The following is a 72,089-nucleotide window of genomic DNA, read 5'->3' as shown; positions in this document are numbered from 1 at the left end:
AAAAAACAATAGGGGCGTAGGTTTGTGGGGGTGTGGGAGTGGGGTGTGACACCACCCCAAATAAATGCATTCCTGGCTTGGTAGTTTGGTCTGGGGGCCCTGAGTCAGGTCTGCTATCTCTGTATCAGTTTGTTTCTAGTTGTAAGCCAAGAATGAAAGACAAAACAGTGACCTTTAATGTAATTGGAAGATAGAGAAAAACAGAGATACCCATCTGGTGGCTGAATTTCAAAATGTGAAACCAGATAACCTGGAATCAATACCAGCTTCTCTAAATTGTGTGATCCTAGGCAAATACTGTATTTCACAAAGCATCCTTTTTCTTTAGTATCACACATGAGTGTACTTTTAAGTACCTGAGTTCAAGATGTGTGTTGTACAAGTACCTCCTATATCTGGTTTGATAGACTGTAATGTTGCTCCATCTATGATAAGAATCTAGGCCATGTTTAGGGTTTACAAGAGTACCAACTTGTCTCTTAGTTCCCTAGTGGCATTGATGTTGGGGGAGCGGGGGGGGGGGGGGGGGGTGAACAATGAATGTTTCTAAAAACTATCTCTGTAACTGAATGTCTGTCTAGGCATCAATACGATCTGATTTATTAAGGTGAAACGCTCTCGTTTGTTATAAGAAGACACTTTTGTTTTTTAATTTTAAAGGGATTCTATCATATTTTTACATTATGTTTGTTGCACAAAATATATGCCAAATATTTTAATGGGTTGGCTCATGCATGGACTCTTAAAGCCAAGCTAGACCATGGCTCGGTTCACCCTATTAATTTGCCTTCGTGCCCTCCTCTATTTGCTAATAAGGATTAGTACATGGAGCCACAAGTCACTTGATAAAATGATTTGTAGAAGGTGAGTACTAGGAATGTGGAGCCTTACCTACAATCACAGATTTAATAACTCTGCCTTCAAGGCTTCTTTTAGCATTGATGAAAAAGAGTGCCAGTAGTGAAAATACATTTAAAATAAGCGATCCCAGGGCAGGGACTCCAGGCCATTGTTGTAAAAGAACACAGTCATGAGTTTCCACAGAAAATTACCAGACCCAGATGGGATGGGCAGGGGCATAGCTTCAGCTGGCGTGTGATGCCCCTAAAATGCAGTCTTGGTTTAGTAATTGGTATTGGGGACCCTGAGTTTAGTCTGCTATGCCTGTGTCGGTTTTTCTGACTGTTCTCAGTTCAGTAAGAGGTTTTAACTTATCCACATTTTGGATCAGGATCGCAAATATATATAGTGACCAGTTTACCAAAAAAGTAGTAAATCTGTACCTATAAATGTATTCCTTGAATGGGTGCAAATGTGCTGCTTTTTGAAATCCACAAACATTGGTAGTAGTAGGCTTGGAAAGCTGTGCCAGTGTCAACTTCCCAGGCATACTGCTGCCAATCAAACAACCAAAAGATGATGGGATGAATGCTTGCACATAGTCTAACCAGTGTCAATCCCTCAAGTTAGCATGGCAACTCATAATTTCTCACTCACTGTGATACTTTAGACAAAGGTCCACTTAATGCAAATTTAGTACTGACTCTGTCCCTCATGGAAACAGTCCATTCCAAACCTTGGTCATCTCACACCTTCACCCAATATTTTTTAGTTGAGAAATGCGAGATTCACACTGGCGAATCTCACTGGCCACGGTACATCCATGAAAATCAATGAACTGGAGGGCTGGGTTAAATCATCCAAGGTTACACTGTGGTTATCATGAAGCTAGAGCATCACTGGCAATAACAACTTTAGCTTTGCCTTGCTTTGTTCTACATATAGTTTTTAATAGTGCGGAAACATTCAAGGGCCTATTTGTAATGCCCCTCCAGCACTTTTACGCCACCGAAGTGTGACTCGTATGTCGCTCCGGAGGCACAGTGTGACAGCCCAATTTTACAAGGCCACGCAAAGCCACCCTGCGTGGCTTTTCATGGCCTCGTAAATATGGAATAAAGCAATGCCTTACTTGGGTGGAAGCGGTGTTCCCTGGGTGTTGCTGAAGGTGTTCCCATGCAACACCCATGGTTTTTGACACTCCCCCAGATTTTACAACATAATGTAAATATGAGGGAGCACCAAAACTATCGCCTTCCCAAAGCAGGCGTAACAAGGAAAAGTGCTTATATTGCTACTTATTTTTTCCTCTTTCCACATGTGCTGCATTCAGCAGAAAACATAGAACAAGGAAAGCGCCTCCTGCACAAAAACAATCTTGCCAACAACAGAGATACCTTTGCACCATGGTGTAAGGGTGCCTGCATTGGTGCACAGCTGCAGTTTGTGCGCCGGCGCTGGCAGAAAGGACAGGAATATGCCGCATCTTGTAGATACGGCGCGTTCCTGTCATTTTCTTTTGATGTAGAGCAGCGCAGCTAGAAGGCTTGTGTTGCTGCCCCACGCCAAAATATTGTAAATATGCCTCCCGTGTCAACAGAGCCCCATACATCATCTTTATACTATTCTCTATCCTCTTAATTTACACCATCTTAACAAAAACATTTTCATTTACATTGTGTGGCTAAAGATTTTCAAGAGGTTTGGTGGCATACTGTTAGTTGAATGTTAAGTCGAGTGTCTGTTTCTAAACAAAAAACATTCTATTGCAGCTTTCGGAGATTCCAATTGACCTTGTGCAATTATTGTCCACAGGACCCAGTTGCAGCACTGTAATTTAATTGGAGTATAGAAAAAAATTGGGGGACTTCTATTAGTTAAACAAATACCAGCCCAAACTAACAGATACCAGTAAAGAAAGCGAAGAGGTGCTTGGAGTCAACTTGCTTCTTCTCAGTAGCATCACAGTGGATGTCGAAGGACCTACATTGCATCGACTGGACTGAAAAGAGATAATCTGTCCCTGATGCACTGGCTTTACCCCTGAAAATCACTCTTTTGGGGCCAAAACATGCCTGTACCCTATTGTTTCATCAATATTGAACCCCATCTGCTGCAACACTGAGACATTAGAGCAGATCAGCTTGGCAGCGCCCTGCCCTTTGAAAACATGATTTTTGTTCACTGACTAATAATTTCGCAAGCACAGTTGAGGGATTACATCTCAGAACACCCAGGAAACCGGAAATAGGGATGTGGACCAGGACTAACGGCCTGATTACCGTCTGGTAATCTTCATTACTGGTAAGCAATCAGGTTATTACCATTATGTCCCTCACCCCACTCCTTACGTCATGAGGTATACCAAAGCAATGACAGGCCTTAGACCCAAAATCACGACATAAATAGCAATATAATGCAATTCCCAATGAATTTCTAAATTGCTACATAGTGAAGCGGGAAATAATAACCTGTAACCATAGTACACGACATTCACATAATTGCAGACTGCAATACTCACACACTAAAGTTCTTCTGCACTCATTGTACATTTTGAAATCTATAATGTTTTATAAAAGATTTTCCTGAGGCCCGAGTACCAGCTGTACAAATCTCCTCAAATGAAACTTCCTGAGCCTCAGTCCAAGAAGAAGAAGATCTGGTTGAACGACCTCGCATGTTTTCTGGCATTGCCCCTTCATGACTCAGAGAAGCCAATCCAAACGTTTCCTTCAAGTATTGACTCAAAATTCCTTCAGAAGCCTTTTAACTATATCCGGAAGGCCAAAAGTAACAAAAAGAGAGTCTGCCTTCCTGAACCCACTGGATCGGTCAAGATAAACAGATATAGCACATCCAACAAACGGAGCAGTTCATCTTCTTCAAAAGAAGGGGATAGAAAAAAGGCTGGAAGGATAATTTCCTGAAATCGATGTCATTTAGAAAGTATTTTAGAACGAAAAGTAAAAGCAGGCATCAACATTACAGCACTAAACACAAACCTCAGAAAAGGAGGATGACAAAGGAGAGCAGAGAGGTCACCCAAAGTTTGTCGTCACGTGATAGCTACCAGGGAACATAGGGGCATATTTACAAGAAGGCAGCGCTACCGCAGCATCATTAGGTCTCGCCTGACCCAGCGCATGCGCTGGTCTGGCAAGACTTATTGAGAGGGCTCTAAAAAGTGCTACCAGGCCAGCATAGAGCTACAGTGCATGTGCGTGGGCGCACGCGCCGCGCTTTACCGCGATTACTTTCACTTTTGCGGCCGCACGGCCGCTTTGATGTTTGATCGTGGTCGCGATCACTTTCACTTTCGCGGCCGCACGGCCGCTTTGCATAGCCAATAGGTCTCGCTTTTGGGACCTTATAAGTATTTAGTTATGCAACTGTTGCATAGCTAAACACTTATAAGGTCCCAAAGGCGAGACCTATTGGCTATGCCAATGCTTGTTTTTTGATGCAGCGGTGGCGCAATTAGTGCACCATGCTGCTCCATATTTACAAACTGACGCATTGCGACCAATGCGTCAGTTTGTAGAGGCCTGCGTCACATTATACCTGCGCCAGGTATAATGAATACAGGGTAGGAATCCCCATTTGAAGCCAGGTAGAATTGCCACAGTGAAATGTACAACTTTTCACTGCGTCACTCTACAACTTGACTGCATCACAATCCCTACGCCTTCTCAAACCAGGCGTAAGGATTGACGCAGGCCTTTTAACATGGGACTCTCCTCTGGGTTCTGGTGCATTGCTGGAGTTGCATCAGTCTTACAACCAACTCTAACAATGCGTCACTTTAGCACTGAAAGATGCATCAGAATTTCTGATGCATCCATGAATCCTTGGGCATGGATCACTGTATTGTAAATACAGAGCATCCATGGAGTCGTTAGGGTTTTTGTGGCATGTGCAAGAAATCTGACGCATCAATGCTGATGGATCAGTTCTTGAAAATATGCCTCATACTTTATAATCAAGAAATTTAAGATCAGCCGCCTCCAAAGGTTCAGACGGAAACAACTTTAAAGATTTCAGCACCAACGGAAGATCCCAAGGAGATGCAGAAGAGCGACATGCAGCACACGAACTAGAGAAACTGTTAAACATTTTTGTGACAAAAGAGTTGAGCTTTGTAATTTGAAGTATCTGTTTCACAAAAAGCCTTAATAGCACACCTCTGTAACTTCAAAGTGGATAACGGCAAATTGTTATTAAAGACCTACTTGAATTGAAGAATAGCATAAGCAGGGCAAGAAACTAAAAATACATTGTGCTGAGCACACTACGACCCTCATTTACTAATATCTGGCACAAGGCAGTGCAGTAGCTGAAGCTGCGGTGCTTTCTTTAACCACAGAGATCAAATGTCTTCATCCAACGCTGTCTGTTTCCTCTCAGAGCTTGGAAAGGGAGTAGGTATGATCCCTGAGTCCATTGTTGAAAAGGTGAACTCTAGCTGGGTCTATCTAGCACAAAATTCAGAACCCACTTATCTTAAGTATATTCTTTGCCACTGGATTCAAGCAAGCCTGGCTGAAGACGGCTGAAATGCCAGAAACCGGTCCTAGGAAGCTTGTTTCCGGTCCAGGGAAGGCATGGCTTGGCAGTTCGGGCTGGACTGTTCCCATGAGGCACAGGGTCAGACTGATTTGCATATGGCCATGTCTGAACTGGGGTGGCAGAGTGGGCTAAAGAATGGTGATGGATTAAATCCAGATCAGTTGACTGGGGGTGAGTGCTTGCAATGTTCAACACTCCGTCCGTCATTTCCTTTGGTTTTTGCTAAAGTATATTCTTCCCAATTCTCACTGAAGTGATGAATTATGCCACCAACCTTTAACTCCAGGCCATTTGCCTCCAGTGGCCCTATTACAGATAGGGCAAACGCACCTTTCAGCAGGTGCGCTGGGTGGAAACAGGAAAAGTGTGCCCTATTATGTAAAATACGCTGTCTTAAGGGCAGCCGCAAACTCTAGCTGCCCTCAGGGCAGCTTATTCAAGAGAAATATGGAGCAGCTGTTAAAAAGCTGCTCCGTGTTTCTCTGTGCAGGAGGCAACCCACCTGCATTTTGATGAGGGATTTAAGATCACCTTGCAGGCGAGTGCAGTGAGTGACTGTATCTGCATGCAAGGGGATGTCTAGGGGGCCCATAGGACGCCCCCCTCCAGAGGATTGCCATCAGGGGGCGCACTGACAGTGCACCACACTTTAGGTGGCGCACTGTCAGTGCACCTCCTGACAGCTTATTTGCCTCTTCGCCCATGCCAATAACACGGCGTGGGTGCAGATGCAAAGAGATTCCCTAATTTGCATGGGGCCATGCCCCCATACAAGTGAGGGAATGCCCTCTTGAGAGAGCGCTGGTGCTACATGTGCGCCAGTGCTTTCAGTATTGCAAAAGTGGCCACACAAGCATCTGCAGTCCCTGCCATGGGGCACGCAAAGCAGGGCACATGCCTGTTGCGCACCCGGGGCACGCTACGTCTCCTGGTATTTGTCAGGAATACTAATCTTTATTGGAAGGGTCTTGTTTTTTTATTTTGTTTCTTCTGCAACTTCCTTTGAAAGTATCTTTGCTAAAATCTTGAAGTATTGTCAACATTTTGCTGCCTACTGGATGGCTGCCTGAAGGAAGACTTGTGCGTAAAAATGTTGATGCTTTTCGGCTGTTACTTCCTTATGGAAATAGAACGTTTTCTCTTTTATTAAAAATGAATACAGATGACCCTCAATTTCTGCACCAAGCCATCTGGTAATTTCAAAAGGAATGATAAAAGAAGCAGACATCTGGGCAGGGTCGGTTTTTAAGTCCTTCAGGAACTAGTTCTGCCTCGCTGCTGTTGAAGCTCCTTACGCTAGTGCTAATGCTCTAACCAAATCAAAAGAAATATGTGAGAGGAATGCAACTTGTGTCTCCATGGTCTTCAACAGATTAGTGCCTTTCCAGAACAGACTTGAGGAGTTCCTTGGTATCAGACAGCAGAGGTTGCGATGTGTAGACCTATACACCACAGTGTGCAAGGCCAAATGTGAGCCTGAATATATTTTCCTGAGGGCAGCGTCCATCTTTTTGTCCGCCGGATCCCTGAGGATATTTTCATTTGCCATGGGGGGTCTGCCCACGAGGCTCACCACCACCAAATCTACATGGATAGTATCAATCACCTTTTCTTCCATATATTCCAATGGATAAAGTTTTCCCATAAATGTAGGGAAGCTAATCTGGTCTGGATCGTTTCATTCAGTCATTACAATGCCCATCACATAATGGTGAATCGGCACGCCTACATTCTGAGGTCTCTTAATTTGGCACAAAACAGTTTCCTTGGAAGAACCAGAAACCTCCTCTACAAGGAAACCCATTTTTTCCTTGACATGCTTCAGCAAATCAGGTAATAAGGGGCATATTATCAAGGCCAGGCGATAAACTTATCGCAGCTTTAGCGTCCGTTTTCGGGCGTAAAGCGGCGATAACTTTATCGCCTAATCAGCAAGGACACTCTAGCGCGTGTTTTTCTGACTTAGCCCCCGTTTCCAGCACGCCTAACTTTGCATTGCTAATGAGATGCAAAGTAGGCGTGGCTGCGAAATCAACCAGGCAAAATATCGCGAAGGCAGCTTCGCGATATTATCAAGGAAGGGTAGCGATTTTTTAAATCGCGTTAAGTATGCCTTAACGCAGGAATTTAACGTCTGTAAAATTCCTGACTAAGGCATACTTAACATTGGGGGTGGATTGTGTGGCTAAGACCACAGGCCCCTATCATCAAGGGTATCGCCGTTTTCCATGGAACATCGCTGGAAAACCAGCGATGTTCCATGGAATACATCGCTGGAAAACCAGCGATGTTCCATGGAATACATCGCTATTGCTAGGATAATTATCGCCATTGCACTGAGCGTTGTAATACAGCGCTAGCATGGCGATAATTATCTGCGATAGCCGGTGTTAAACATTTTAACGCTAAGAGCGGCCAGCGATAATTATCGCTGGCCGTTGATAATATGCCCCCATATCCTTTGAAATATACTTCCCCTTTTACTCTGGGGAGAAGACAAGGTTTCAACCGACAAATCCAATTATGATTATTCACAGCACCTAATGCTTTTGCCACCACTTCACTTTTTTATTTTTTATTTAAAGAGGATAAATGTTTCAAAATGAGGGTCTTAACCCTATCCTTATCTGCTCCCCTGCTTCTTTTAGCTAATGGCGATAAAGAAGGAGACCTTATAGTAGAGGAAGGCAATTGACAACAGTGTCTCCTCTGTTAGCAGAACTCCCACAACGTTTGCTCGCTGGAAAGGAAGCAACACACATACAGAGACAAGACAACTCTACACGTGTAGAAACAGAAGCCCATGCCCATCCTGGCACACTACGCCCTTGCGCAGGCGCTAAACCAATACACATCACCCTGTGGAGACTCAAAAAACGGCAGGCTCCTGTTACCAAGTTCACATTAAATAAACAGTTTAAGAACTAAGGACATCCATCCTCAGGAGCAATAGAAGAATTCTAAAAGCCACACCCTCACCATGGTAAGATGTGCCAAAAGCCAAGTGGCAAAATCGCACTGTTATAACTTTGGGGGTCCAATTGTTGCAGGTTGCAGTCCAGGTACTACCACTGCACCCCTGATCCCAGCAAAAGAAATCCTGCGGGATGCTAATCTATATATGGTACCCAAATGAGGGTGGGTGGTGTTATAGTTAGCATTTCCTATTTCATTTTCTGTCCTTTTTTAATGGTTAAATCCCTCAGAAAGTAGTCACTGGGATGAGGATGAGGGATGTAGAGGTAACTGTATCTGGGTACATGTACATTGTTCCATTAGGCTCCTTCCAAATGGTCCTATTTTATTCACTGTGTAAGTCCTTACATGTGCCAGCACTGCCAATCACCCTATCTGTTATCAATGACACAGGCTTGTCTTTTAAAAATTGGAAAGCAGTACATTAAGAAACAAAAACTCAGAAATTAATTTCACTTATCAAATCATCTGAGCCTTTTTTGCAAGATTTCAAATCTAGAAAATACCATAAAAACCTTCCAAAAAAGGAGTCAGAAAGCCAAAAGCTTCAATATACAGATGTGTGGAAAAGTAGTACTTGTAGTGGGCAATCAGAGGTACGCCTAAAGCGAGTGCTGGCCATTGCATGCCCTCGAATGTCTCACTGATCATCTACCTTCAGTTCCCGTGCTCAGAATGACACTCATAAATCCGATTGACTGCAGTTTATCTATTGCTCTGAGGCTGTGTCAATCGCATCCCGACTGGGCCTACAGGAGTACGTTTGTTAAGCCATGTTTGGTGTATCATTTCCCTTCCTAGGAAGAGCATGCATTGCAATACATGAGGGACTGTTTTACATATGAAAACTGCACAGAATCACACTTTTTTGTCGCAGTTATTTACAGTGGCGGCCCCTCGAGGGAGTGCTGCGGGGCGGTGGGGTGGGGGAGGGGCAGGGTGGGTGAGGGTAGTAAACTCCGGCATACGTTTTATTTATTTATTTTTTAACTTAACTCCGTTCGGCTGTATGCCGGAGCTTACTACCCCCCACCCTGCCCCTTCCCCTCCTCCACCTACCTCACCGCCCCGCAGAACTCCCTCAAGGAGCCACCACTGGTTATTTATCTTATGTACGTATTCTTTAGAGAAGGTTATATCAGTGTATGTGAAGTACAGTGATCCTGTCAAGTAGTGAAATAAACCACTTGTACTAGGTTGACTGTACTGCACATGGAAATAAAGGCCCTTAAGAAGGGCTTACGCCACCGTTGGTTCACTTTTTTTTCATGCTGAGGCAGCGTAATCAATACAGCGCCCTATTTACAAAGTGACGCATCTAGGCAAATGCATCACTTTGTAAAGCCCTGCGCTACATTATACCTGCGTCAGTTATAATGTATGCAGGGTGGGCGTTACCCCGTAAAATAGTCTCGCAGAAGTGGTGCAGTGAAATCTATGAGATTTCACTGCGCCACTTCTATGACTTTACTGCGTCCAATCCTTACGCCTGCTTCAAGCAGGAGTGAGGACTGACGCAGGGCCTCTCACATGGGACTCCCCCATGTGTATTGACACATTGCTGAAGTTGCGTCTGTTTTCCGACACACTCCAGCAATGCATCATTACTGCGGCAAATGATACGTCAGGATTCCTGACCTATCTGTTCAAACCTTGTGACATGGAGCGCCGTAATGTAAATACGGTGTACCCATAGTGTCTCAAGGAGGGCACAATGAAAAGTGTTGCATCGCTGTTCAACCAGCGATGCACCACTTTTCATAAAAGAGGCCCTAAGTTTCTAGGTATGAGTTCACTGCCTGGTTGATATTCTGGATTCAGAGTCACATGTGGGATTACTTGTTGGACTATATTAAACATTTTGATTGGCTGCCAGGTTTTACCTGGTCCTCATTTACCTCCCTGCATGTTTTAGTGTGTTAATGAGCTAAACATAGTATTAGACTGAAACCAAGATGTCCACTATTGCCAATCATAGTTATTTTCTGGGCTGGTATACTGGCGGCAGCATCACTGGTGGCACAGCTATGGATTGTTTTGCCTAGCTTCCTTTTTTGTTTGTTCTTCTATTTTAAAACATTGAAAGCTTCAATGTGTTTGTGCACCAAACGTAGCATTAGCCCCAAAGTAAGTTGACCATGGAGCTATGAAAATGGGTCAGGATTGTTTCCCCTGGCGTAGTGCACTCCTCCATTGTTGGTGCCCATGACGTGCTCATCGGGATGTGTTGTCTGTAGGTGAGGAGCTTGTGGGCAGGGTTTGCTTGTGGGCGCGGTGCTTGTGCAGTTAGGGTTCTCTAAGGGTGGGTTACTAATGCGCGAAGCCACTCTGTGGATAAGTTGCCCTTGCAGTCGTGGTCTGCTGTGAGTGAGTCATTTGTGGGTGGGCTTGTATTTGAGGCAGGGGTCGTCTCTGGTTGTGTTATTTGTTGTGGGGGTGTCGTTTGTTGATGGGGCACACGAGAGAATCCTGTAGAATGCAGTTTCCCTCTCTGAAGTTACAGTTTCCTGTGGGTGTAGTGTCTCTTCCAGTAGCGGCCAGTATCTGGCCAAAGTGATGAGGCGGGGGGAGGAGGGAACTGGGGACGGACAACAAAATATATATTTTTTAAAATAACTTACCTGCATTTACGCTCCGATCTGGCTCGGACGCTGCGAAGATGGCTCAGTGCATTGCAGGCACAGCCTCCCAGAATCCCCTGCGGCCAATTCTGACCCTGCATGAAAGCAGCATCAGGACTGACCTGATCGCCATGGGTTTGCGCTCCTAGGTAGACTGGGAGCCTGTGCCTCAGGACGGCATGGCGGTTTGGCCATCCTCAGGCGGCCGGCCAAACCGTCATGCGCACTGATTACAGTGCAAAACACTCCTCCACCAGCCTGTCATCTCTGGTCCCGCCCCCAAGCCTTGGTTCTGACAGCCAAAATAAAACAGTAATAAGTATGCATTTATTATCGTTTTATATATTTATTTTTTTGGCTGCTGGCTGGGGAGGTGGGGCGCCATTGCGGAGGAGCCAGTCCACTGCACTCCCTCTCAAGTCTGCTCACTTCTGTCTCCAGGGATATCTCTGTTTTTAGGTCGTGCCTAGCGCGCTGCTCTGGGAGGCTTCTTGTAACTGCTCTGTGTGGGTCTGACACCCCCCACGCATTGGGTTGGCTTTTGCGTGTATCTTTCAATAATGAAAGCACGCAAATGGCTAAAGGCGGGTGCATGTCCCACCTCTTCTGTAATCTTCACTCCCACAGCGTTTTGCCTGCGGGAGCAAGTACGGTGCGCACATGGGTCAGGTTACTTGGTCTACTTGTTTTTCCTTTCAGTCGCTCCGCTTCGAGCTCTGTTGCGTGCAGTATGTTGCTCCTGCCCCAGCTCGGCACCTTCACCTGTCTTCGCAACCCCCTCCCACAATACTGCTTGCCTGCCCCTACCACCCCTCCCAGGTCGCCTCTACCCATCCCAAATCTCCCTATCACTGCTTGCTTCAATGCACTTCGAGCGCATCTCAGGTTCTTAATGGTGAGAGAAAGGGAAAGTAAGCGGCGTCTACCTCGAGGGCATCTCGTTCGCTGAAGGATTATTGGTCCATGCTGGAATTGAAGGCTTAAACATCCAGGAGTGCAACGCCCATTGGGCTCAAAGGGCTTCAGCCCCAAAACTTTTGTCCATCCACAAAGTCGTATCCTAAGCTCGGCTTATCAATTGGTGTGATCCTGGTCAAATCGTTTACATTTCGTCAATTTCAGTTTCCACACCAGCCAAAGCTGGCTGGAAGCACTTAACCAGATTTTTAAACATAGTTTTGAGTGCCACAGAGTCTTAGTCAAAATCAAAAGCTGCAACCGTGGTGATTGAAATACACACCTGTAAAATGCCATGGGTGTATATTTTTTTATTGCATATTTTAAGGTGACAACGAGTGTTTCTTGAAGTACAATCTGAGACCCTGTCTCTGAGGGATGTAAATGCAGGGGGCAACCCTCTCACTTATGTACGAAAATAACTGTTTCTCTAGATACCATCTCTCACTTTCTATCTCTTTCGCACTCACACACTCTGTGTCACGTAAGTAAAAAAAAACATTTGCATTACAGCACCAACAGCTGTAACTCTAAAAAAACGCGAGACCTGTTGCATTGCAAATGCATGTTGATACTCATGCTCTGTAGTCTGTGGTGAGGTACCTTCTCTTAAGTTGCCTTTTGACGACGTTCGGGCTCATGCACCGCTGGCAAAATCCATCTTCTAAGATGCCAAGTGGTGGCAGGTCATTTCATTATTGACGTCTGATGTAAATAGAACAAGCACAAGCATCATGTTATGGAATTCCACACCACGTGACTGCTGTGAATGTACTTGTTGGCACGCTTCTCAATCGAGGTACTTTGCAAGGACTTGCTTTCAGAGTACATGTCTCATTTCAAGTAAGCTGGGCTCGTTTGCAGAATGTTCCTGTTTTACTGGGGCTGGTACAGAGGGTTTAAATGAACTGTCAATGCTAGGTTCTACCAGTCTACTGCAGGAATGCTGATGGCATTTCTCTGCATAGAAGGGACAATAATGAAAGTTTGTTCCAGCACATGAAAATATTTAGAAGAACAGCCCTCTCTTTATTACAGGTACGCAATATCTGAGACACATGAGGGCCCCAGGCAACGTGGTGCAAAAGCGACGCAACCCTTGAAAAGCAATTTATCAAGCCAAGCAAGGCTACCCTGCATGGCCCTGCATGGCCCTGCGTGGCTTGATAAATCTGGAGTAACGCAACGCAGATAGCTTCCTTTCATTCCTCAGCCCCATGGAGGCGTTCCATGGGTGGAGCGTTGGTGTTCCCATGTACCACCCATGGATTTTGATGCATTCCCAGATTTACTAATACGGGCAGACCTGGGAATGCGCCAAAATGCTACACATCCCCAGGGGAAGCATAAAGAGGAGAAATATCTTTATTTCTCCTAATTTTTCCCTGGGGTTTGATTTTGTGCAGGAATGTGTTCCTTCCCGCACAAAAATAATCCTCCTTACAACGCAGGCACCCTTGCACCATGGTGCAAGAGTGCCTGGGTTGTTGCTAGGCAGCACATTGGGCGCTAGTGCTGGGAAACGGCAGGAATGGGCCGTATTGTAATGAATCCGGTGCATTCCTCCCCTTTCCCTATAACTCAGCACAGCGCAGCAAGGTGGCTGGCTGCACTGTGCTGCGTTGCATTTTCATAAATATGGTCCATCAGTATTTTTTTTATTTCTATTAGTGGCCTGTGTCCTCTGCTTCCCTGCTCTTTTCTTAAGGCCTATGCTTTGACACGGAGCAGGCAATAAACCATCTGTTACAATTTGTTATAGCTTTCTTTCTCCCATGAAATGACATTTATTAGAGTTGGTACCTTCCCAATGGCGGTGGAAAATGGGCAAATTTCCTTCAAGTGCTCTTCTCTCTCTAGAGTTCCCCGAGGGTGAGGTAAGAGGCAGAGACATAATACACACAAATGCATTTACAGAGTTTCTCTGATTCCAGGGCCATCTTGTTGTGACTACCTGTAGCGAGCCGTGGCTTTTAAGCCTCATAAATGAAAACATACTGCCATTTTAAGAGGCTCATAAATTCGTCTCTGAGTTCATCACTTTTCTGAGACTCGAACTCATACCAAAGCAAATAAGAACAGGCATTGGACTGGCTTCAATGTTCTAGTGCATGCAAACAGCATTTGCAGCTGCTTACACATGCATGCATTACCACATTAAAGCAAATCGATTAATGTTGCCAGTTCTTGTTTTTTATTTTTCCTGTCCGACAAAGCTAAGTACAAGCTGCTTTAGTTGATGACAGAAGGGGCAGGTGACAGGCAGTATTTGTGGCACGACGCGAGTCAGTGAGGAATTAAAGAAATGAGTCAACAAGATTGGATTGTTTTATGTTGTGAATTACAGTTTTATGAGCCAGGTATGAGCATCACTATCAACTGTGCGACAGGTGCAGTGCACCATGGCACTGAAGAGTGAGGAGCCCAATGCATCCTAAACATGGTTGCCGTTTTCTTTCCAACTAGACAAAAGTAAGCCTGTTTCACTGCCTGCATATTGGTCCATGGCACCGTCGCTATGCCAGCGAAGCCAGACAAAATGAACAGAAAGATGCAACAGAACATATATTTTCTAATGCACAGGCATCACTTCTAGAAATGTCCCCTGAGTAGGACACCAATACTGATGGAAAGACCAGTTGAGCAGCTGCAAATGGTTTCTATGGATTCTGTTGTACCACATCGGTTTTTAAATATTCACCAATACAAGGCGAGTTGAAATATAAGTAATGCCTTACTAATTACATACAAATAGAAGCTAATACAAATAGACAACATGAGGCACCAAGATAAGACTACGGTCGCTAGAAAAAGCTCCAATGGTTACCAATGAAGGCAATTTCACATTTGCATGAAATCATACTGGAGAGAGAGAGAACAAACACCTAAACATAACCTCCCTATCGACACAAGAACTTACTAAAGATGTCCAGTTTAAAGGAGAAAGTATCCTATAAACCTATAGGAATACAAAAGATTTTAGGGAAAACGCCCACACTATTTTTAATATTTTGAGTGGTCCTTTCATAGAAGACACTTGCCCCTTTGGAATTCTATAGGTACCAAAATAATATATTTCCTGGAGCCCACTGGGATCCCACAGGTACCAGTGTTTGTTATGCTAATTTATACCTGAAGTGCTCCCCTGTTCCTCCAAACATATGAATCTCACTCTTCTCCAAGAAAAGAACTTTAGTTACTTTCCTGGGAACATCAGGGATGTGTTTTTTTATGGTCATCAACAAACCAGAGCTCCCGGAATGTGCATTGCTGCGTAATTATTATATTGAGTAGAAACAATAACAGCAGCGGCGCCTCCATTAGGGCAGAGGAGCGCCACCCCCCCCCCCCCCCCCCCCCCCGCCACCACCGGCACATTAAACAATAATAAAACGGGTTTTAAACCCCTTTTATTATTGTTTTATTTTAATCCCCCTCGTACCCGCCCCAGGACTTCAACGATTCTTGGGGGCGGGTCCTTGTCCCTTCACTGCACATGAGGTGTTTGGCCAGCCATTTCAGGTCGGCCATACCCTCATGCGCAGTGAAGCTGTCTCCAGCCCCAGCTGCGTTGCTGGGGCTGGAGAAAGCAGGCACTCTGCCTGGGAGCGCCAAGTCCCAGCATTCGGGCCAATCCTGGTGCTGCTTTCTTGCAGCGTCATGATTGGCCACAGTGCAGTCTGGGAGTCTAGAAGCAGGAGGAGCCCAATGGAGGGCCGGTGGAGACGATTAGGTAAGTTTTTTTTATTTTTAATACTTATGTTGTTCTCCAATTCCTCCCCCCGTCCCTCCTCTAGCTCCCTACTCCGGCCCACACCGCCACTTTGGCAGGAGACGGCCCGCTGCTGAACAATAGCTACCTAATATCAGTGGTTAGAGGTCTAGTGTTTGAGAGAATCAACACAGTACTGATGTTACCACATCCATGATTGCTTTTTACTATGGCCAATAATATTGAGCATCAGTGCTCAGCGGTCAAGCACTTGGAAGTAGCGGTGCTGCTCCAGTGTCATCAAGCAGATGACATCGATTCAAACATGTCCACAGCCCTCCTGCACACTGAATTAGGGAATTGCCTTTGTTTGAAACTGGGCAGCTGGCGTTTGGGGACCCAGTAGGGTATCAGAAGGTATTTCCTCCTGATGAAGTAAGTCAGTCATTGGGGGACATAACTACCACATTGGATAACGTATCTGTGTATTCTCGCCGGGGGAGCCCCATTTTGTACATCAATTGATTTGGTAGCCTGGTAACTTATCGTTCTCTTCAGAGTGATCATTTGGGTTTCAGAACGAGGCACAGGCAATTTTTACAGTGATTGGGTGCCTCAAGGCAACTAAGATTCCGCAGTCATAATATTCTTTCTTCTGACCATTGTACATCAGAAACATTGCGTTCTTCTGAAATTCATGTCAGTCTGTCTGGTTAATGTTTGTTTGTCCTACTACTTTCATACAGCTTATGTAATCGATAAAGATCACAATGTGATGTGCATCAGTACAAATGATACCATCGTATACATTGTAGGTCAAGGGGTCTCTTCAGCTATTATTACTTATGCCTTTGGCTAACAGACAGGAAAGCTAGCATAATAAACAGTCTGTCAAGTATTTGTTTGATGTTGGTTTGTCCTGTTGACCCTACCCAATGTGGGTTAAAAGACTCTCTTAGGTGAAAGGTAGATATAGGTTTCCAAATAAAAAAGCTACAAAAAAAATCTATACTATTAATTTAACATAGTTTATGATTAGCTTCATTGTTAACACGAAATCTTAATTTTGCAAAGTGTGTGACTACAGAGGGGTGCCTCCACGACCTGACCGGGAATACTCTGAACCCACCTATAAATTAGGGTAACTATTGGATATATGAACACAGGTATGAGTGCTGAGGGACACAGTGTCATGCCCACATGTTGAGTGATTTTGTTGTGTTTTCCTTTACACATTTTTCACAGCACAAGTGGCTAGCGATGTAATGATATTTTCATCAATATGAAGGAGGTGACATGAACAACAATCTTGTGAACTCTCACACGTTGTTGATAAGTGATGTTTATATTTCTTTTAAGTAACAAATTATTTTTTCATCCTATAATCCCTACAGGCATTAATTGAACGTCACTAGATAGTGAAAGGTATGAGAGCATTAGGCCTCACGATTGTTGCATTGAATGAATGCATAGACAGGCGGGGGTTCCGGAGCCCTGAATAAGTCCATGCCCACCTGGGCTTTTGTATATGGCCGAAACATATTGGCAGAAGAATAGTGCTAGATGAGTCGTTGAATCTCATCGTAGGCATGACATATTTTCTTTTACTCACACCAAAGGTACCCAACAATAAAGGAATATCCTTTGGTTCAGTTTTAGATATTTTGAACATCTATCTGGATCCCTGCAATTAATCTAGCAAGCTTTTATATAAACACTCTCAGCAATGGTTGAGTCTGTCAAGGTGGTATTTACCTACCGAGGTGTGGAGAACTGCCAATGATGAGGCATGCCACGATAAATTGTGGGTGAAGCGTTGTCCCTAAAATCTTTTGGATTCATGTAGGTTTATTAGGATAGTCTCCCACATAACCTAGGCATTTTTAACGAGTTCTTCTCTTGTATTCAAATTGGCACCTTCATTCAGATAAGGTTCAAATTGCAATAAAGGTGTATTTTACTAAACATTTAACACTATTTTGATGTAAAATAATGTGGTATTATATTACCACATTAAAATGTGCGATAATGTGATATTACAACAGAAGAAACTGGCTGTTATCCACATCAAATGTTGGTTCTAAGTCTGCACCTTTTAAAAAACACAAAAACACAGTTCCCATTTCGTTCCATAATTAAAACTAAATTTGTGGTTTTAGTGAACATTTTCTAATCTGAGGTTTTCGTGCAAAACTTCTATGCATTTCAAAATAAGAGTCTGAGTCAGATGTCTAAGTACTGAGCCCTTAAAGGCCATATGATTTGTTGATGATATGTCACTTCATCAGTGCTACCATCATATAGCTTCTAAATGCCAAGGGCCCAATTCACATGGACGTCAGACTTCCTTGAGCAAATGGCTTTATGTATGAATGCAAGATATTCCCAAAATATAACCTTGCACTTGTGAATCCTTGTATTTATGTACAATATGGTACCATATTGTCTGTGAATATATACCTCTCAATGGGTGTCAGTGGGTTCTCTAGGTTGTGGTTACCGTCGAAAGTTTGGAAACCCCCATAGACCAGAAATATTTTGGGTATTCTTATATTTTTCTGCATTCAGTGGCTAGCCAGGAAATGGTGAAATATCTAACCTTGCCCAGAACTGGAGTAAATCCCTCTTTTCAGGGTGGGAAAGGAGGCAGACCACTGCTAAAATTGGTGGGGATAGTCCAGGGTGAAATATATTCCCTGTCCACAAATACTGTTTCACATATGCAATGTAATTTCCTCATGCACATGTGGAACTACCTTCACATAGTCACAATTGCAAAATTCACAAATGTTTCCCAGTACACCTGGAAAACAGCCGTAACTTAGGTAACGTTTGTGACTTTCCAAGATGAGAAAATCTGCATGTCATAAACCTGAGGATATAGATTTTACATTTTTTAAATTTAGTATTCGATCCCTCTCAAATATTATTAAAAACATAGCCCCTTTACGTGGGTTTTCTACTTTACTGCTGAAAGGGATTTTCATACACCCATGAAGACTATAAAAATGAACTTACTAAAGTTGATGATGCGCTGCTCTGCATGAAAAACTTGATTGATGCATTGCACAAGTCCCTTTTTCCTATTTAGTGCTACATTTACCACATTAAGCCCCAAGATGACGCAGGAGTGGAAAGAATGAGATACAACACACACTCTGCATCACACAAAACATCAAATCAAATCATAAAAAGCTTTATTACATTTTCATAAAATAAACCATAAAAGCACACAGATACAAAATAGTTTACGCAATCACAATTATAAACAATTGAGCAATTGGGCTTTTAAAATTGTCAGTAAAACCTGGGCTCTAGATAGACATTTTTTTTCTAAGTTGAATTACAGGCCATAAAAAGCTGGAAATCCTACAGCAAATTGATAAAGAAGTGAGTTGTTGTAAAAACAGTAATGCAGGGCGACTTTGTTTAAAATTGTATTCACGTAAAATAGGCAATATAAATCTTTTAAGAGGAACCTTGTAAAAAGTAAAAAAAAGTGCAAGGTGAATTGGCTATATAAATAGTCACAGGTGCCTTTAGTCAGAACATCCGACCAGTCGTTAATGTTCGGAAATGTGACTGGACGGTAAAAGATATCCAATCTAAAACGAACTTGTGATGACAATTTTACACAGAATTAAGATATGGCTGCAAGCCATTCAGTCAGTCAGTCAAATACTTTTATTCGATTAATAAAAATCAAAAAAAGACATAACAAACAGATAATCACATAGAATACGGGACACAAGTTCATCAATTACACTAATAATTATAAGTAACGTTAACACGGTTAAAAATTAATTGAACATATTTCATGAGTTCAGTTCAAAGTTAAAAAATAAATATAATACATTGATATATTTACAATATAATAAAATCTAGTAAGGGTAAAAATTAACTCCAAAAAGGGAGGCACCCCCAGCCCTTCACACCAGTTCAGATCATAATATCATAATGGAGCTTCGCCGTACGTTGACACGCTTCTTGTTTAAGCGGGCGGCAGCAACTAAAAAACTTGCTACATAAAATGCAATACCAATGCTGGGTAAAAGTTGTAAGACCAGGAGCGCTGGCCTCACTTGTAAAAAACCAGCCTCCTTCAAAATAGGTAACAAGTATTTTTTTCTAATCTGAGCGTAATGTTCACAAAACATGATAAAATGAAGTGTGTCTTGGGTAGAAAAATTATCGCAATCACATGGGATTGCATTATCTGGGGTAGCCCATATAGGATAAAAGCCAAGCACAAAATGTATCAAATTAAAGCGGAATTTGACTAGGAGAAACCGATGAAATGGTCTGGTTACAAAGGCCAAATAAGGTTCGAGACCAGAAACGGTTATAAGCGCGTAGTTCCCTCTAACTAATGGCTTTTTTAGTTCTAAGTCCTCCCTCTCTGCCATGAATAGGGTTGCTAATGCAGATTTAATCACCGAAACATCCTTTTTGTTGATACTATCGGGGGAGTAGAATAGCTCTGGTCGACCCGCTAATGAAAGCGTCCGTTTGACGTAGGCCAGCCAGGGGATTCTGTGGGCTCTATCCCGTGCAAGACAATCTTTGAGAATCAGGTGGGTTAAGGAAATGTATCCAACAAATAGCGGGGGCCACTTTAATTAAGTCTGCAACATACCCCACACCCAACTCTGAGTGTATCGTGAAGGTGGGTGTTTACTGAGGGACGGACAACAGAGATCTTAAAAACATGTTCTCCGCCCTCTGGATGGTGTCAGTATTTGTGTAACCCCAAATGGCAGAGCCATAGGTGGCTATAGCCAAAGATTTGGCTTTATAAACCTTTAAGATAGCCTCCATGGGGCGTGCACCCAATCGTTTGGCAAAACCTAGTATAGCAATGGCAGATCTTGCCACAGAGTTACCTTTTAGTTTTTGTTGGGGACCCCATGTTCCCTTCTCATCAAAAATGACCCCCAAGTAGGTGAAGATGGGGACCCTTTTAACCTCGTTACCTAGGCAAAAAAATGTTTTAGATTTCTTTTTCCTACTGGCCGAGCCAGTGATCATGACCTGAGACTTTTGGGTGTTAATTTTCAGATCTAAAGAGGTCATGAAATCGCCAAATGTGGCTAGTAGTCTGTCGAGGGCCACACCTGAACGGGCCAGAAGAACGGCGTCGTCAGCGTATAGGAGAATTGGGATCTTAGTCTCTCCTACACGCGGGACGTCCACCGCTAAGTTGGCCAAAGCTGGGTCCAGTGCGTTTATGTATAATGTAAAGAGGAGGGGTGCCAAAATGCACCCCTGCCTGACACCCCTCTCTGACTTAAAGCAACTGGTGCACCTTCCTCCCTGGGTGACTCTCACCGAGGCTAATAAGCCACAATGGAGGTCCGCCAGGAAGCCAACCAGGGGGGGATCAACCCCCATATCCAGAATGATCCTCCACAGCTTTGACCTATTGACTAGGTCAAAAGCTGATGAGAGGTCCATAAAGGCCATGTACAAGGACCCCTCCTTCGCGAAGGTATATTTACAGATGAGTAGGTGGAGATTTAGGCATTGATCCAGCGTGCTCCTGTTAGCCCTAAAGCCATACTGGGCATTAGACAGTATGCCGCTGCCCTCGAGCCACGTGGTCAGCCTGCCCAAGATGACTCTGCCTAAAATTTTAACGGCTGAGTCAATTAAAGAAATAGGCCTATAACAGGCCGGGTCGCCCCTCTGTCCTTTTTAAAAAATTGGGATAATAATGGACCTGGCCCAGGACTCAGGGACGTTATTATCTCTAGCAGCATTGAAAACATTAGTCAATATTTTGACCCAAAATTTGGGGGCGGACTTATATAAGTCTGCGGGAACGCCATCTGGGCCCGGGGCCTTGTTTTTAATTGTCTCATTGATAGCTTTTTCCACATCCTCCTCCCTGAAGGCCAAGACTAGACCATCCTGGTTAAAAGTTATCAACTCATCTGAGCACCCATGAGGGTCCTGGCTGTAAATATTTTCAAAATGAGCTAGCCACCGCTCGTCTGGGATGCTACATTCCATGGCCTGGTTCTCACTGCCGGAAAAGTATGGGTGATTTATCACCCCTCAAAATTTAGAACTATCCCGCAAGGTTTCGGCTGACTGTAGATCATTCCATGCATCTTCCTTGATCTGATTTTTTCGAGCTATGATGGCCTGTTTATATTGTTTCCTCAAGGATACTATCAGTGCTCTGTTTCTAGGTGTACCTTTTAATGCTTTTAAGAGAGCGGAGTGAGCCTTTGTACAGTTTACGTCAAACCATTTTTTGCCTAATTGGCCACCTGAGCTGGTTTTTACCAAGAGGGCATTATTTACTTGTAAACAAATGGTATTGAAAGCCTCAACTATCCTTGAGTTGGTGTTAGCGTGATCTAAACATATTCCCACCTCAGTTTCAACCTTGGCTAGGACCTCTTGTAAGAAGATGAGCGGGGTCACTTTAGCCCATTTCAATCTCCTACCCTGATCCTTTAAAAAAAGGTCTGTAGCTCCTAAAAATTTGTTATCTTTAAAAACCAGTGACCCTCCCGGGACAGCCTCTACTATCACGGGATTATGGTCACTAAAAACAGAGTCTTCTACCCTATAATTTAAAACCAAAGACAAAATCGAAGAAGATAAAAATATGTAATCAATGACTGTTCCTGAATTTTTTCCTTTAAATGTAAAAGTCCTCTACCCATTCATGCAACAACCTGATTCAGAGAGGTTTGAGGAGGCCAAAAGGCTCTCCAAAACCTCACCTTGTTTGGTATGTTCGAAGTGTGTGGATGATGAATAAGGAGATCCCCCAGCTTCTTCCACAATACACTCCAAACTGCAAGGATGGATGTTAAAGTCACCCATCAGGATGATCTCGGGACTATTATGTGATACTCTGATTTTATCCAAAACCTCCCCTAGAGATTCTAGATGGTGATTTAGACTGACACTATCTGGTGAATTATAAAAATTGATAAGTAACAAAGTGGGGGAATTTGCTACCGCCAGTTCAACGACTAAGCAGTTTTGGGAGCCTGATTCTAGCTGACTAACAGATCCTTTAAGGTTTAAAGAGACTAAGAGTGCAAGGCCCCCCTTCGGTCTGCCCATCAAGCTTGGTTTAGCTGGGATATAAAAATGGACGTAACCATCCAGAAAGAAACTGTTCGTTGTATCCCAAGTTTCTTGTAATGCTATTATATCGTGGGATGAAGCATATCCAACCCATAACTCATCCTGACTTTTGGATCTGATACCCGCAATATTCCAACTTAGAATTTTGCATGTAGTCTTCGTGCGTGGCTTGTGCACAATTGTATCGTTTGTGTGCACAATTGTATCGTTTGTGCGACATATATTATCTAGTCAGTCAGAATCCTGTGTATAGCGCAGGGGGGAAAAGCGCTATACACTTAAAAGCGATTAGACAGGGCCAGTCCTCCACTGTGAGTATTATCAGGGGCTTGAGAGAGTATGAGAAGCGAGTGAGAGTGTTGTGGATAAATAACAGGACTCAGGGAAGACATAGGGGGTCTAGTGACATAATGCGATCTCGAGGTGGTAGTATCTCTGTTGAGATATGAACCTGGATCAAGAGGGCGTATTTTCCGAATGCCCCGGGGAGGATAAAAAAAGCCAAGTGGTAGCGGTCTTATACAGTTGGTATTAGACAAATCAGACCCATCCCAGAATAACTTTTCGGCATCTCTCCCACGAAAATTCACAACAATGCAGTCCCCTTTGATTGACCTAGGGCCCTGTCCCACCCACCCCACTCTTCTGACCATAATGATGGAAGATGATATATCCCCCCCCCCAGAGGAATAATGTCTACACCAATCCCAAGATTTACTTAGGAGGTCCTCCGTAGATTCTCTCATGTTAAATTCAAGAGGCGGGACCCCCGTTAAGACTGCCACAAACGGCGCTGCATCTGGCGGGAGGTGCAACCTATGACTACAGGATTTGGGATGCATAGCTGGGTTCTTGTGCGTAATCGATTTAGAGGAATGTGCTCTAGGGGAAATCGGGTGAGCCTCCACCTCATTTGTTTCATTACCCAAGTTTTGGACCACTGACTGTTGTATGTGGGGCATATGAGGTTGCGAACTACCTGGAGGCATATGTGACTTCAGACAAACCATAGGCCCAGAGCCTGCGTTAATGACAGATTTTTTGGTATTTGCCAATTGCAAAACATCATTACGATAATCCCTAATGAAAGAGTCAATTTTTTCGCATCTAGATAAGAGGCCAGCAACGCAAGTGTTCATAGAGTCTAAAATGTCTTTAACGATGCCCACCAACAGCGGTTCAATACGCGATTCAAACAGTCCATCTTGACTCCCAGGTTTGTACCGGTGACATAATCCTGTTCTCCCTGCAGATGCTTGACTTTACGCACACATTTCTTGGCTTTTACTCTGGGTGGAGATGTCACACTCCCAGGCCTGCCTCCCATAGCAAGGGACAGGGAAGAGCTGGGGGCGTTAGCTACAGTCGAGTTCTCTACGGAATTGAGGCATTCACCCTCTATGGGCCCAGATAGAGATGTAATAGAGGGTGTTTTGTCCACATTTTCAGATACCCTTTCAAGTTCAAGCACTTTTTCAGCATTAGCAATTTTCAGATCAATGGCCCCCACAGCGGAGGTCAGATAGGAGATAATGGTATCTGTCTTTCGTGGCACTTTAGCGTTTTTGGCCCCATCCCCCTCAGCTCCCTGCTTTTTACACTTACCCATGGTCGCAGCTCAGATGGGTGGCCCAGCCCGGCCTCTTCTGGCCCCGGACGGCCACAGACGGCCCGCCCTTTGCCCGGGCTTAGCCCGGCGCCGCCCGCGCGCGTCCGCGACGCGGAGGGATCAGCTCTCGTTTATGCGCCTCCGGGCGCGTCCAGGCGGGAAGTGGGCGGTGCGTAAGGCCGCTAAGCCAGCTGGGAGCTGTAGTCTCCCCCCGCAGCGGCCGAGCGTGGCAAGAAGCTACGGCGGCGGGGGAGACCAGACAGCGTCCATGCCCCAGCGAGGATATTGATGTCAGCCCCAAGGTAGGTGTGTGCAAGTCTCCCGCTCCACCGAGGGAGCAGCTCTCGTTTATGCGCCTCCGGACGCGTCCAGGCAGGAAGTGGGCGGTGCGTAAGGCCGCTAAGCCAGCTGGGAGCTGTAGTCTCCCCCCGCAGCGGCCGAGCGTGGCAAGAAGCTACGGCGGCGGGGGAGACCAGACAGCGTCCGTGCCCCAGCGAGGATATTGATGTCAGCCCCAAGGTAGGTGTGTGCAAGTCTCCCGCTCCACCGAGGGAGCAGCTCTCGTTTATGCGCCTCCGGACGCGTCCAGGCGGGAAGTGGGCGGTGCGTAAGGCCGCTAAGCCAGCTGGGAGCTGTAGTCTCCCCCCGCAGCGGCCGAGCGTGGCAAGAAGCTACGGCGGCGGGGGAGACCAGACAGCGTCCGTGCCCCAGCGAGGATATTGATGTCAGCCCCAAGGTAGGTGTGTGCAAGTCTCCCCCTTTAGAGAGTGAGCATACACAGCTAGAAACCTTATATCTAGTTCACTGCCACTCTTTCTGTTTTAATCAGGTAGTTTTCCTTCAAGAATAAAACACTGTTAGGACTAACTGACCTGTTTTAACCCACTCATCCCACATCTACACTGACTAGGCCTCTTACCCCCACTGCACCTTACAGCAGGAACAGAAGATCCCCGCCAAAGAGCCCCGTACTGGGTGCCCATCAGGTAATGCAGCGCCGACCTGACGAGGGGCAGGCTCATATGATGAAGCATGACACCTAGCTAGGTGTGTGAGAGCCCTAGTTCCGACAAGGGCATTCCCCCCTTGCCTTTTCTCTCCAGGTGGACTGACACGATACGTGGCACACCCACCTGACCTCTTTACGTTCACCCACTCTGTCTCTGAGGAACTCCACACCCTCCTTTCTCACCATACAAAAGAACAACTCTTAAGGACAGACAAAAGGTTCCTAAAAAAGGCATTCTCTGCCATCTGGAGCCAGTTGATTTTGTTATAATCCCAAATTCCCGCCCCATATAGAGCTGTCTGCACATTCTTAGCTTTATATATAATTGACAAGTCCCTCAAGGGTTTTTTTGCCAAGCTTAATGGCAAAGTTTAGCAGCGCTGAATTAGACATACTGAAGTGCAACTTGCTGTTGTTTACTGCCGGATTCCATGAGCCCTATGCCTTGGATAAAATTCCCAGTTAAGAGAAGGTGGGACTGAAGATGAGCTTGCTATTGCCAACCACAAAATCATAACCCTTCATGGCTGTTAATGCTTTCCCTAAATTAATATTCAAACCAAGGTCTAACGAACAAGTTACTTACCTTCGGTAATGTTATATCTGTAAGAAACATTAGTTAGTTAGATTCCTTACCTTAGAATATCCCCAGGTGTCAGGCTGGATCCGGAAAGATTTTCGTCAGCAATACCCTTGCGCGTCGCTAGGCGTCGTCTGAGGCTCCGCGTCCGTCGTCGGCGTCATGATCGCCGGGATGACGTCGTCGGAGTACTTAGACGCCGCCCTCGCGCGTTGACGTCAGTTCTTGTACATAGCTTTCCACGCCAGGAACGCAGAGCCATGCAAGAGACCGACACTGGTGCCATAAATCTAGGGTCCTGAAAGGGATGTCCTTAACCCTAGATATCAGTTCGCAGAATGGGGAGGATGGGTGGGGCGGTAAGGAATCTAACTAACAAATTTTTCTTACAGATATATCGTTACCGAAGGTAAGTAAGTTGCTCATCTGAAAGAAACACGTTAGTTAGATTCCTTACCTTAGAATAGATACCCCAGCAATAGAAACCCCGGTGGTGGGTCTATGAACCAAAATCACACCAGGAAGTCCCGGAGAACAGAACGGCTAAAGAAGCCATCTCTACGGACTTGGCTGTCCAGGCAGTAATGCTTGGCAAACGTATGCAGCGAGGCCCACGTAGTTGCCTGACAAATGTCCTGCAGAGGGACTCCCTGTCCCAGGGCAGTAGTAGCCGCTGTGGCCCGAGTGGAATGGGCCCTCAGCCCCTCAGGAGGATCCTTAGCCAAGGAATAACAGGCCTTAATGCACAAAACGACCCACCGAGAGATGGTTCACTTGTGCACTGACCGCCCCTTCTTAGCGCCCACGTAGCCAACAAAGAGTTGGTCGTCCACCCGGAACTGCTTTGTGCGGTCCAGATAGGACAGCGCTCGCTTTGGGTCCAGACGGTGGAGCCTCTCTTCCTCTTTCGAGGGATGTGGAGGCGGAAAGAAGGTGGGTAGTGTAACAGACTGGGCGATGTGAAAAGCAGTTACCACCTTAGGGAGAAAGGAAGGACAAGTCCTGAGCACAACCTGGTCCGGATGGACAGAAAGGAAAAGAGGCTTAGAAGATAGAGCCTGGAGCTCACTCACCCGTCTAGCAGAGGTGATGGCAACCAGGAAGGCAGTCTTAATAGTCAGAAGATGAAGAGGACAATTATGATGTGGCTCAAAGGGAGCGCACATCAGATTGTTTAACACTAGGTTCAAATCCCACTGAGGCATTACGAAAGGGTCAGGAGGAAACATATGAGTAATGCCTTTAAAGAATCGAGCAACAACAGGGGATTTGAAAAGAGAAGGCTGATCAGGAATCCGTAAGAAAGCAGAAATAGCTGAAAGATATCCCTTGTGAGTGCCCAGAGCAGAGACCTGCTGGGCCAGGGAAAGAAGAAAGAGGAGAACCTCAGAAAGAGGGGTGGAAAGGGGATCCACAGCCTTTGCTGTGCACCATGCCACAAATTTGTTCCACCTGCAGGCGTATACCGTTTTAGTGGAGGGACGCCTGGCTGCCAGAATGACATCACAGACTTCAGGAGGCAAGTCAAATGGCATCAACTGTCTCCGCTCAATCTCCACGCATGGAGGTGGAGGCTGGACAGGTTCGGGTGGAGGACCGTCCCCTGCTGCTGCGACAGAAGGTCCTCCTGAAGAGACAGTGGAATCGGGGGATCGATGGATAGACTGAGTAGCTCGGGATACCAGTATCTTCGTGCCCAATCCGGAGCCACAAGGATGACTTGGGCCTGGTCGCACCTGATCTTCTTCAGCACTCTGGGCAGAAGTGGTATAGGCGGAAAGGCGTACAACAGACCGCAACTCCACTCGCGACCAAAAGCGTCTCCGAGCGAGTGCCGCCTTGGAAATTCCAACACGCAGAACTGATGACATTGCGTGTTCTCTTCGGTGGCGAATAGATCTAACCAAGGCTCTCCTCACTGCCGAAAGAGTCCTTGCGCCACGTCCGAGTTCAAACGCCATTCGTGATCCATCATGCACCGGAGTTCGTCCGCCCTGGCGTTCAGAGAGCCCGCCAGGTGTTAAACCACCAGGGTGATGCCCTGATGTTCCAGCCATGTCCAGAGGCACAGAGCCTCCTCACAAAGGGTCCACGACCCCACCCCACCCTGTTTGTTGCAATACCACATTGCGGTGGTGTTGTCCGTGAACACCTGCACTACACTTCCCCGAACAGAGGGAAGCAATGCCTTCAGTGCAAGTCGGATTGCCCGCAGCTCCAATAGGTTGATATGAGTCAGGACTCCGCCGGAGACCAGAGGCCTCTGATCTCCGCCTCTCCCATGTGGCCCCCCCATCCCAGGAGGGACGTATCCGTCACCACTACGTGCTCCGGTTGGGGTAGGGAGAGGGATCTGCCACTGACCCAATCGCGGTCCGTGAGCCACCACTGCAACTGTCTTGCAGTGCCATCTGAGATCAAGACATGGTAGGACAGATTGCCCCAATGCTGGGCCCACTGAAACCTCAGGTCCCACTGCAGAGCCCGCATCCACCACCTGGTGTGATGTACCAGCAGGATGCAGGAGGCCATCAGACCCAGTAGTTGCAGCACCAACCTGATCGAAACCCGGGATAAAGGCTGAATGATCGGAATCAGAGCCTGAATATCCCAAACCCGCTGTTCCGGAGAATAGACCCGGTACTGCGCCGAGTCCAGAACCGCTCCGATGAAAAGGAGTTTCTGGGAGGGACTCAGATGCGACTTCGGCACATTGATGGAAAACCCCAGCAAATGCAGGAGGTCGGTCGTAGTCTGGAGGTGGGAGACGACTGCCTGGGGCGAGCCCGCCTTCAACAACCAGTCGTCGAGATAGGGGAAGACTTGAACCCCTAACCTGCGCAGATGAGCTGCGACCACCGCCATCAATTTCGTGAACACCCGAGGGGCACTGGTGAGGCCGAAGGGGAGCACGGTAAACTGAAAGTGCTCGTGGCCTACCGTGAACCGCAGGTAACGCCGGTGGGCCGGCAGGACGGGGATGTGGAAATAAGCGTCCTACAAGTCCAACGCTACCATCCAGTCTCCAGGGTCGGCAGAATCCACGTCCGCGACCGCGTTGAGGCTGGTTCTGTGGCCTGTGGCTAGACGGACGTGTGGGAGCGCCCCTTCCTTGGCCACGAAAGGGGCGAAAAGCAGAAGTTTGCGGGCGCGGGCCAAGCGGCCCAAGGACTTGGCCATAGCCCTGGAGTCCTTAAAGCGCTCCAGCGCACTGTCCGCTTTGTCGCCAAAGAGGCGACGGCCATCAAAGGGCATGTCCATGAGGGTGCTCTGGACATCCCCGGAGAAATTCGTGGACCTCAGCCAGGCGTGGCGACGAATCGCCACTATGGTCGCAATTGCCCGACCTAGCGAGTCCGTTGTGTCAAGCCCACATCATATCGAGTACCGTGCCGCATTCCGCCCCTCGTCAAGAGCCTGGGCGAGCCGTGTCTGGGCCTTCTCCGGACACTGGGGCAGCACGTCCGCCACCGTATCCCACAAGGACTGGGTGTTAATGGTCCAAAAGGCACGCGGTGTTGATAGACCGCAACCCCAAACTAAGAGAGGAGAACAGTTTCTTCCCAAACTGTTCCAACCTTTTGGATTCCCGATCCGGGGGAGCAGACAGGAAGGCGATCTGGAAGGTAGAGGCCTGGATAACCAGGCTCTCAGGCGTGGGGTGCACCGACAGAAAGCTGGGGTCACCCGGTGCGGGGCAGTGGCGCCGGGCCACGTTCCGGTCCACAGGAGGGACTGTGAAGGGCTTGGACCAGGTGCCCATCAGAACGTCCGTCAGTGCTTCATTGAACTGCAGCAGAGGCTCCGAGGAGCTTACTGGCGGTTGAAGCACTTCAGTGAGGAGGTTAGTCCTCACGGCCACTGCAGGGAGCACTAGCTGAAGAGCTTTGGCAGCCCTGCACAGCACCACAGAATAGGTAGCACCCTCCTCCGTAGCCACGGAAGGAGGAGAGATGAAGCCAGTGTCAGGGGAGGTATCAAGACCACTGGCATCCCCCAGCTCTTCTGCCCAGTCCTGAGATAACTGGCACTGCTGTGCCAGAGGGTCCTCAGACCCCTCCCAGTCGTCCCCGTCATCTGACTCCTGGTAGACAGGTGGAAAGGTCGGAGCCGGGCGGTAGATGAATCTGTCATCCATCGGCGCTGGATACGGCGCCGGGCGGCGCCACTCTGACGCCGGGCCCGGACCGGGACTAAACCTGGGGATGACGTCGTCCGAAGACAGCGCCGGGGGCAGCGCTGAAGGGGTCGCCGCCGGCGGAGGGGTCGTAAGGTCGACCGGCGTCGACCGGGATCCAGGCCTGGATCCCCCGGGGGCCTGCGAGCCGCCGGGGGATCCAGGCGAAGGCGCGCCGGCAGGCCTCGACGGCGGAGCGAGACTCCTCATGGCCCCGAGGAAGTCTCGGATCTCCCTCGGAGTCGTGTCGGGCCCAGGGACCGAAGGGTATGGGGCCGGACGCAACTCTTGTGGCTCCGACGGAGCCGCGCGGTTGGTGCCACCCGAACCCTCAGCCGAGTCGCGCAACCGGCGAGGGGAGTCAGAAGAGCGATGTCATCTCTTCGACTTCTTGCTGTGTCTCGAATGCGAGGACTTGGACCCCGATGAGCGGTGATGGCTGCGGCTCCGTGACCGGTCCCTCAACCTCCTCCTCGACCGGGACCTCGAGCGGCGCGGAGCCGACTGCCGGATCTCGAGCAGCTTGCTGGACCGCTCCCGCCTAGCCTTCGAGGTCAAGGCCCGGCAGTCGAGGCACGACTCGGTGTTGTGGTCGGCCCCAAGGCAATAGAGACACCTGCGGTGATGATCCGTGACCGACATCAGGCGTTGACAGGCGTCGCACGGCTTAAACCCAGGCATCCCTACCGGCACCAGGAGTCGAGGTCGACTCGAAATAGGAACCAAAAAAGTTCAAAAAGTTTAGTCAAAAAGTGACTAAAAGGGTATGCTCTTCCCGGATCTGCGCTTACTGGCGCGGAAAAAAGAAGAACTGACGTCAGCGCGCGAGGGCGGCGTCTAAGTACTCCAACGACATCGTCCCGGCGATTACGACGCCGATGACTGACGCGAAGCCGCAGACGACGCCTAGCGACGTGCAAGGGTATTGCTGAAGAAAATCTTTCCGGATCCAGCCTGACGCCTGGGGATATTCTAAGGTAAGGAATCTAACTAACGTGTTTCTTTCAGATGTGGTGGACAAAACAAGTAAGTAACCACTGCAAACCCAACGGGGTACAGTACATGAGTACAGCGTTGTCAGCATAGAGTAGACATGGAATGGGTCTGTGGCCAATCTGGGGAAGATCCCTACAGTTTTTGGTCAAGACAGAGCCCAGACTATTAATGTACAGGGTTAATAGAAAGGGTGCAAGGACACAACCCTGTCTCACCCCTCTCTTAAGATCGAATGTTTGCGTGCATTAATCCCTGGATCTATAACACACCCTTACTCTGCCCCCGAATACATTTCTCTAATGAGGTATACTATCAGGGGATCCACCCCAAGTTCGAATAACATTTCCAACAGTTTGTTGTGGAGGACACAGTCGAATGTACTGGGCAAGTCAACAAATGCTCAAAATAACTGACCTTTCTTCATTAAGGTACCAATTATTAGATTGAGATTTAACCCCTATTGGATCGTCCCCAGAACTCTACGAAGGCCATATTGCAAGTCTGAAAGGATTTTGTTGCTCTCAGCCCACTCTTCTAACCTATTCAATAATATTATCCATCGGACTTTCACCAGGGAGTCAAGTAACGATGTTGGGCGGTAACAAGCTGAATTTGAATGTTCCCCTTTCTTATAGAAGAGCACAGTCATATACTACGCCCAGGTGTTCAGAATACCAGAAAGACAACAAGCCCCAAACGTCCTGGTCAAAATTGAGCTCTATAAATGTACACTGGCCTTAAAAAGATCAATTGGGAAGCTGTCTTGGCCAGGGGCTTTACCACTCTTGCTGCCTATAAGTGGCCTATTAATTTCATCCGGGGTGAAAAATAAGTTACTGGTGTCGAATACTAAGCCCTCAGCAGTTATAAGGCAGATCAATGGGTCTACACGCTAGATGTAGAGGAGATCTTTGAAAAGTGGGCCACCCAATCAAACTCGCTGATGTGAGCCTCTAGTCTTTAATAGAGGGCCGTTAATTAGGCGCCACAAGGTTGAGCAATCTTTGGTCAAACTAGTTTCCCAGGCAGTGTTCTTTAGTTCTTTCTTCCTTAGTTTCAGCCCTAAACTATACTCAGGTCTGTGCATTCTCACTTTCAAAGTGCAGCGTGGAATCTTGTGAAGGGCTGCAATGAGATACTCATGGGCTTTGGAACATTTGCGATCAAACCAACCTGGACTCTTAAAACTAGGCTTAGGCATGGATCTAGTTAGACCTTCTTTACTCCGATGGGATATACTAAGGGAAGCTTCCTTGATCATCATTAGCAGGGTCATCCAAACAAATGTTAAAAGCCTCCCTGTCATCAATAATCAGTTTTCTAGGAAAATTATCAAGGTTGACCAGAGACCATCATAATGAAACTCCATTGTGAGTGACTAACACAGTATTATCAATATTACGTTCAATATGATTGCTTTTCTGGTCCCACACGTGGTTTGCATTTAATACTCCGGGGGTAATGGTAGCTCATCTAAATGGGATGAGTGGTGAAATCGAATAATAGCATGCCAAGTTTGTAGGAGGAGACGATATAATCAATAACTGTGTTATGGCCACTACCATTAAATGTGCAGTACATTAAATGTGCAGTACATAATTAACTGGAAAAAACAAGGTTGTACTTTGACGTTAGACCATTCAGTTTCGCTCCGTAGTCACTGTGGAGAAAATGGGTTTGATCAGTGTTGTTATGTCCACCATGCCACAAACCTTTTTAGATGGGAACTGGCATAAATGTATGTTGAAATCACTACCCCACAATATAAAGACGTTGTTCCCTCCGCTGTAACATACATTTTCCAACTCATGGTCATGTTGTGATAAAACCTTGAGGATATCAGGGAGTGGTGCATCATTATATTAATTAACAGGCACAAATTTAGATGATACGAAATTTTGATAACAATAACTTAATAATAATGAGAACTACTCTCTGATTTTATCGTAACATAAGCCAATACATTTGAAACAGAAATGAACATTCCACCCTTAGCTCTGCCAGCTTGAGAAGGGACTGCGGGTAGGTCTAATGTCCGAAATCCAGTCATATGGATGAGCTCAAGGGCACAAGTCTCCTGGGAACAAAGGACATGAAATATGATTATAAAATCTATCCAGAGTGGAAGAAGCACCTAGGAGCGTAAGCCTGCCACGTTCCAAAATATAAAACTAAAGTGTGGTAGGCATCCCTGGACCTCAGCTAGTGGGACTAGCCAGGGCTTAGTCCACCATTAAAATTCAGGGAGGTGGTAAAAATAACCCAGTGGGAGAGTTATAAATTGATGGGAAGGAGCAGGTAGCAGACTGGTTCTATGCAAAATTAACTCTACCAGACCGGGGAATTTAAAGACATAACTACACAATCGGCGGGTAAGGATTTAGCTCCCCTTCCAATTCAGCTTATCCTTCTTACCATTTTTATGTCCTTAAAAAAATCTTAAGTCAGTCCAGTTTTCCTGCCCACCCAATGAATTGATTTGTACTTTAAGCTATCCCAGTTTTCAAGTTCAGGTTGAGAAAGAATTAGCACATTCCCCAGTATCATGTTGTTTTAAGTAGTTGCTTCTGGTGGGAGGTCAAGAACTGTTAGAATACCCACCATTATAACAGAGCCTGGGGTGTTTTTAGGTTGTATGTTGATAAGGGAAGTCGGTTTATCTTTGTGATTAATTGATTAAATAACAGTAAAACTCTCAGAGCCGGATCGTACTGGAAGATTATTAGAACGAGGTAATGGGTGGGAAGGTAAGATGGCTGAGGGTGAAAATCTAATCAAGTTCAAATTATGATGGGAGCTAAAACTGTCTTTAGATTGCAAGATATCTAAATACCTAGCAGTTGTTTTTTAGGTCAAGCATACCGCAGCACGCATGCGCTGCTCTAGGAGATGACCTTTTGGAATCGGTCTGCACTTGTCAAACACTTGTGCGTGTGGCGGCATCCACTTGCAGGAGCGAGCAGCGGCGCGCAGGGGCCATCTGTTTCTAATTAGCGTGGCCGCGCGCGCTTGTTTACATTTGCCTGTCTCGCATTCGCTTTCACTTTCTTGCTGCTCTCCGCGGCAGCACCCATGCTTCTGGCCAAGCCCTCCGCTTGCGCGGCGGCGCTGCTGGCCCTGTACCTCGTGCAGCGGCTCTTCTTACCCTACTTCTGGCTGGACCTGCGCTACCTGCTGAAGGTGCTCCGCGCCAGGGTGCGCTTGTACAAGCGCAGATGTCGGGTGGAGACCGCACTGGACCTCTTTCTGGCTGTGGCAGAGAGAGTGCCCGACAAGCCATTCCTGATTTTCAAGGGGCAGAGGCACTCCTACCGGCAAGTGGACCGCATGAGCAACCGGGTGGCCCAGGTCTTTCTCTGCCATGCATCGTTCAAGAAAGGGGATACAGTGGCCCTACTCATGAGCAATGAGCTCGACTTTGTGCACATCTGGCTGGGGCTGGGCTGCACGGTGGCCTTCCTCAGTGTGAACGTGCGCTCCAGGTCACTGCTGCATTGTTTCAACTGCTATGGAGCCTCATCGCTTGTGGTCGGGGCAGATACATATGATGTAACTTCCGTACGTGACTTCAAGGCAATAAAGCTAGTTTAAGATATTTGAGGCTTCTTTATACAAAGTAATGGGGATGTTAAGTGGCTTTAGTGCCATGTGAAACCGCCAGTCAGCACAGGCTTTTTGCAAAAGCACTTCGAATTCTGGGATTTGTAGTTTCGCCTTCAGCAATCTACGTATTGATGTTAAATTTCCTTTATTCAAATATTTGACATAAAGCCAGGAGCCCAGAAGTAGATTGCCCAGTTCAAGGGAATTCTGGCTGGCCTCTGAAACAATATCATTAGGGCCTTGGGCAGCAGAAAGGGGATGCCATAGAATCTCAGATACGTTGAATTGCCCTGGATAATCTTTGGTATTGTGGAATATCAGAGGGAACCGGATGGTTTCTCAGCCCTGCTGTTTCTCTCTTCACTTGCACACTGGTGCACAACAACATTCTGCTTTGATACCACAAGCTTCCAACCAATCAGAAGGTTGATGCTGCATTCAATGCTCTCGTTCTCTGTCTGCCTGTGAACTGTATTTCTAAAATCACCTCTCAGTACTATCCATATCCAATCTGTCCTGTACTGAAAAGTAACTTGCTGAGTGAATGGACTATATATAGTGACCAAGCATCTCAAAATGGCACGGAGTACACTGTATCAGTGGAAGTAACTGGGACAGGAACACGTATGAGGGGACACATTTTTTTCCTTGAAACCAGAGATTGTTAAAGTGGAATTATAATTCCTGAAGGCTTGACCGAACTCTTGATGTCCTTAAGACAATACAAATGGTAGAATGAAAATGTGAACGCCGGTTATTTATCACAGAAGCTGGGAGATCTGTGGAAGGGCCTAAGCTTCATCTAGTGCACATATTTATCTAATTCAACTCGCCCTTCCTCATCAATGCAACATCATCCATATTGCCGGTCTAGTTGACATGTTCAGTCCCTCGTCTAGAAAGCATGCATATTCTCCACCTCGTGGTGAAGGTTCTACCTCTTGTATGCATTTATTTGTCAACTTCTTGAATGTCTGTTATCAGAGAGGGTCCTCTGCTGTTAGTTTTGGCCAAACAGACCCCCCCTCCCATGAATCTTTAAGCCTGGTGTCCCAACTGCTCAAACTCCACAGTGCCTCAAACCACATCTTTCACTCCCTTCCTCTATGCATCAGGCTGCTGAACCCCCTTCCCTCAATCAGATATAGACTCAGAATCGGGCCGGCAAGTGCAGCCTCCAAAACCTTTTATATCGGTATTCTAAAGGGAGAGTGTTCGAAGTGTGATCTGTATAACCGCTGGCGCACATCGAGCACTTGTGATCTGCTTGCCACAGACGGTCCGTGCTTGAGAAACCTCTCCCCCTACTTGCCTTGGTAGAAAAGCCCTTCTGAAGTGGATGCCTTGTGAAACTGGACACAGTAACATATTTCTTGCTCAGTCCCCACCCTCCCAGCCCCCGCCCACCAGCACCATTGCCGTTTTATTTTTGCTCTGGCCTAAAGACCACAATAGCTGTCTCACCAGCCTCAGGTTAAAAAAACAGAAACATTTTAAATAAAATGCAGGGTATTTAGCGCCGGGACACTCCATGGAGTAGCCGTGCTCCTTACAAGTGCCCAGTAACATAACATAACATCCATTGGTCTTTTCAAGTGCCATTTACATTCTTCTTCCGCCTACCACAGCATAGGGCCAGCTTACTTCATCCATTTGGCTGTCTGCACTGTAACAGCAACTTGAAAAGGAGTGCTCTTCGGTGCAGGCTCTGGGATGCCAGTGTTGCTGTTCCACTTCTTCCTTATTGCATTGTTTTTGGCATGTTGCATAAGTTTGTAAAAATAAATGAATACATTAAAAACAAGCATTGGCATAGCCAATAGGTCTCGCTTTTGGGACCTTATATAAGTATTTGGCTATGCAGCACAATATCCTTGGTGCAACAACATCAACTGTTGCATGGTTAAACACTTATAAGGTCCCAAAGGCGAGACCTATTAGCTATGCCAATGCTTGTTCTACTAGAGTTAGTCTTGCAGAGAGAGAATCTAATGGTTACTTGACTAAAGCTGTTAGGACTTGGACTGAGGTGAGTAAACGTTTGAGATCCTGCGAATTAGCTACGAGAAATTTGGTAGCTTATTTAGCTGTGAATGAAGTTCAGGTAGCATGGGAGTGTGTTGGCTACATATACTTAGTCTAAAAGTATGTAATGTTTATCCCTTCAAGGTAGTTACAAGCAATAATTTTTTTGCCAAATAACTTTTCATATTCCAAATAATGCTCACACATTATCATGTCTGCTCCCTAGACTTTCTGCTCACACATTATCATGTCTCCTCCCTAGACTTTCTGCTCACATATTCCCCAGGATTCTCCCAGCCCAGACTGGTCACACACAGCCTACTCTGCGCCTTGCCACACTTGGCTGATACAATACCCTCTCTGCTTCATGTCGTTCAAGATCACAAAATGCCCCTGCATAACTATGTCCCCTACGATTAAATAATAAGGAGGCCTGAGCACCAGGAAGTTAGCGCCTATGCCATGTGGGAAGTACACTTGCGTTTTAGGTCACAGTGCGCACGTTTACCCTGCTATAATGCACAACATTAACCAGAAATGTTCTATTCATCGCTAACATATTGCATGCTGGGACTTGCAATTTCTCTGTGCATCTCTGGTGGATAAAGCCCACCATCAAACTTAAGAGGGGTGTCACCCCCCAAAAATATCTTATGTCCTAGTGACACCTTAAAATACTCTAGAACAACCACCATGATGTTAACTCTAACCAATCTTAATAACTTTTACAAATGCAGCAGCTGCATTTGTGACCCATGTACAATGGACAACCTGAAAACATTCTTTGGTGCAACTAAGGGCCGAGAATGTTGCATCAATTAATTTTTAAATAATAACACCCCCTTATTGTACATATGTTACCATCTGCGGTTGTTTTAACATTTATGTTGGTTTTGCGAACAGCGCTGTACTAGAAAGATGGAAGGGACATCTGCAATCTTAAAAAAAAAAGACAACCATTACCCTACGTCTATACACATTCAGAACACAGAAATCAAAAATAAAATCAGTGAAATCAAATTCTTAGCAATCAGTGCTATTAAACAAGCATTGGCAAAGCCAATAGGTCATGGCAATCCGAGAGCTATTAGCGTTGTCAATGTCATTGTTTTTTTAGCAATGTTGAACAGCAGGGAGCTGTACAGTTTGGCTATAAGTCAGAAAAAAAAGCAGTACAAGGGGGTCACCACTGGGAGTCCTTTAGCACTTCTTTCATAGCCCTATAAAATGGAATAATACTTTTGTTCTTACTTTCAGCCATGGTGCATAGTAGTTTCACTGCTGTACAACATGGCAAAAAGACATTGACAAAGCCAATAGATCTCACACAGACGATATTTATTAGTTTTGTCAATGTTTGTTTCTTTGTTTCAGCGTGTGCAACAAAAATTTGCACATTTTGGAATGTTTTTACTGCTGAGAGGGAAGCCCCCGCTTGCCTATGAAGAGAGAGTTCAAAGATTACCTGTAATTTGTGCTTTTGTTCCCCTACCTGCAAACTTGGAAAGTATTTAATAGTAGGACCTAAGGATCTGCGTTATTAAAAAGTTGATTAATGGGTGCACTTAACAGGAGATGTTGTTTACTACAGTCATAGCACTTTTCTGGGCGTGACGGGGTGGCAAGCATGGTGGGGGAGGTGGGAAGTGGTACCGGCAATAAGCAATGAGGAACACAAATTCTCTGGACAGTGTTGTTAGAAAACAATTTTGTATGTTCTAAAAAAAAATGCATAATATATATGTGATTTGTCTAAAAGTCTGATCAGTTATCAACTTCATTGAAGGAATAAGCATATCTGCATGTGCCACGCCAACTTGATGCGGGCGGGACTGTGTACCTTGAGCCTTTTGAATAATTATGTAAGCTATTTTTTTGTGCCAGTTCTGAAATTAAACTAATTTTTCAATTAATATAAAATCTATGGAAACGCATGAAGTCATTTATCAGCAGAGATGGCAAGCATTCTGTAGGAGGCTGGCTTAGTATATGTTGCACACCTAGTCAAGTGGTGCACCTTGCACTAATCCAGGCAAACCTTATGGTGGTTTTAGAGGTCTTTGATAACCATAGAAAGCTCTCAAAGTGGTATCTGTGGAGAGCAGCCACCAGGCTCATCTTGAAGGAGTGTTTAGCTGCTTGTTTTACCAGTTTAATCATATGGTGTAAGTTAAATGATAAATAAACACACAGTGTTTATATAAATAATACTTATTAGACAGCACTCACTAACACATTGGTATATCTCCTACCCGGAGATATTAACACAATACACAAAAATACGTCAATTGTCCAGGGGGAGACCAAACCATATACGAACAAAGAGGGATGTGAACTACAACAAAGAACGCGACTTGAACCAGGAAATCCAGAGGAGCTGTGGACACAAGGAACCACCCAAGGTAAGTATCTAGGAATCCCACGGAGGCTGTGTGGAGAGTGGAAATACAGCTGCATGTCCAGTAGGAGTCAGCAGTGAAGTCGCGGTTGGAATTTTTAAGAAGAAGGACCGTTCCCAGAGGACCCCAATGATTCCTTTGGAGTATGGAAGGTTGGAGAGCCACCCCACCTGTGGATGCCCCAGGAACCAGGTAGCCTACACCAGGGAAGACAGGTGCGTAGGGGTGAAGAGACGTAGGAATCTTCCATAGACAACACTTGAAGACTTCGATGAAGATGCCTCTGGAGAAGACTGTGAAGGAGTCCAGTGGAATCCAAGAGTGGATTCGGGAAGTGAAGAACCTGCAAGCAGAGGGGACAGACTCTGTGCCATTCGTAGGAACCAGGAGGCACTGAGACACAATGCCTACCGATATTAGGAGGTTCTGAAAAGTCAACAGTGACCTTGTAGCTTCAGCTGTGAGGACCAGCAGTCATGGCACAAGCTGTCCCATGTCAGATGTCAGTGGCTAGGTGGTTGTTGTCTGGCAGAAGCACCAACAAGCCTTGGTAGCCGCAAATGGCATGGAAAACGAAGAAGGAGCAACGTTGGGACGAGCAAGGTCCAAGGGACCACAGCAACAGCAGCAGGAGACTCAGAGCAGGCCCCGAGGAAGCAGGGAAGCCCACTGAAGCAGTAGAAGACCCTCAGGAGGACCCACAGGCCGGAGGTACAAGAATTGCAAGAGGACCTCAAGCAGCTCACCAAGAATAAGGCCCACGGTGTAGAGGATGCGGTGAGGACACTGATCTTGGAGGGAAGAGATGCTTGAGGCTGGAGCTTGCACTGCATAGTAAAGTCTGCAACGGAATGGCTGTTTTGCCTCCCACAAATGTTTTGGGGGCACTGGTGGTTGTTTAATGCCTTTCAGTATGTTTGGCGTGCACCTTCACCTCTTTGACAGTTTGTTACCTCCCTTTCTCCCCTCTTTCCCCATGCGCTGTTGCTTGTAAGACATTTTGTTTATATAGAGGGCCTAGAGCCTGCCCATTGCTTGCTATTAGCTGGATTCATCATCACTCATTTTCTTGGTTCCCTTTGGTCAGCAAGTGTCAGCTTTACTTCTTCTTTTTGTGTTTGGCCAAGCTCCTTCCTTTTCCTTTTAATGGAACCCCCTTCCTTCCTCTCCCTCCCACATTGTTGCTTGCCCTGCCCCCATCCTCCTCCTGAATTTGTTGCTTGTCCGGTCTGCCCCTCCCCTGTTGTTGCCTGCACCATCCACCCCCATCCCTCCGTCTTTGTTGCTTGCTCCATCCTGTCCTACCAGAAAAAAAAACACTCAAAAGTCATGAAACTGGTGTCAAGATTCTATAACGATGTCAAAGGCACTGTGTTAATGTTAATAAAAAATATGTAGAGCACACGTACGCCGGGTGGCTTCATGGCGCTAGGCTCGGAAAGCTGTCAGAGAGAACATAGAAGCTAACCCTGTGCAAATAGCCACGTTTTCAGGGATTTCCTGAATTGCAGAAGGTCTGTGCAAGACCGTATTTCCAGCGGAAAGGAGTTCCACAACTTAGGGGCAAGGGTGGCAAATCTGCAGTCTCCTTGACGTACCCGTTTGAACGCCGGGATAGGAAGGAGTGAGAGATGGGCAGACCTTAAGTTGTGTGGGGATATGCCTAAGTATCATACTGTTAATAAACTCAGGACTGATGGCATGCAGGGATTTAAAAGGCACAGTGCTGAGAGATGGCGAGCCAATGTAGTTTCTTCAACAGGGGGGTTGCTGATTGCCATTTAGGTTGTCGATAGACCAATCGGGCTGCGTGGTTCTGGACCATCTGTAATCGTTTAAGCAGGTAATATGGCATGCCTAAATACACAGAGTTGGACTAGTCCAGATGAGATAGAACCGTGGCAATCATGACCTGAGTCAAGGCATCATGAGTGAGAAGGCGATGTATTTTCCTGATTTTACACATTTGAAAAAAACACTTGGACACAACCGCGCCAACCTGAGTTTTCAGAGAGAGATCACTGTCAAGAGAGACTCCTAAGGTTTTGGCCAATGTGGAAGGAAGGGGAGGAGAACCAAGCTCAGGTGGCCAGTAGTGAGGGCCCCAGTACTTATGGCTATCCCCGGTGAGAACTATCTCTGTCTTACCAGGGTTTAATTTGAGATGGTTGTGATCCATCCAGCTTTGGATGTATAACATGGTGGCCTGGAAATCAGTGACAGAGTTGTGCGAGCTGTCGACTCTGAAAATAAGCTGCAGATCATCTGCATAGTTGAAGACCGACACATTCCTGTCTTTAAGGGACTGGATCAGGGGCACCATATAAAGATTAAACAGATGAGGAGAGAGGGCCGAGCCCTGTGGGACCCCACAGGTGGTATTGCGAGGAGGCGCCAGAAAATGTCCCTGACGAACAACCTGAGAGCGGTCCTCCAAAAAGGAAGTGAGCCAGTGAGCTGCTGTCCCTTGAACACCAGCCTGTCTGACACGGTCGGACAGAATAGTATGGTCGACCGTGTCAAAGGCTGCAGAGAGATCTAGCAGGACCAGTGCCTGGGGGGAGCTTCTATCAGCGTTGTCCCGGAGGGTATCCATGACCGCTAGGATCACGGATTCAGTAGAATGGGCTGGCCGAGAACCAGCCTGATGAGGATCCAGATATTTCGATGCCTCCAAAAAATTGGAGAGGCGTTTAGCTACATGGCCCTCTAGAACCTTAGCCAAGAAAGGTAGCAGGGAGATCGGGCGATAGTTGGATAGGAGCACGAGGTCAGCTCCAGATTTTTTCAAGAGGGTACCACTACTGCTTTCTTAAAAGCCAGGGGGACTATGCCAGGTGAAATAGATTCATTCAATAAGGCAAGTGCAGGGCCAGAATGGATTGCGAGGCAGTCCTTCAGTATATGAGGGGGGCAACAGTCAGACGGGGCGCCTGATTTGATTTTCACTAACCAGTCTTGAAAAATCTCATTGCTGATAAAGGGAAAGCAGCTAAGAGTGCTATTGTTTCGATGTACCACAGAGAAGTCGGGTGAAGAAAGGTGGTCAGGGATGCTGGCCTTTATAGTGATAATTTGATCAATTAAATATTCATTTAATGAGTTACATAATGCTTGGGAGGGCATAGCCTTCAAAAAAGAATTCGCTCAGGATTAGATAGTTCGTCAATTATGGCAAAGATTACTTTCGAATTTTTATTAGATTTAAGAATACGTGTGGAGAAATGGGCAGGTTTGGCGATGAGGATGCTTTTTTTGTAGTCTTTCCGGGCAGAAGTATATAATAGGTTTTTTCAGGGGAGTACTTCAGACGCCACTGCCTCTCTAATTGGCGTAAGGCCAGTTTCTGGATCTTGAGGTCATTGGAGAACCATCTTTGTGCGTCCGCACGACATGCTAATTTAACTATTTTTAAGGGTGCGTGCTTATTACTGGCATAAAATAACCATTTGAATACGTTCATTTCCATGGTATTAACATGATTACCAAGAGGTGGGACTGTATTAGATAGTGTATCAAGAAAGTCTTCTTTATTGATGGAGTTCCATCTCCTGGCGGGACCTCCTTCGGCCACATTGATTTTCCAAATGGGTAGTTGTTCCAGAGTGAATTTTAGCAGATGGTGATCAGAGCAAATACAAGGCGTAAGTGTAGGAGTAGAAATGGACAGACCACTCACCCAGATCTGGTCAAGGATCCGTCCCTTCAGGTGGGTAGGGGATAGAACCTGATGAGAAAAGTTTAGGTTTCTAAGGAGATCAGACATCTCCGCGGATTGTGGCCCTTTCTGAGGGTCATTATACCAATAATTAAAATCACCCATGAGGAGGACCTTGGCATGCTCAATCACAAGTTTAGCCATCTGTTCACTGAGGGATAACGGAAAGTGAGACATCTGATTAGGTGGCCTGTATAATAAAACACAGACAAAAGAATCATTGGCTGATTCCAGTTTTATGACTATGTTCTCGGTATCTATGGGAGAGAGACACATCAAGGAGCAAAACCTAAAATTAGTGTGGATGATGGCTGCAACTCCCCCTCCTGATTTGCCAGAGAGCCGATTGGCATGGATAATATAATAGTCAGGGGGAAGTGCTGCCAACATGTCTGGGACAGAGTCGTCGGTGAGCCAGGTTTCGGTCAATAGCAGAATATTTGGTTTGTCGGTAAGCAAGAGAATGAAAATGTCTAGCTGATGTTTAACCAGGGCGCGCGTATTGAGATAGTATATCAATATCTGCACATCCCTAAGTTTGGCCTGATTCCGGAGACTGTGGTTAGAGACGATAGAGGTCTGTAATTCAGGGAAGCTGCTCCGTTTGATGTAAAGGTCATGAGCAACTATAGGAGGCAGGGTTTCTTGTGCGGGGCCCCAATAGATGGAGTGCATAGTTTTCAAGGTAGCCAGTGAATACGTGATCAGTTGGGCATGACAACCCTCCCCCTGGGCCCGGAAGGGCGTGGACGGGCTTGCCTTTGGCGCGCCTTTGGCGCTCCGCCGGCATGCTCGCTGCGCGCGTCCGCTGCGCTCCCACGCTGCGTGCTGCATCTTATTTCCGTTCCCCGCCCTCAGCTCTGCCCTCTCGCAGTGTGATTGGCTGCTACCGGGGGAGTCACTCGGAGCACTAGGGGAGCCGGAACCAGCAGACTAATGCGTGAGAGCGAGTGAATAAGTAAGTTTCTTAGTGCAAATTCAAGTGCAAAGTACAATTTTTCAAGTTTCTAAGATTTTAAAAACAATGTTAAAAAGCGGTCACAATACGTTTCTAGCAGGCCTAAGGTTGCGTTACGATTCTAGCAGCAAGGAAAGCCTAATGGGGAACTCCCGCGCTGCGTACTGCTTTTCACTTCCGTTCCCCGTCCTCAGCTCCGCCCTCTCGCAGCGTGATTGGCTCTGCATGGCCTTTTTGGTGCTGTCTTTATGTAGGGCCTAAACAGCAAACTTCAGCATGAATGTAAAATTATTTTATATTTTTTCTTTTTGGGTGAAGGCGGAAAATAATTGCATACTAAGAAAAAAGGGACGCTGCCCTTCGTGGTCAGCTCTGACCACATCATAGCACTTTTTTTCCCTATTTTGAGCCATTCTACACAGCAGCCGTGCTGCTGTACAACATGGCTGCAAGAAATTGACATAGTCAATTGCGCTCCCAATGCTTGTTAATTCTTTGTCTTCTCTGTGCTTTCATTATTTTCCAGCCACAATAGTTTACTTACCTACTGTCCGTTATGCCAACTGGTATGTAAGACAGCAATGAAGGACCTCCACTTCTGTCTGTCTTGGGCAAGTTTATGTATAATGTCCCAGCTGTGGTTCAGGGTCTTCATTTCTGTTTCCACAGTTCATCTACAGGTGGTTTTTGGTCTGACTCTCTCCCATTTGCCTTCTGGGGACTAGTGGAGGGCTGTTCTCATGGTGGAATCTTGGTCTCATCTGAAGGGGTGTCATGTCCTTCTCCATCCTTTTCTCATAATGCTAGAGTAAATTGTCTCTTGCTTGCATCTGTTGAGCAGTTCCTGGTTGGAGATGGTTTGGGGTTGGAAATGCGCAAGATTCTTCTGAGGTTACTGGTGTGGAAGGCTGACACTTTGGTGATGTTGCTTTTTGTCATTTTCCAGCATTGTGATCCATACAAGAGTTTAGGCAGAACAGAGCTCTGGTGAAACCACAGCTTGGTCTATGTGTTGTAATGAGATGACCTCCACACATCATTCAGCATCCTTAAGGCATTCCTGGCCTTGTGCAGTCTGTTCTTGATGACACTGCCTTCCCCTCCATCATGTATGATGACTTCCTAGGTAGGTGAACTCTTCAGGCATGGCTACTCCCTTTCCATTCACCTTAATTGGTGAAGGGTTTGAGATGTGGAGTAGCATGACTTCTGACTTCTTTGTGTTGATCTTCTGGCCCACTTTTTGTGCATTGATGTTGGTACTAGTCTGTTCAAGACTTCTTTGAAGTGTTCAGCCCAGTATGCTTCCTGCTCTTTCTCTTTTGTGAGTAGTCTGCCTTGGTTGTCCAGATAGGGGTGTTGTATTTTTCATGAGATTTATCATTGACTGTTTGTGATCTTGAAGACCTTCTATACTTCCTGCCTCCTCTGTTTGACTGGCAAGGTTATCCATGTGCCCACAATAACAGGGTACATTTATTGAAAGCACAAATCAGAAATAAATTTCAATGCCAACTTAGACCCGGACTAAGAGCAGGTCAGTAATGTGGTAAGCACCAAAAGCTGCACGTTATTCACCCACACTCAGAATAGGTGCTATTTATCACAGCTGATAAATTCTGGCAGTCGGAGGTTATCGGGTGCAATAAGCAGTACTTCAGAATCTCCTCACAGATACCAAATGTAGGAAATCAGGTTTTTGATTGAGGAACTGAGAACCTTTCTCCATCAGAGTGAACAACAAAAGTCACTAAGTTAACCTGTGCATAACCCTCTGGTAGCTTGGCACAACAACAGTCAGGCTTAACTTTGAGGCACCTTGTTAACTATTTATGCAGCACACAAACAGTAATAAAGTGAAAACACAACATAACAAAAATCCCAGACCACTTTAGAAATATTGAGTAATAAATAAAATGAGACAAAAATGACAAAAATCCAATCAGAAGAACCAGAGATATGCAATGTTAAAGGTTTAAGTAGAAATAGAGCCAAGAAGCAGGAATTGCTAACTGTGGGTATCTGACCACGCTAGACTGGAATAAAGTCACAAGTTCTGGCTGACCACGATGGATACAAAAACTCACCTTCTCAAAGTTTGGCACGCAGAGTTCTAAACTTCAGGATTTCATAGGAGGAGAGTTCAGGTATCAGCCAGAGGTTCAGGACTTGGGGAGGCACCTCTACGGGATCAGGAACTCACACCAGCAGAGGCCAGCGGGGCTCAGGCAGGTCCAGTTGCAGGTCCAGGCAGGGCCAGTTGCAGAAGGTCAGCTGGGTAGCTGCAGGGAGGTGTCTGAAACTTTATGTGACCCTGTAGCTCAGGACAGGAGGTCAGGCATGTGACTCTTGGAGTCATTCTAGTAGTCCTGGGCTCAAGGAGATGGTCCTCTCTCCTTCATGCAGCAAGGTACACTTCAAGCAGCATGGTAGTCATCTGAAGAAGGCAGGCTTCAAGCAACAGGGCAGTCCTCTAGTAGCAGCAGGGCAGTCCTCTGAAGAACAAGGCAGGCCTCAAGAAGTAGGGCAGTTATCTTGGGAACAAGGCAGTCTTTCTGTAATGTCCACAGGTCCAGGGGTCCAGGGGTGTTCTGATAAGTGGCTCAGGAGGTCCAATATATATAGCCAACTTTGAAGTGGGAGAAACCTCTAGACTCCCCCCCAACCCGACATCTGGTTCTGGAATTTCCTTCCTTTCCCTGCCCAGGCTCCAAGGAGCCTGGGGTGACAATAGGCTGGTGTCAAGATCTTTGTGAGTGTGCTGGAGGCAGCCCTTTTCAAATATACTTGGGCAGAGAACAGCTCTGCCCCCCCCATCCTAGCAGAAGAACCCATCCTTCCACGAGTCCCTCATTGACTCACTGTCTTGGAGGAATGCACAAATACCAATTGCCAACTACACCCAGTTATGTGACCCAGGATACAGGCTGCAGGCACCAAATGGTTAGGACAGGAAAATGTCCACTTTCTAAAAGTGGCATTTTAGAATTGTAACTTAAAATCAACTTTACCATTAAAGAGAATTTTAAATTGCAATTCATTTGATTGTGAACATGCAATTTCTAAGCACTTATTAATGTAATAAGGTAATTCCATATTATCCTATGGCAGATGTGGGCCTTGCAGCAGTGAAACATAAATATGGGAGTTTTTCACTACCAGGACATGTACAATTTAAAAACACGTCCTGCTTTTTAAATACAATACACCCTGCCACATGGGTTGTTTAAGGCCTATTTTGGGGTGGCTTATATGTATTAAAAAGGAAGGTTTAGGCTTGGCAAAGGTTTATTTTGCCAAGTCGGATTGGTAGTTTAAAACTGTAGTACAGGCTGCAATGACAGGCCTGAGACATGTTTAAAAGGCTACTTTTAGTGGGTGGCACAATGAGTGCTGCTGTCCACAAGTAGCATTTAAATGATGTGCCCTTGGTATCCATGGTACCATATATGAGGGACTCACAAGTAAATTAAATGTACCAATGAGGTGTAAGTAAATTACACCATGTTTAAGGGGAAGGGCACAATCCAGCACTTGTTAGCAGTGGTAAAGCGTACAAGTCCTAAAAGCCAACAAAAAAGGATTCAGAAAACAGGAGGGGTAACGCCAAAAAGTTTGGGGGTGGCCCTGCAGAGAGGTTTAAGTCCAACACCAAACATAGCACCTTTGTTTTTCCCTGATATGCAGCAGGATAAGAACTGGTAACAAACTTTCAATTAACAATTGGGGAAGTCGCTTTTTTGATCATTTTGCAAGGTATGGGGTGTTTGGTACACATGGTTTCTCCAAAACAGTGTTACAGGATGTTTCCTGCAGTAATAATGTCATTTAGAGGCATAACAAGTACCAATCACTTTCATTTCACTTTAGAAAGTACCACATCCTGTGATAGCTCTTAAAAATAGGAGAGACCAGCACAGCATGTCCTATAAACGCAGAAACATAATTAAAAGAGTTGTAACTCAGTAAGATCAAAACATGGCGTTTCACCTCCTCAATAAAGATGCCTTGACGGGACAAGCAGTAACAGAACAAATAAACACGTCTAGCAACAGGCAAAGCTGTGTTCTTTAAGTCTTAGCGAACACTAGCAATTCCAAGACCTGTTATGGAAAATAATAAAACAAACACAAGGAGACGATGGATGGAGCGCTAAAACTTTTCAGACACTCACCCCCAGTCACAGATCTGGGTTGAATCTATCATCGTTCTTTGGCTCACTTCGCCACCTCAGTTCACACCCAGCCATATGCAAATCAGCCTTGACCCTGTTCCCCGTGGGAACAGACCAGCCCGAATAGACTAGCCAGGTCTTCCCTGGAATGGAAACATGCATCCTGGGACCGGATTCAGGGTAACCCCCCTCATCAGCCAGGCTAGCTTGAATCCAGTGGCAAAATGAGCCAGAGACCCACGTCTGGGCATTGTAGGAAGCTGGGTTTCTGTTGCAGTAACCCCCCACACTTTTTGCCAGATTTCTGATACACTTTGACTTGGTGTGCCCTGGCTCCCTGCCAATCAGGTTCCCAGGGCCTGTGTTCTTTCCCAAAACTGTACCTTGTACCCCCAATTGGCACCTCTCTGGCCACATGAAAATCCCTTGCAAAAGGTACCATGAGTACCATGGGCACTGCGACCAGGGAAGGCCTCTAAGGGCTGCAACACATATTGTGCCACCCTTAGAGGTCCTGTAACCTTAACACATACCCTGCCACTGCAGGCTGCGTGTTTTGGTGCAGAGAATAGTGAAGAGTGGACATGGCACACATTCCTGTGTGCCATGCCTGCAACCCACTGCCTATGGTATAGGAAAGACACCCCTCTAGCTGGGTACACTATACCACTGGTGAGGGTACAGTTGCATGAGCACTGTACCTCTACAGTGTCTAAGGCCATTCTTAGACATTGTAAGTGCAGTATAGCCATAAAGAGCATATGTTCTGGGAGTTTGTCCTTACAAACTCCACAGCACCATAATGGCCTTACTGAATTCTGGGAAGTTTGGTAGCAAACTTCTCAGCATAATAAACCCACACTGATGTCAGTGCGGGATGTATTATACAATGCACTCAGAGGGCATCTTAGAGATGCCTCCTGAAAGACACCCAGCCTCTGGTGGGTTCCCTGATTGGTAAACACCAGCCTGCAACCACAAGAAATGTTTCTGGACCCCTGAGGTGGGAGCCTTCGCTCTCTGAGCCCAGAAATAAAGCCATTCCTGGGCGGTTGTGTTCACACCTCCCCCAGGTCAGGAAGAGCCATCTGTTGCAGGGGAGCTTCAAAGGCCTTGGCGCCTTTGTAACGCGACCCCCAGCCTCTCCTGCTAGCAGGAGCAGGCCCCCTTCTTGTCTCCCCTCCTTTTCGGCAGGAAGACAGGCAGGAAAAATTAGAACAGCCCAGAAGGTGTGCCCACCTTTGCCAACCCCACCCCTCAGGTGTGGGAGGCAAGGTGAAGCCCACTCCTCAGGCACTCTCCAATCAGGTTTAGGAATTGTGCCCCCACCCCCACGTGGGGTGAGCACACCAAGGGTGTAGTTTCCCTAAAGTCAGTAGCCCATTGGCTGCTGACCTTGAGACCCCTAAAACGCCCCCTAAATGGAGAGCGCTAGGTGGCGCTAATCAAGATGGCCGCACTGATGTGAAGCTCCTGATGCTCGACCCCTCGCATCCGATCTCCATCCGTGTCTCGCTGTCCTAGCAGCGATCCGGAGGTCACCACCTGTAGCGGGGCCGCTGCACCACACTCGGTGCAACTCTCAGGCGATTTCCTGCACCCTGGGCTGAGTTCTGGTGCCCTTTCGCCGCGACGACGTGAGGGACGCGGCCGGCTGGTTCTGCGGCTGGCGTTGGGCGCTACGCGAGTCCCGCGGCGCCGGAGAGGGGCGAAGGCCGTGTGACTGGCGGCGGCCTGCCGCCCATTGCGGGACCCGGGGAGGCGAACCCCTGTCCTCCACGGACCACCAGGGCACTGTAACCAGTGACGATCGGTGGAGCGCCCCCGGAGCTGGCACGAGGAGGACGCCCGGGACCTGCGGGGGCCCTGCAGCGGGGACGGCCTGGATCAAGCGGCGCAGGCCTGTGCGGGCGGCCGCATCGGGCCTTGCTGGGACTGGCGCCCATTTCTTCTCTGCACCGCTGGCTGGGGACTTACACCGGCGACAGCCGGGCGGCGGCCTCCTGGTGGGCCTCGAGAGTGGATGCACCACGAGGGGTGACAGCGCTTTGTGGGCACAGGCAGAGGCGGCCGGCGTGGGAGCTCATACCTGGTCTTGCAGACGTTGGAACCCATCCCCACCCTATACCACCGTCTGGGAGTTGCCGCCGGCGAGAGGGGGGTGCCCTGTTCCCCCCCCGGGTTTCGCCCGGCCTGACTCTGCTGCCGGCCGGGCGGTGACGTCCCGGCCCTAACCCCGGAGGGGTCCTGCTGTCGATCCGGGACCGGAGGCGAATGCGGGGTGGCCCCACTGTACGGGACGAGCCTGCAGGCCCAACGTGGGCGACAGTGGTGCGGCGGACCAGGGACTACGCCTCACTTGACGACGTCTACAGGAGTGGGTCGCGCTGGGGCGGCCGTGGTGAGGTGAGAGGGCGGCCCGGCCCGGATCGGAGCGGGGAAGTGGCGTTTCCGGCGGACTCCTGGCCACCCCCCGCTGGGGGACAGACGTGCCTCTGTTCTTCCTCTCTTCCTGACCCTCCGGTCCCTGGCCCCGCACCGGCCAGTTGCTTGACTGACGGGCGTGACTGGCAGGCGGTCCGCCATACCGAGCCTAGGGACCGGTGCACACATCCCGGGCGCCGCCATGGGCAAGGACAGGGGCGCCAAGTCGACGACCACGTCCCACCAAACCAAAATCGACCGCTTTACGAACCCAGACCCGCCGGGTGCGGGCGGAGAGGCAGCATCAACTCCTAACAAAGACCTAGCCGCCATCTTGCAGGCCATCAGCGCCTCCCGCACGTCCCTGGAGGGGATGGTCGGGGAGGTGAAGATGGACGTTACGCTCTTGCGACAGGACCTCCGCAACACCACGGCCCGCATCACGGAGACGGAGTCGCGGATTTCGACGGCGGAGGATGACATCCGACAGCTCCAAGACCAAGTCCGGGAGCTTACGACCCATTCCAAGGAGCTGCATCGGCGGGCAGAGGACGCCGAAATCCGAGCCCGCCGCAACAACCTTCGCCTGGTGGGCTTTCCGGAGGGGGTCGAGTCTGGCCGCACCGATGACTTTCTGGACGCGTGGTTCAAGTCTTGGATGCCGGCGGCCAGCTTGTCAACCTGGTTCGTGGTGGAGAGGGCACACCGGTCATTGGCAGCCAAACCTCCGGTGGGGGCCCCCCCGCGCCTCTTCCTTTTGCGGATCCTCAACTTCAGAGACAGAGACGCTATTCTGTGGGAAGCGCGGGTGAAAGCCCCCTTGTCCTTTAACAACCACACCATCATGATCTTCCCGGATTACACCCGGGAGGTCCAGGAACAACGCCGCTCTTACACGGAGGTGAAACACAAGATGCGCTCCATGGGCCTCAGCTACCAACTCCAATTCCCGGCACGCCTCCGCGTTGTTTTCCAGGGCAAGACTCTATTTTTTGACACTCCCCGGGCGGCATGGATCTGGCTCACCGAAGAAAGACCTTTGCGCCAGCCCGGGCGGGTGTCGCCTGTCAAACAGCCTCCGGACCAGTATACTGCCAGGCTTCCGCGACCACGACGCAGGAGGCGCACGCAATCCCGGCGGCCCCGAGGCGCGGTGGCGACTGGGCCACGATCTGCGAGTGTGTCGGGGAGGGGACCGAGAGACTCATCCGCCTCATCCGGGACGTACTCTCAAGCGGCTGGGGGATCTCAACGCCGCCCATCGCCTCTGCCGGATCCATCTCCGACCCCCCTCCCCACGAATATAGACCTTTCCGACCTCTCCCGCAGCCCCGCCATGTGACTTTTCTTCGTCCTCTGTATTGGCAGGGGGGTCGACGACCTGGTCCCGCTGCGGGGGCAGCAGACTCAGACTCAGCGGTTTCCCGCTCTTATGTAGTAACCTAGGACAGAACACTTACATCCGTATTTCAGGAGGGGTCCACCACGCTCTTTACACCCGAGCGCTCCTGCTTGGGGCCTTGTAGTTGTTAGTTAAAGTTAGGGCGACAGATGCTTCCTTTCTCGAAGTGTAGGGTGGGGGGTGGAGGGTCGGGGGTGGGTGTTAGTTGGTTGTTCCTCCTAGGGAGGGTGTTCTTTTTAGTTTGGGTTTGTTTCTTACTGGGCCTGTCACACAGCAGCACCCTGCGAGTGCCACTGCGTGGCTCCACACAGACGCTGACACGCGCTCCGCTAGAGCTTGCTCTCCGCCGGCCTTTACTGGCTCCCTTCAGTATGAGATTCGTTATCCCCCTGGGGAATGCATGCTCCTCGTCTCCTCCCTGCGCGCCCACACCGTTCGGTGTCCTCCCGGCGCCCCCCTGGTTGTTCCGCCTCCACCGCGACTCGCGTCCACCGCTTCCATGGAAGACCTAGCCCCCAAGGCCCAGCTGCGCATCCTGTCCTGGACCCTGAACGGCCTGTTGGATAGGCTCAAGCGCACTGCAGTCCTTAAGTATGCCCAGCGCGCAGGGGTAGATGTGCTAATGCTTCAAGAAACCCACCTCCTCGGTGAGAGATGTCCCTTCCTGGCACGCTACGGGTATGATCGGGTGTGGCACTCTGGGTTTTCCCGTGGCTCCCGTGGGGTGGCCATCCTGCTGCGCCACTCCCTCCCCTTTGTCCTTACACAGGCGACCCACGACCCTCATGGAACGGGGATTGCCATTTGCGGCACACTCGAAGGTAGGCCGATCAGCTTTCTGTCGCTCTATGCGCCACCCTCCGGACTGTCGCAGGCTTTATCTCACGCTGCCTCTCTGCTGGAGACCTTCCCGCTAGGTGCTGTTGTGCTTGGAGGGGATTTTAATGCCGTATCGGCCCCTCAGCTGGACTCGTCGGGACCGATTTCAGACTCCCGCGCTGCGCGTGCGAGGCAACTGGCGGGTTGGGCCGAAGCTCAGGGCCTATGCGACGCCTGGAGGGTTTAGCATCCTCACACACGTCAACACACCCACACATCGGCCGCCCATCACTCTCACGCGCGTATTGACGCGATCTTCGTCCCCCCCGCCGATTGCGGGGGCATCCAAGATGTCCGTATCCTCCCCAGGGGGATCTCGGATCACTCTTCAGTCCTCCTGAGTCTGGGCCCTCCACCTCATGCGGCCCGGCCGATGTGGCGCTTTAACGCTTGGTTCCTCCAAGACAAGACACTTCGTAAGGTGGTGGGAACCGAGCTTACCCAGTACTACTGCACCAACGAGGGTTCGGTCTCCTCGGCGGGCACCCTTTGGGAGGCCTGCAAGGCGACCATTAGAGGCGCAGCCAAGGCGCATGTGGTGCGGCAACGCCAGACGCAGCTGCAGCAGCTCACCGCCTGTGAGGCCCAGGCGCTGTGGCTGGAGCAATCTCTCTCTGAGCTCGACGACCCAGCTGGGAACCGGCAGCTGCGGCTCCTTCGCGAGGAGATTCGTCAGCGATCACTCGAAGCGGCCAAGCTTCTCTGGCAATCTTCGCTGGCGAGGGTGTATGGATGGGGCGACAAGAATGGCGCGTTGCTACATCGGCTGGCCACCTATCCCAGGACGTCGCGCATCATTCGGCGATTACCGACTCCGACGGCGTGCTCCAGTCTTCTTCCGTGGCGATAGCGGAAGCTTTCGCCCAGTTCTATTCTCAGCTCTACCGGGCCCGGGCACCGGATCTTTCTCTGGCCACTCTGCTCGCGCCTGGTAGCGTGCGCTCACCCGGCTTAGGCCGGGTGAATGGGAGAGCCTGGAGGCCCCCATTTCCCTTGAAGAAATTGGGGAAGCGATAGGGCGTACGTCCGCTGGGAAGACCCCGGGACCCGACGGCTTCCCTCAAGAATTCTATGCCACCTATAAGGATAGCCTGGTCCCAAGGTTGCGAGATCTCTATGTGGAGGCAATTAAGAAAGGCTCCTTCCCCCCGGAAGCCGACTTGGCCACGATTGTGGTTCTGCCTAAGTCTACGCCGCCGTCCACTGACAGAGCGGCTTACCGACCGATCTCTCTTATCAACACCGACATGAAGCTCTATGCGGCTGTCCTGGCCCAACGGCTCCGGCCCTTTTTATCGAGCCTGGTCCATCCGGACCAATGTGGCTTCATGCCCGATCGGGGCACCCGCCATTGTCTACGCCGCCTCCACGTGGCCCTGGCTCACCGCCACCGTTTGACTCCATACCTCGCCCTCCTGCTTGCTGATTTCGAAAAAGCTTTCGACTCGGTGGGGTGGGCCTACTTGTTTGATGTCCTGACCCACATGGGTTTCGGCCCCAAGTTCTTGGGGATGGTGCGGGTCCTCTATGCCCGCCCCCGTGCCAGGGTATTGGTCAACGGGGCGCTGTCGAGGCCATTTCGGATCGGCCGGGGGACGCAATGGAGCCCCTTGCTGCCCTGATCAGAACTGACCCTCTCCTTCAGGGCTCGGAATGGCCTGGCCTAGAGGCTGACAAAATCGCCCTCTATGCGGACGACGTCCTGCTGTACCTTGGGAATCCGGTGCGCTCCGGACCCCGTGCAATGTACATCTTGGGCCGCTTTGGCCGGGCGTCTGGTCTGTCTCTAAATTCGCGGAAATCGGCTCTGGTTCCTTTGCACCCCTCCCGGGAATGTTTCGAATGGCAGGACACCATTCCCCTCCGCCGGTTGTCCTTTATATATCTGGGCATCTGGGTCTCCCTTCTCCCGGAACTGAGCTGGGCGCTTAACGTGACCCCCCCTGGTTAAGAAAGCCAAGGCGGACCTGGCGAGATGGCAACCGCTACCCCTCAATCCGCTGGGGAGGGTGGCCCTCTACAAAATGATGATTCTTCCCCGGTTTTTGTATGTGCTGCAAAACACTCCCCTCTCCTTTCCGAGACCTTGGTTTCGTGAGCTTGACGGGATGGCGACGAGATTTCTTTGGGGTGGTGGGAGGCCCCGGTTGGCTCTATCGATATGCCGCCTGCCCACCTTTGATGGGGGTTTGGGCATGTCCAATCTCTACCTCTACTACCTGGCCACCCGCCTCCTGGTCATTCATGACTGGTTTGGGGGGGGATGGTCCGACCCGGCCTACAGGGTGGAACTTGGGGACCTGGGTTTCTCCTGTATTCAGGACCGCCTGTATGGCGCCTCCATCCCCGCCTCCTGCCCGGATATTACCAAAGCAATCTTCCTGGCCTGGCGAGCGGCGCTCCGCCACACCCGATGGACTGGGAGGCTGACCCGCGTCACTCCCCTGTGGCATGGGACATGGTTGCGGGAGGTTGCGGAGCTGGAGGGCTTTAAATCGTGGGACCTACTCGGCATTTCCCAGCTGGGAGATGTCTGGCGGGGGGGCGTATGTGCTCCTATTCAGAGGTGCAGGCGCGCTTCTCCCTCCACTCCTCCCAATTCTATAAATACCTTCAACTACGCCATGCCATACGCACCTACACCCCACTGGACGTTCGGCTGCCGGACCACAGCCCCCCGGAGGCTCACATCATGATGGGTAACCTGGGGAGGGGGGGCATTTCCAGGATCTATCGCTCCCTCATCAACTGCACCCCTACATCCCTGGAGGGCCTTAAGGAACGATGGGAGGGGTGGGTGGGTCCCTTGGACGAGGCCGACTGGCGGGATGCCCTTATGGCCCCCCACATGGTGACGGTCTCCGCCAAATTGCGGCTTATCCAAAGTTACTGCCTGCACACCGCTTATCTCACACCGGTTCGCCTACACCGCGCGGGCCTTTCCACTGACGCAGCTTGTCCCCGTTGTGGCTCTGAGCCGGCCGACTTAATTCACATGGTGTGGTCTTGCTCGGAACTGGAGGGGTACTGGAGGGGCATAGAGTCTGAACTTACGGAGGTCCTGTGGTGGGAGGAGCCCCATGATCCTAGACATTCCCTACTGGGCATCACTGACGGCCTGGATGGCACGCGCCCGGAGAAGCTATTCCTCATGACAGCCTTAATGGTGGCAAAACGAGACATTGCAGCGGCGTGGAAACAGCCGCAACCGCCTAGCTTGGCCAAGTGGGGCGCCGGGGTGGACTGGTGTGCGGCGCAGGAACGAACTCTTTACCGGGCACGGGGTTGCCCCAAGAAATACCGAAAAGTCTTGGGGAAATGGCTGGGCAACATACCATGATAGGGCTGTTTAGAAGACGGGGGGGGGGGTTTCCAGGGGAGGGTGGGACTACGGTGCGTTTTATGCTGTATTACTGTGTGGTGGTGGTTCGAAGGGCCCGAAAGTTTCTTCTGTTGTACTACCTAAAAAATTAAAAACATGTTTATCAAAAAAAAAACGCCCCCTAAATACAGTATTTAGGGTGTAGCCCTGAACCAAGAAGGGAGATTCCCGCAACCTACAAAGAAGAAGGACAAAAGAAGTCACCCAGCAGCGGAGACTGCAGAGAAGAACTGACTTGGCCCCAGCCCTACCAGCTCGTCTACAGCTTCCAGAGACCCTGCTCAAAAAGTTGCCTGCAGCCAGTGTCCTCCAGAACCCCTGGGAGGACTGACTGCTTCAACAAAGACCGGATCTCCTGTGAACAGTAGCTCTGTTCAAAATAAATTCCCAAGACAGACTCTGAGCCAGCTGAGGTCAAAGAAACCGGATGCGTGAAACCAGCATTGCACCCGACGCCTATGGCCCGAGTCCGAGTGGCTCACCAGTCCCAGCGAGCTCCCCCAGCACTCCAGAGTCCAAGTCCACAGTGGGTTGACCCCTCCAGGACTCCCCGACGTCGCCTGCAGCCTCTGCAAGGAGACCTTGCCAACCGTGAGTGGCCCAGTAAGGTGAAATCCGACCTCAAAAGACACCCCTGCATACAGCCGCCCTGCGCCCTGAAGAATAAGACCTGAGGTGCATCTACGTCCCTGAGACCACCAACTTACCTACCCAGTTGTTGGTTCCTCCCGGAAGACTTCTAGGACCGAGCCTGCAGCCAAAATCCCAAACTGGCAACTCCCAGTGAAAACAACAGGGCACCCGACGTCCAAACAGCACCCTGCACCCGGCCGCCCATTGTGTGCAAAACCAGATCCCCCTTTGCCCTGAGCCTAAGTCCAGGAGCTTTGCTCCCACAACCTTGTGGTCTGCTTGTGAGCAGCGACCAACCTGAGGCCCCCTATCCCCCGTTGGATAACATTGGGCCTCAGCACTCTGCACCCGGCTGCCCTAGTGCCGCTGAGGGTGCTTTGAGAGTGCATCCATGACGCTGGTTTTCTCCCATAGGACTGCATTGACTGCTTTCTCGTGAAAATTGTTCTAAGTGTGGAGTTGGTTTGTAAGAAACCCTAAGAAACTGCAAATGTACAAAAATTGATTTACTTACCTTTTCTCCAAGAAATGGCCCAGTGTGATATTTAGGCATATCACACTGCGTAGAAAAAGTAACTTAAAAAGTAATCAGAAAAGTAACTCAAAATGTAATCTGAAAAGTCATTTAAACTGCTTTGCAAACAAATGACTTACCTGTAACCAATCATATTGCATTTCATTGCATTTAAACGGTATTTACCTGCATTATTCTTGCAAAGTGTTATTATACTTACCTCTACCAGGCTTGGCTTGGTTCTAGAAAATAAAATATAACTAAATAATATTTTTATACAAACAAATTGGTCTGAGTTCAGTCTTTGACTGTGTGACATCATTTCTTGCCTGAATGTGTACAATAAATGCTTAACACTACCCTCTGATAAAGTCTTACTACTCGCCCACACTACCACAAATAGAGAGTAAGGTATTATCTACTTTTACCCCTGCCTACATTTGGGGTTCCACTGGACTCTGTGCACATTATACCTTACTTTGGTATAGTATATACAGAGCCAGCTTCATACAGGCATACCCTGCCAACTTGGGGCAAACAAAGCAAACACAAGGAGACGATGGATGGAGCGCTGAAACCTTTCACTCACTCACCCCCAGTCACAGATCTGGAGTTGAATCCACCCTCGTACTTTAGCTCACTTCGCTACCCCAGTTCACAATCAGTCTTGACCCTGTTCCCCATGGGAACAGTTCAGCCCAAACTGCCAAGCCAGCTCTTCCTTGGAACAGAAATAAGCATCCTGGGACCGGTTTTGGGGTAGCACCCCTCATCAGCCAGGCTAGCTTGAATCCAGTGGCAAAGTGAGCAACGGACCCATGTCTGGGCATACCCCACCAAGTTGGGGCGAACAACGCAAACACAAGGAGACGATGGATGGAGTGCTGAAACTGGGGATGTGTGTCTGAAAAGTTTCAGCACTCCATCCATCATCTCCATGTGTTTGCTTTGTTCGCCCTAAATTGGCAGGGTATGCCCAGACGTGGGTCCCTTGCTCACTTTGCCACTGGATTCAGGCTAGCCTGGCTGATGAGGGGTGTTACCCCGAAACCTGTCCCAGGATGCTTGTTCCAGGTCCAGGGAAGACCTGGCTTGGCAGGTCCGGCTGGACTCTTCCCATAAGGAACAGGGTCAAGACTGTTTTACATATGGCTGGGTCTGAACTGGGGTGGCGAAGTGAGCTAAAAAACAATGTTGGATTCAACCCAGATCTTTGACTGGGGGTGAGTGTCTGAAAAGTTTCAGCGCTCCATCCATCATCTCCTTGTGTTTGCTTTGTTCGCCCTAAGTTGGCAGGGAATGCCCAGACGTGGGTCCCTTGCTCACTTTGCCACTGGAATCAGGCTAGCATAGCTGATGAGGGGTGTTATCCCGAAACCGGTCCCAGGATGCTTGTTCCAGGTCTAGGGAAGACCTGGCTTGGCAGTTCGGGCTGGTCTGTTCCCACAAGGAACAGGGTCAAGACTGATTTGCTTAAGGCTGGGTCTGAACTGGGGTGGCGAAGTGAGCTTAAAAACGATGATTGATTCAACCCAGATCTGTGACTGGGTGTGAGTGTCTGAAAAGTTTGAGCGCTCCGTCCATCATCTCCTTGTGTTTGCCATGGAAAGTAATAAACCTGATCGAGAGGAGATCCTCTCTTTCCATCTTCTACAGTCTCAGATGAGGACCCCGAAGGAGAGTCTTTCTGGAGCCCTGGCCAAGTGTGTCCTTGATTGCTACTCAGTATTTATTGCACTTGATAAAACCACACACCCCAAGGTTCATAATCTATAAGGTGCGATAAATAGCAACTATTACATTCTTCCCCTTACAATAAGGTGTGCCATACAAAAAGACGAATTTCCTGGTAATTACCAAAGGCCATGTGTACAAACCATTTTTGCAGTCGGGCCGTTTATGCACAAAACACATATTGTGATTCAGTAACACGTTATCGAATAGCAATTTGTGTTTGCAAGTCAGTATTTGGAAGGGCTGTGTTTAGGGCGCCCCTTCAATACCGAATACGAATGGGATGTATGAATGTTTTGCGACCGAATTACGGTCACAGAATATTCATATTTTACTGACTTTTCGAAGGAGGAGGTAACCATTTAGACACCACTTCCCCTTTGAGAATGTAAAAGAATATATTTTGTAAGAGCAGGCAGTGGTCCCGTGGACCATTGCCTGCTCTTAAAAAGTGAAACTTTAGAGTTTAATTAACTTTTTTTAACGTATCCTGTTTCCCTTTAAGGAAAATAAGCTGCACTTTTTTTTTTTATTGCTTTATTACAAATCAATCGATTGATTGAAAAGCCTTATTTCGATCTGTAGGATCATAAAAGCGACATGCATAATCAATCACAGACATGGGGGTCTGCTGACCTCAGCAGGCCACCATCCCTGTGATGGCAGCGAATCCTAATGAGTCGCAATTGCGACCTACCATGTTAGATAAATTCCAAGGCCATTAGAAACCGCTAAATGAAACTAAAAGAGTTTCATAGATTAGGGCTAGCAATTTCCTATTTGTGATTCGCAGAGAATCGTAATTAGGTCATCGCTATACCATAAATCTGTACATATAACCCCAAGTCTTTATTCCCGATTAAATGATGGCTGGTTTGACCTGCCTAAATTTAATGGCACCCAGTAATTACGTGAGACTAAGATTCCACCACTCATAATTCAAATTCCTCTGCTACCAAGTGTCTGCTGCAGGAGTGGGCATTTTCTTTGTCCCAGTTGAAATCTGCGCCTTGGTGCTGATATTCACACAAAGGCTTCCATTTCTGCAGCCCTTCTTGGCATCAGGACTACAAAGGCTCTCTGTGTCCCCTTTCCGCTCCGATAAAGGTATGGAAGGCCTGGCCCAGAGACTGTGTCCAGAAGCTTACCACAGGGCTCCTCGAAGGAAGGCACAGAGGGGCTCTTCCAGTCAACTAAAGATGCACTCACACATCATTTGTCTATCCAGAAATAGCAAAAAATGTGTTTGACTTTAGTGGTTTTGCCTTATATATTGGTAACGAGGGCAAGGGCTATAGGTTAGATGTGGTATGACATTCTTCCGACCCACTGCACAGACCCATCTTTTTCTATTAGAGGACTGTTTCTCAAGCACTCGCTAATTACGTGATGTGCATTTAAACTAATGCTTTCAATCCGTCTGTTGTGGTTATTCCTCATTCGAGGAGAACCAAACATTAAGATTAGGGACGCTAAGCGCTAGAATATACATTTATTTACTCATTCATTTGTGGAACGTTCGTGTGTAGCCCTCCCACACTGCATTTAGTGATTCATGGGATAAGGAAGAAACCAGGCGGCCTATCCAATGCCAGGACAGGTGTGTGGTACTGGTACCGAAGGGCAGGTTAGCAAATCTCATGTTTTAGGTGGCAAAACAGAGGAAGTCCTTGGTAGAGGAGTGTATGGATACCTAAATGTGTTGGCTTCAAGTGCTATGTTATTTATTAACCTCCCCAGCACTACCTTTTCCCAGGAGAGACCGAGGTTATGTTACTGTTGCCAGGAGGCAGCTGCCTGCGCCGTGAGTTAGTGTACACTTTTTAGCCAAACTATACATAGAGCCAAACACGTTGAATTCTCTAACATGCGGTCGCAGGCCATGATTTTCTCATCCAGCATCCATCTGGTGGGTATTTAAAGTTATACTTAGTTTTAGCCTTTAAAAACACGTTTACCACCTTATTCATGGGTACCATCTTCTAGCATTGCAAAAGGAAAACAACAAGCATTTACAATGCAATGGTCTCGGCCTTGGTAAAGTTAGAGCTATTGGCATTGCTCATGACATTATTTTTGTTTATGTGTTTGTTTTTAAAACATTTAAAGAAACGGCATTGTCATGAGCAATGAGCCAATAGCTCTAACTTTAACAATGTCGAGACCGTTGCATTTAAAGAAACGGCATTGTTATTTACAATGTCAATAGCTTAATCACTCTCAAAAGCGAGATTTATTATGCGAGCATTATTTGGGAAGTTTGGCAAACCCATAATTATGAGGAAAACGCTGCAGCATCGCAAAATGCCCGTGGCCCAGACTAATATGCATGATGAGTTTTTGGATCCCATGCCCATTCCTTCTTTGTCCTCTCTGCTGAAACTGCTCTCTGAAGTGTCAAATTTTATTAATACTAAACAAAAATCGCACTACCGTGCCAGGGCCAGACTTGGCGTTGATAATGATTGTTTGAAAAGGGAACTTTGAAAGGATACGAACTTGAGCAATTCTGGTTTCAAAATACAATTGAACACTGTAGAGGCATGCGTCTACCGACTGTTATATATAATTTGGGATATATTTCTTAATCTGTCGAGTTCAGCCACTGCATGATTATATTGTTGTCTCTTTTTGAAAATCAGGAGCAGTAACATTGTCGTGGTGACACTAGGGCTTCAAGTGGATGCTTTCTCAATATTATATACAAGCCACAGTTACTGCTAATTTATCTTATGCAACTAACAACGATTGACAAAGCCAATAGTCCTAACTTGTTGTAGGTAGCATGTTACTTGCTGTATCAATATGCCTGGTTGCAATGACAAAAGAGACAGCAAAATACAATTCGTATCGACCCGGCGCAACACCGTCCCCCACCCCCACCCATGTTTTTTTATCCCACTTAAAGCCCTGGGTAGGATACTCAACAACAGGGCCGAACTGGAACCCCAAAGTAGGCCTGGCAATTATGTCGGACCAGCTGGAGGGTCATGGGGGAACATTAACTAGCAAGTCGTCAAATAGCAAAGGAAGCCAGCGCCGGGCATTTTACCACTTTGTACTATCTTACCAGCTAGGAGGTGACTCGCTGGTCTCAGGCCCCCTCAATACATCGTGCCACATCTGTTACAAAAGCGAAGAGTTACGATAACGTGAGGATATCACTGCCGCTGTCCCACCACATCTGCAGAAAATCGGCCCCTTCTAGGCTCCTCCCTGCATTGTTTACAAGATGCGACGGGTGCAAGCGCCAGCCCCCTTTCGAAAGAAGCGGAGGTCAGTAAACAAGAGCTCTGCAGTGAACGGAAAGGAAATGTGTTTATGCCTAACCCTTCCACCCAGCCCGTGGGAGAACCCTTTTAAATTGTGGTAGGAGTCACCTCAGCCACAGCTGCCAATTGACTCCACGTCATAAGTGAAACGTTTCGTAAGGTTTGGTTTTTTAGCCAAAAACCAATGAAATTCTTAGATCGAATTCTTTTAGCCTTTACTCAAAGATACTACGAGCTTCAGAATGCCCCCCCCCCTCCAAACCTGGGTGGCTTAAGGTGTCAACATTTGTAAAATGCGGGGCCGCACATCTGCACGTTGGATTTCAAAGTATGTAATCCTCCGAAATGGGAAGAATTAGCACTAATTATATTGCATGAATAATAAACCTGCATTTACATCGCTTTTATTCTGAAAGGCTTAGGTGCTATATAAAGGCATGCGTGAGAGCCAGTCAGCTGTATTTAGAGAACACGCGTGCCAGGTCAGAGGACATGCCTGAAAACGTGTGATCGTAGGCAGAGTTTCGTTTCCCTGCAGTGCCTCTGCCCAACACTGGTGTGAAATGGGGAGAGGATGTGGCGTGACGATCAGCGCTGTTGACTTTGGTGCTGGGGGGTCGGTTTCCATTCTCGGCGTCGGCTCAGCATTCTGGGCAAATCACTTAATCTCCTCCCTGTGCCTACCAAAAATGTATTCGTTTTTGTGTGACATAACTGGTGCTCATGTAAAGGGCTCCAAAACCTTCGGGTCGAGCTAGCGCGATATAAATCTTCAACAAAAAAAGTGATATTTCAGCGTTCAGTAAATGGATAAAACCATCAAATTTAACGTAAAACCAATACAATGACACTAAGGGCTCACTAAAGTAAACTCCTGGGTTTCACAGGGAGTGGGGAGGGCGGGGAGGGTGCTTGCAACAACTCGTAATTATTTATGAATCATGCGGTTAATCACTGAATCAAAAGTACCGGTCAGAAAAAATACCGTGGCACGTTGTTTTCCAGCACAGACTCGCTCGCCCTGTAGAAAAAAAGAAAAAAAACATTTCCTTCAAGCACATCCAAGGGGAGGGCGGGAGGGGGTTTGATTTTTATTCGACTTGCTCGAGGACACTGTAGGCTGTAAACAACCAAAAGCTGGCCTCAGCCAACCAGGGGAAATCCCAGCATACCGGTGCAGTCACTGTGGTTAGGGAAAGCACCGCTCCTCGCACCTCAATGGCTGCATCTGTTCATGGAATCCAGGCTTCTTAGCCTATGGCAGGCAGCAGCGTTAAGCATCAGCAGAGTTTCGTTTCCCTGTAGTGCCTCTGCCCAACACCGGTGTGAAATGGGGAGAGGATGTGGCGTGACGATCAGCGCTGTTGACTTTGGTGCTGGGGGGTCGGTTTCCATTCTCGGCGTCGGCTCAGCATTCTGGGCAAGTCACTTAATCTCCTCCCTGTGCCTACCAAAAATGTATTCGTTTTTGTGTGACATAACTGGTGCTCATGTAAAGGGCTCCAAAACCTTCGGGTCGAGCTAGCGCGATATAAATCTTCAACAAAAAAAGTGATATTTCAGTGTGCAGTAAATGGATAAAACCATCAAATGTAACGTAAAACCAATACAATGACAGTAAGGGCTCACTAAAGTAAACTCCTGGGTTTCAAAAAGGGATATGTATAATGTAGAATCTTTAAAAAAAAAAAGGACAGAACACTACAGGCTTTCAGTGACACGGAGTCTGTTTTCAAGCTAGGGCACCGGAAGACACCACCGCCTTTCTCCGAGGCTGAGAAGAACTGCCTCGGAGAAACGCAGCGTCCTTTTCGGATTCGGGGGCGTGTTTTGCTGTTGTCTCCTCCCTGAGACTTTTCTCAAAAAACACGCCCCCCGATCCGAAAAGGACGGGGCATGATTGGAGTGACGGGACCTCTTCTCCAATGGCTGGCCAGCATTTACTAGGCCAGCCAATGGAGAACAGGGTAGAAGAGGGGCTGGTTCAAGCCCCTCTTCTCCCAAGTCATTATCTCTCGCGAGCGAGACTGCGCAAGCGCAGCCATCGCTAGCCGAGACCTAAAAATGTTCCCGACAGTCACATAGGCTGGAGGCCCTATACTGAGTAAGGAACCGACAGCTTCAGAAGGTTGTTAAAGATTCAAGGAGCATTTTGAATGACTCTTAGCGAGAGCTGCAGACTTCCCGGTGCTCAACTCTCAGGTACAGTAAACAACCCTTAGAAGCACACTGTGACGGCTTTTACCTTTTTGATTACACAACACGCTCTGCAGCATCCACAGGCACGCCCCATGGCTTTGTCCTCTACTCTTCCACGCTGCACTAACAGACTGCGTTTTCCTCTCCCCTCTTCCTCCAACTATACTTCCACAGTTCAGAGACCGTCTCCACTCTCTTTCACACCATCCTCGCAGCCCTCCTGATGGAAAAAGAACTACCTCAAGCATTTGCAATGCAATAGGTCTTGCTTTTGAGAGAGTTTGAGCTATTGGCATTGTAAATGACAATGCCTTTAATTTGTGTGTTTTGAAATTCTGCACTTTGTACTTATAGTCCTTGCTTAGGAGAAGCAAGGCTGGCAGTAAAAGAGGCACAGTTACTGCCAGTCTTGTTTCTTGTAAGCAACAACTATAAGTACAAAGTGCATGTTTGCACACAACTAGCAGGGTTTCAAAACCCATAACAAAAAGTCATTGTCATTCACAATGCCAATCGTGCAAATGTGAGATCTATTACATTGCAAATGCTTGTTGAGCTCTGAGACAGAGGTGGTAGCAGCCATAGGAAGGCAGGGCCTGTGACGCCAGGCCATGCGTTTCAAAAGCCGAGGGAAGAGCTGCAGCCAAAACAGACCTCTGTCTTTGAATGCACAGCAAATGTGGCAAGATAAGAGCAAGATTTACAGCCCTGTTTACAACAGAGCTCTATAAACCACAAGCACTGGTCTCTCGTGCTCCAACTTAAAGAAAGAAATAGTGCTCACAAGCTCTAAGTAATAATACATGTAACAGGGGTAGTCTTTGAAAATGGGCGGAGCTTTTAAAGCCCACATCCTGAATACAGCATGTCTCGCAGATACAGTGCAAGCCCTGCCACGTTGAGACCTAAAAAACGGCCTTTGCCTCTGGAGAGGCACTTCGGGCCAGAGAGTGGTCCCTTAATGCTGCTGCTATATACTGACCTTTGGCTGCCACCGTGAACACAGGCAAAGACTGCACAAGAGCAGACAGCATGACTGATGTGTGCCTTATCTCTTCGATAGTTATGAGACAGCTAGATGGCAGGCAGGGGTGCTGGGAGATAGAGACAGGCTGGACATAAGGAGCAGAATTGAAACAGCAGCCAACATCAAAGAGTGACAGAGACAGCATGGATAGCGCCACATTGTCAAATGAGTTACTTCTATGCTCTTCCTCCCTAGAGAGGACGTTGTATTTTATTTGACATACATTTTAGCATTCCATTGCTAACAGAAGCCCAGGAGCATAAAGTGATTTACCCAGAATGACATTAAGATTTAGTCGAGGGGACAGGATTATAGTTTAGTTTTCATCGTGCAAAAGTGGCAGCAAAGGGCACAGAAGAAGAGAAATATAGAAGAAGAAAAGAGGGACATAAAGAGATGGAAAAAGTCAGAGATTTCAAGAGTTAGTGTGAAAAAATAGGGAAACAGCTTGCCATTGAAAGTGACAGAGGAGAAAAGAGGCGATAGGAATGTACTTTGCTTGCAGTGGTTCCGCTGCAGCCTTGCAGCTTTGTTGCAATGGAAATAAAAGAAGGTTCTATAATGCCATCAAAAAGCACTCGGAAGTAGTGTTTGAAATGGTATTGTAGATGTAGGTACTCTTTGCCCAGGAGTACATGTGTGATCTTGAGAAGCCTGTACTTCCCATTAAAAGCACCCACTGAGTACAGCATGTCCTCGCTCCCTCTCAAATTAAAGAAGTGCAGGTACTCAATACCTGTGAGCACTGGCTCATTTAAAGCACTGCTCGGAAGAGTTACACATAATGAAAATGAGCAGTGGAATTAATAAACAGGGTAATGTGAAAAAGAACAGAGACAGGTGCAAAGCAAGTGTCACGGGAAAAGAGTGAGGTGTCTCGCCTAAACTTGTAGAGAACTGACAGAGAGAGAATAAGTGCCACAGTAGAAATAGACAAAGTGGGAGAAACAGAGGGGCTAGATTGGCTTGAAGCAAATTTCTCTAGGAAAGAGGGAAAGAGTCTAAGAGAAACAAGGAGAAAGGAGAGGAACTAAGAGGAAAAAAGAAAGACTAGAAACGACGAGAAAGGCAGAGAGAAAGAAGGAATGTAACTTGCTAAGATAAACAGGAAAGGTGAGTCAAAGAGAGATAGATATAGACAAAGAGTGGATGAATGACGAGAAGGGAGAGGGTGACAGGAATGGGAGGGAAAGGTCAATGGAAACGCAGGTGTGATAAACGGAAAGTATGCGTGAAAACTGATGGAGGACAGTAGCAGAAACTAAGAGCGTGAGAGAAAGAGTTGAGCAAGGTAAAGTGAGAGAAAAAATGAGACTGAAAAGGGAAAATATTGAATTTTCATGCTTACACTGAGAACTGGGGGCAAAGCTGAACAGTAATCTAGGGGAGCTCTATGGAAACAGAAACATGACTATCAGAGGCGCAGCATGGGCAGTGGCACTGGGGCTCAGGGAGCGAGGGTCCAGTAAAGTAAAAGCAGAATCCGCACCGTGCAATCAAACACAATAAAAAGCAGCTCGCATTTTGCAAAAATATTTTAAAATCAATTTAATGTTTCAGGTTATAAAATGTTGTGTCTCAAATTGTGGAGAAACATGCAGAGATGTTTCTTTTCCAGTAATTGATATTCCTGATATATAATGGTGTCAACTCTTTTACATTCTGTTTTTGCCATCGTTTGGTAACACTGGAAGTGATGGTAAGATAGACTATATAGGTTGGAAGGAATAATAATGTTAATCAAGATATAGGTGTTTTTGTGTAGTGCTTGCTACATGGATATGGCTGTTTGCGCAGTGCAGTGTTTATGTTTTTTGTTTCACTCACCGACCTTGCAATGATCGCAAGTCCCATTTCCCAGCAGCCTACCACTCCCTTTCGGACTTTTCAGGCAGACAAGGGACCTGCTGACCTCGAACCCAGTACCCCTGCACCCAGACTTGCACACTGCTCAAACAACCGCACACACATAAAAGCATAGCACATACCCCAAAGAAACCACTTCTGCACAGCGATAGGGGTATATTCTCAAGAACGTGTGATAACCATCGCAAAAGTAACTTAACGCAACTCTCAACATCATAGTCCATCGCGGGAAATTTACGCCGTGTTAACCAAGTATTCATAACAAGGCGGTACCATGCGATGGTCTCCAGATAACGCGTCAACAAACCGCGTTAAAATCAACGCCACTCAGGAAAAATGCAAAACACAAACGCAAAAAAAGCTGCGATGCCCCAAAGCGCGATACCAAAATCAACGAAAACCAGTGACAGGCCTGCAATTCCAACGCGTCATGCGGGAAAATGCACTATAAAAGCAAAAAAAACCCCACCAAAACCAATTCAAACCGCGTAGCACCATGGATGCACCCGGACCGAGTGCAAAGGACAAGTCGAACTCCACAAGCCCCACGGAGGACCAGCCAGGAACCCTGTGTTCGGGGAAGGGCAAGGAAAAGAGGAAGATGGGGTTCAGTCCTCAGGAAGACCAGATCATCGTCACTGAGGTGATAGAACACCATCAACAACTGTTCGTCACCTCCACTGCGGCACTGGCAACCCAAACAGAAATATGGCAGTCCATCGTCACCAACGTCAATGCAGTCGGAGTGTTGAGGAGGTCAATGGAGGAGGCGAAGAGGCGCTGGCATGAAGTGCACAGCCAAACCAAGGAGTAGCTCGCCGCCAACAGGTCATGCACATGTGATGAATCCAGAAAAGCAGCGGCTGTGTGAGAAACACTGACTATGCAAGTGACACTGCATGACCGATAGCATGGCAGCAGCCAATATACATGACATGGTGCACGATTCAACATGGAGGTGGCCCAGTGTGGATCACATCCGTAAAGGAGCAGGTCACACTCTGACATATCCACGTGCACCCACAACCTATGCCGTCCAATACACGCAGCAGACGAACAATGCACAAGGCCACAAAATCTGTCCAAGAGCACATATGACCCAATTCGCAAACATTTCTGCCCCCGAAAAGCACACAATTCAAAGGCACACCGCCTCAAAGGGATAAGGGTGCATGAAATCAGAGCTGCAGGGGCAACTCCCCACAATGCAGCACACACATAGCAGTCACAGAACATCAGCAATGACGGCAATGTGGTACAAAGTGCAACATCTACACCACAGGACAGAGGACACAACAGGTTCCGCTTGTGCGTAGTAACTGTCAACTCACATCTGGCATTGCCTGACACTGTGTGATGATAATTTACGGGAACTATCACACATCCGTCATGTAGTCGAAAATCCCACTGTCTGCCATCAAATAGCCAGCTCCACCAAAACAGTCACAATGTCCCTTATCATGCAGTCAGTCTGTATGTAAACCTCTGCAAAGCGTCAACATACATGGAACACACTGTTAACCTGCATCTCCCCTTAACATTGCAGAGGGACAATCAACACTTACTGTAGAGCAGACCACAAATTCCATCATTGATGATGTAGAGGACAACCTGCACATATGTCAAGACACCCTCCAACGGATAATGGATAATGGACAGCTTCCGCACCCCACCCCCAGGAGCAAGGCTGGCCAGCTGCATTGAGGTGACCCCACCACCTGCACAGACTACACAGCAGGAAACACACACCACCACGGCAGTCTCCCAGGACCCCCACGAACAATACATGGAATTCCCACGCCGTATGTTGGGTTGCCAGGTGGAGTTGGCGGATCAGCTGCGGGTGGGTTTCAAGCTCGTGGCAGCCAAACTCGATGCCATACGTGGGTGTCTGAGTCCCATCAGGGACCACGTACAGTCCCTAACGTACACCACCTGTCCGCACCATGCTCACCGACAGTCCTTGGCTGGCCTTGCTGGGGCCATTACTCGGATACAGGAACTGTCTAGTCAGACAGGTGCCAGCAATGACAGCACAGAGTTGGCATGGATGCGGAGGACAATGGAGACCATGGAGCAGATGCAGGCTGGAAGTATGGCTGCCACGGCTGAACACCAGTGAGATGTAGCTGGGATCTTCCATGCCCTGCAGTTCATCATCTTGCCATTGCTGCCACTGAGCCAGTCCCAGATAACTGCAGCGGGATCTTCGACAAACACATCTCCGACCCCTGATGCGTCAGTGGTACACAGTGATGCAGCCCCATCACCTTCGCACCCTGATGTGTCAGTGGCGCACATTGATGCAGCCTTTACACCGCCACACACACTGGACACAGAAGAAGTATCAGAGGAGTAAGACGTGGATGTTAATTACTGTGTGAGGAAGGAGGTAGTCGCACCCATCACCGCCAGATGTCCTGTCCCTGCCTGGTTATGCCCTATGCATCATGCCCAGGGACAACACCTTCCACTGAGCCCCGGAACACTCTGCGACATCCACCCAGACACCGACATGGACTGGCACATCTTCACTGCTTGATAATTACACAGCAATCCTGCTGCTAACTGCACTCTCCCTCTTCCAAATAACTTTTCAATCCCCAAAGGACTCTGGTTGGCCCACCACTGAGCTTCCATGTTATGTGTGCGTGGATGGCCATGTACAGCTCCGTCATTCACCAGAATGTGAATAAAACATTCGAACTCACAGATGTGTCATGACTATGTTCACTCACGTATGAAAGTATAGCTGGATGTAGGGACTATGTTTGCACAAGCAGGTACACCTTGGTGAATGACATCAATGCGCATGTTTATCCCTGAGACACATGGCCAATTGGATGACTGTGAAGGTGAGTACTAGCTGTGCCTCCATTGCACATTAACAACATTCTAACAAACCCCAACGTAGGCACACGTCCATGTATTGAATAGGCATGTGTGTAGGAATGACCAAATCGGTAGCAGGCCAGGAGTGGTGTCCTACATCACATGTGACAACAGAACTTCACGTCGCATACCTATTCACACACATCTGTGTGGGCACATTCTGTTATGATTTAAGACATTGCTCCACATGCTCAGAGGTTGTACATGCATCAGTCAGACCCTCCCTGTGTAGGGACGATGCTCATTGTGGCACACGAGTGGTCAATCTAATCAACACTCATCACAGTTAGACACCAGTGAAGTTGCGCAGACTTTATTGGCATGTGCATGTCAGTATGGACAAGGCAACGGCCACAACAGGCAGGGACATGCTTAAGACACTTACACGCAGCATGGCAACATGTCGAGGTGCAGGAACTGGGGAGGCAGAAATGAACACCAATCATTATGGATGGCAACAGTCTCAGCATACCTTGCCTTGCTGGATGAGTCATGTCTTGTTTGGCTTCTGCCCATTGCCCCGTGTGAGGGGGCACGACTTACAGCCCATGGGGTCTGCATAGTGCTCTGCCACCGGACTGTGCCGACTGTCTGCTCTGCTGACAGTGATCAGGTGAAAGGGTCCGACAAGGTGACATGTCGTGCTACATTGACATGTGTGTGCTCTCCCCCAGCAGTGTGTCTGAATTGGTAACGTTGCCAAACGACGCTGTGCTGCTCTGACCATGGAACTGCATCACCTTGCACAAGTGTGTGTACACACGCGTAGTCCCACGCACATGCATTCAGAGTCCAGACAAAGGCAGACATGTCCTCTGTTGTGGTGGGATATGTGAGCATTCCCCATGATGCAACAAGGCTTTGGGACCTGTGCTGTGGGTGACAACCCGATGTGGCTGCAGGAACATAGTTACTCGTCCATAAATGGCAGCGCAGCTTCATGTGCAATATGTTCCAATAGTACGTCGTTGTCGGGTTCAAGGAACACCAGGGTGAGCCATCCATTCACTGGTCGGGGCAGATGTGCTAAGTCCACGCCGTTTCCCTAATCCGCAACACAGCCCAATAGGGGAGCGCCTCGATGTGGTCACTGCACACGAGGAGTTGTACAATCTCCCATGCGCAACTGCCAGCACATACGCCAAAGATCAGTGCATCCCATGCACGGCTATCTCGATGACACTCCTATTCGTCGGCCAACAGGCGGCGCACTGTCAGGTCATAATCCAATTCAGCTACCGTTGCGTTGTATAGGCAGACCTCCATGGGCCACTTGAATGTGCATGATCGACAGTGGAACCAGGGCTGGACGCAGGTGACGTAGGTAAGACGGAAGCTCAGACAGAAACTGATTTGCAACACTGCCATTGGCAGGGATCCCAACAGATGCAGCATTCATGCACGGTACAGTTCCACGTGACAGGGGTTGTGCATGTGCCCGGCAATGCCTGCCATTGCGTTTGTTGGTCTCGTGGCACCAGCACTCCTCAGATCGGCGGCAATTCGGTGGACGATATGCCACAGCTCTGGGCAATGAGTCGTATGTGTGTGCAACATTTGGACGTATGGGTAGTTTTTAGCCAATGTGTCAAGGGCATCCCTTGCAGGTGTGAGTCGTGCAGGGACAAGTGTGTGTGGGGTGTGGGCACATTGGTGTTTCATTAGCGCAGTTCGTGGTGTGGGAGTCGTCGGAGGCTGGTATGGTATCTCGTGCAGGGTGTGCCAGCCGCATTCAGGACCAAGGTCGGGGGTTCGGTTGGCCTTCAGCCTTGTGTGTATTGAGACAAAGGGGCTTTCATTCCTGATTTCAGTCTGGCTACTGCTTGCATTTCTTA

Source organism: Triturus cristatus, chromosome 5_2, assembly GCF_964204655.1.
Source record: "Triturus cristatus chromosome 5_2, aTriCri1.1, whole genome shotgun sequence".
NCBI classification, from domain to species: Eukaryota; Metazoa; Chordata; class Amphibia; order Caudata; family Salamandridae; genus Triturus; species Triturus cristatus.
The sequence above is the reverse complement of the archived record's forward strand: the minus strand, read 5'-3'. Positions refer to the sequence as shown.